Source organism: Ovis aries, chromosome 1, assembly GCF_016772045.2.
Source record: "Ovis aries strain OAR_USU_Benz2616 breed Rambouillet chromosome 1, ARS-UI_Ramb_v3.0, whole genome shotgun sequence".
NCBI classification, from domain to species: domain Eukaryota; kingdom Metazoa; phylum Chordata; class Mammalia; order Artiodactyla; family Bovidae; genus Ovis; species Ovis aries.
This window is the reverse complement of record NC_056054.1, coordinates 245,352,829-245,424,917: the sequence shown is the minus strand read 5'-3', so window position 1 is coordinate 245,424,917 and position 72,089 is coordinate 245,352,829. Positions and strand designations below refer to the sequence as shown.

Here is a 72,089-nt window from a genome sequence, read left to right as displayed (position 1 = left end):
AGTGAAGAGGAGCTAAAAGCCTCTTGATGAAAGTGAAAGAGGAGAGCGAAAAGTTGGCTTAAAACTCAACATTCAGAAAACGAAGATCATGGCATCTGGTCCCATCACTTCATGGCAAATAGATGTGGAAATAGTGGAAACAGTGTCAGATTTATTTTTGGGGGCTCCAAAATCACTGCAGATGGTGACTGTAGCCATGAAATTAAAAGATGCTTACTCCTTGGAAGAAAGGTTATGACCAACCTAGATAGTATATTCAAAAGCAGAGACATTACTTTGCCAACTAAGGTCCATCTAGTCAAGGCTATGGTTTTTCCCATGATCATGTATGGATGTGAGAGTTGGACTGTGAAGAAGGCTGAGTGCCGAAGAATTGATGCTTTTGAACTGTGGTGTTGGAGAAGACTCTTGAGAGTCCCTTGGACTGCAAGGAGATCCAACCAGTCCATTCTGAAGGAGATCAGCCCTGGGATTTCTTTTGGAAGGAATGATGCTGAAGCTGAAGCTCCAGTACTTCGGCCACCTCATGTGAAGAGTTGACTCATTGGAAAAGACTCTGATGCTGGGAGGGGTTGGGGGCAGGAGGAGAAGGGAACAACCGAGGATGAGATTGCTGGATGGCATCACGGGCTCGATGGACATGACTCTGAGTGAACTCAGGGAGATGGTGATGGACAGGGAGGCCTGGCGTGCTGCGATTCATGGGGTCGCAAAGAGTCGGACACGACTGAGCGACTGCACTGAACTGAACTAAACTGAATTAATATAGAACCTTGTAATAATGACCTCCTTTATTTTTGCCTTTGTTACTCTGTATTGTGAAATGAGATTGCTTGCATTTAAAGTCTAGTTGGTTTTGTGTAATTAAAGCAGTTATTTCTTTTTTTTAGTGTATTAATTTGAGACTGGGCACACTAGTCAAATTCATAGAAATGCATAAAAAATTACTTAGTTCCTCCAAAACAGACTCTGTATTTTCCAAATTTACTGCCCTTCTCACAAAATCAAATGGTTCTCACCATTCACTGAGAGCTACCTGGACACAGCAATCTTGGTCCAGTCTATTACAGCAAGGGTTTACAGCTGGAGATTTTGGCCCAGAGCTCTTTATTTGAAATTGAATATTGTGTAGTCCTCTAGGCAATGAAGTTTGTCTTCTTAAAGAAAAGAAAATGATTTCATTATTCTAATAATACTATTGTTTCTTACTTGATGACTTCTTTGTGCCAAATTTCTTTAATGTTCACCTTTGTATTTTTCCATATCTACTGGGTCTTTTAATCTGGAGCTCCAGTTGAGTGGTTGTTCGGGGTGTTGGCAAGAGTTATAAAGAATCTATATTTCATTCTTGACTGGATTCTGGTTGAAAATTGAATGGCACAAATGTTGAAAGACTAGCTTGCTGTAGACATAATGAAGCAAGCAAAATGAAATCTCCCAAGGATAAAAGTGTAATGTCCTTTGCTTTTTATCTTTTAGGTACAGGCTTGTGCCACATCTGACTTTCTTGCTGTGGGCAAAAAAGCAGCCAGGGTGAAGAGATGAGTTTTTATGAAGAAAGACCAAGAAGAAAACAAAGTGAGAGTGTAGTGGAGAGGGAACAGAAGTGCACCTCAAGCACAGACCGCTGTCACAGAAGTTTTCTTTTTTGAGAATTATATTGAATTTAAACATTTTCCAATGTTCATGAGCATTGGGAGGTGTGTTTATTTTTATATATAAGAGAGTGGTCGCTCATAGTTTATAGTACAGTTTGTAAGAAAGAGCTCTTAAACTTGGTTTTAACAGTAAGACTTATGGGAGCATTAACATCAAATTGAAGAAGGATGATTCAGATAATCCAGGAGATTCAACACTGTATATGAATCTTTCTAGACTTAAAAAAAGTCATAGAAATTCTTATTTTTATTTTATTCCCATGGCAACACACTAAAAGAGTCTAGCCAAGGTCTTTGAAACTGGAAAGTAAACTTTTCTTATCTGCCTCAAAGAATTTAGCTCTTTCTATAGTAACCTCAAAAACAGAAATCTTACTCATTACCAAAATGTTTATTGCATAACTTTTTGATAATTAGAACATATAATGGAGAGTTTACCTGTTCCATATAAACATGGAAAATAACTCAAAATCCTAATTCATAATTTCTACCTCTAAGAAATCAACATTCATTTTCTTGGTTTTTTTTTTTTTTAGTCTTTTCTCTTTCTTTGTACATGAATATATTTGAAATATTTGGGACAACCTTAAAGGCTTAACTTTATTTTTGTTCCTTTAGTATCATATAATGTTTATTTTTATATGAGAACTAATATTTGTCTATAAAAAATATATGGAACCAAGTCTGGGTCATTAATATGCAATACAAAACCACAGAACCTGGGAAAAGAACCATAACCAAGAAATCCTTTGTGGTATTTGAGTTTGGTTACTCTATGGATCATTGCTTAGTTGCTCAAAAATGTTTGTTGAGTGAATGTTGAATTCCAATTAAAAAACAACAAACTAGGCTAAAGGAATAAGAAACATTATTTTTATCTCCTTTCCTCTATTATTTTGGATTTTCTGAGAAGCAGATGTCAAGATGGGACTAGATCGAAAGAAATTTATTGGAGAAAACACTTGTGTTTTAGTTACTATAATAGAGTGCCATAGCTAGATAGCATATAAACAATAGAAATTTACTTCTCACGGTTATGAAGTCTGAGAATTTCAGGATCTGAGTGCCAATAGATTTAGTGCCCGATGAGGGTCGACTTCCTACCACATAGATTACTTACTTCTCATTATCCTCACGTGGCAGGAGCAAAGAAAACTCTCTGAGTTCTTTTCTATAAGGACACCAATCTCATTCACTGGAGCTTTGCCCTTATGACTTAACTGCCTTTCAAAGGCTGCCTCATTTCTAATGTCATAATATGGAGGTTAATACTTCAGCATATGAATTTTGGGGTACACAAACATTTAATCTACAACAGTTCATTCACTGCTTGCTCCCTCAAGTCTTAACTTAGTCTGGCATCAACTTAAGTATAAAGTTCAAAGTCTTTCCTGAATATCATCTAAATCAGATATGGATGAGACTCACGGTACAATCGTTTTGAGGCCAGTTCCTCTCCAGCTGTGAATCTGTGAAACCAAACAAGTTATGTGCTTCTAAAATATAAAGGTAGGACAGGCATAGGATAGACATTCCTTTCCAAGAGGGAGAAATAAGAAAAAACAGGGGCAACTGATTCCAAGTAAGTCCAAACTCCACGAGATCTTAAGGTTTGTGAATAGTTCTCTTTGGCTCAGTGCTGTGCCTTCCAGGGTCACTGTGATGGCAGGGTTACCCATGGGCACAGTGGACCAGCACTGGAGCAGCTTTCTGCTTGGATCCTGGGGCTCTGCCAGGTTGGGGTCCTGTGCCAGAGACTCTGCTGGACAGTCTCATCCTTTGAAACCCAGGTGGAGGCAGTCCATTCAGCCCACATGAAAGTGAAAGTGTTAGTCCCTCAGTTGTTTCCGACTCTTTGAGACCCCATGGACTGTAGCCCACCAGGCTCCTTTGTCTGTGGAATTCTCCAGTCAAAAATACTGGAATGGATTGCCATTCCCTTCTCCAGGGGACCTTCCCGACCCAGGGATCGAACCCAGGTCTCCCACATTGCAAGCAGATTCTTCATCATCTGAGGTCCACAGGGAGACTGCTAAAATTTGCTCTTATACCCACTGGAGGGGCAGCCAGAGCAGCCTGTGCTGCAACGGGGCCCACAGGCACCAGTCTTTTGACTTTGGAATCATCCGATCCCTCCTGCACTCTGACCCTTCTCTGTTGTTCTGGAATTGTTGTGGACTGGCAGCTCTGATGCTTTCTGAATTGCCTTTGGGGTCATTCTCCCACTTGCTTGGAGAATAGTGCCCGACTTCTGTTGAGATAGCTGACTAGGTCCATGGTTCATACTCAGACTAAAATCTTTATCAAATGGTCACTTGACCACACTCTAGTGTTCCCTTCCTAATGCGTTCTCATCCTTTGTAATATCCACAGGCTGAGAGTTTTCCAAATCTTAAAACTAGAACTTAGTTTCTTTTTGCCTAACAATTTTTTTCAAAAGTCTCTGCCTAAATAACACTCTGCTTAGAAATCACTTCAGCTAACTATCCGATGTCATCACTCACAAATTCTGCCTTTCACAGCGGAGCCAAGTTCTTTGCCACTTTGTTTAACAAGGACTGCCTTTCATCCATTGTTCAATAACATGTTCCTCCTTTCTGTCTGAGACCTCATTAGGATAGCCTTGACTGTCCGCCTCTGCCAGCACTGTTTGTGGCTAGTTAGGTCATCTCGCAGAAGACTGAAGCTTTCCCTGGAGATCTCCTCTCCTTTGTGAGCTCTCAGCACCACTGGCTTAATAGTCCGCTTGTGGCAATAGAGGCTTTTTCTAGCATGTACCTCCACGCTCTTCCAGATTCCACCTGTTACCCGGTTCCAAAGCTCCTTTCCCACGTTCAGGTATTCCTTGCAGCAGCACACCCTCACCTCTGAGTGCAAATTTCTGACCTCGTCAGTGTGAGCTGCTGTATCAAAACACCAAAGCCTGAGTGGCCTATGAGCAGCAGAGGCTAATTGCAGTTCCAGAAGCCGGAAGTGTGAGGAGATCAGGTTGCCCACCGGGTTGGGTTCTGGTAAGAAATATCTTCAGGGTTGCAGATGGCTGTCTTTTCACCATATTATCACATGGAGAAAGGAGGTGAAGGAGGCTGCTGAGAGTTTTTGTTTTGTAAGGACAAAACACTGAGTCCATTCATAAAGGCTTCCCTCTCATTTTGTTGAGAGTCGGAGATATTAAATAATATTCTCTGAACTGAGAAGGAACTTTGAGACTGAAAAACTAAGTGTACAACTCCAAGAAGTACAATTATGAAGTTTGTTGTGGGTAGGTTACTTACAGGCAGGAAAGATTGGGCAGGAAGACTGAAGATCCAGAAGCACTGGCAGCTGCACTGTGTACCACCGAAATGGGTATTGGAAGATTTAAAAGGAACAAAACTGAAAGTAGTATTTGACTATAAAGTAAGAAACACGTCTGTACCGACTGGAACTGAATTTTTTTCCTTCCCCCACAGGTGTCTCATGACCATTAACATCTGTATCAGAAAAAGGCACTCTTCCAGTTTTCATATCAGACAAAGGCAAGGGTGAAAATAGATGGGGAACTTATCAGGCTTGGGCTCATTCCTTGTGAATAGGCTAAAGTTCAGTTACATAGAGAAGTGAGTGGTAGGATTGTGGGTCTACGATGGAGCTGACAAACTAGAGTCATTATGGTTCAGACACACATACCCTTAAATGTCTTTTTTTTTTAAAAAAATGAAGGTATAGTTGCTTTACAATGTAGTGTTAATTTTTGCCATAGAGCAAAGTGATCCAGTTATAATTATACAATCTTTTCCATTATGGTTTACATAGGATATTGAATATAGCTCCCTGGGTTATATAGAAGGACCTTGTTGTTTATCCATCCTATGTATACTAGCTTGCATCTACTAATCCTAAACTCCCAATCCATCCCTCCCACCACCCCTCCTCCTTGGCAACCACAAATCTGTTCTCTATGTCTGTGAGTCTGTTTCTGTTTTGTAGATAAGTTCATTTGTGCCAAATGTTATTTTATTTATTTTTTAAGGAATGCTTTCTTTTTAAAAAATAGTTTTATTTATTTAATTTTGACTGTGCAGGCTTTTCTGTAGTTGTGGCAAACAGGAGTTACTCTCTAGGTGCGGTGCACGGGCTTCTCATTGTGGTGGCTGCTCTTGTGCAGCCCAGGCTCTAAGGCACGCAGGGTTCAGTAGTTGTGGTGCGAGGGTTCAAGAGCTGCAGTTCCCAGGCTCTAAAGCATGGGCTCAGTAGTTGCGGTGCATAGGCCTAGTTGCTCTGCAGCATGTGAGATCTTCCTGGACCAGGGATTGAACTCATGTCTCCTGCATTGGCAAACAGATTCTTTACCACTAAGCCACTAGGGAAGCCCCTGTGTCATATTTTAGATTCCACCTATAAATGATTTTGTCTTTCTCTTTCTGACTTACTGATAATCTCTAGTTCCATCCATGTTGCTCCAAATGGCATTATTTCATTCTTTTTATATCTAAGGAGGAGTCTGGTGGGCTGCAGTCCATGGAGTTGCTGAGGGTCAGACACGGCTGAGTGACTTCCCTTTCACTTTTCACTTTCATGCATTGGAGAAGGAAATGGCAACCCACTCCAGTGTTCTTGCCTGGAGAATCCCAGGGATTGGGGAGCCATTGGTGGGCTGCCATCTATGGGGTCATACAGAGTCGGACACGACTGAAGTGACGCAGCAGCAGCAGCAGCAGCAGCAGCAGCAGCAGCAGCAGCTTTCCATATATATGTACAAATTTATATACATATACCCAGTATTTTCTTTATCCATTCATTTGTCGATGGACATTTAGGTTGCTTCTATCATGGCATCCCATCCAGTCTCATCACCTCAAGGCAAATAGATGGGAAAAAGTGGAAACAGTGACAGATTTTATTCTCCTGGGCTCCAAAATCACGGCGGATGTTGACTGCAGCCATGACATTAAAAGACACTTCCTCCTTGGAAGAAGAGCTATGACAAACCTAGATGGCATATTAAAAAGCAGAGACATCACTTTGCCAACAAATGTCTATATAGTCAAACTATGGTTTTTCCAGTAGTCATGTAGGTATGTGAGAGTTCTACCATAAAGAAGGCTGAGTGCTGAAAAACTGATGCTTTTGAACTGTGGTGCTGTGAAGACTCTTGAGACTACCTTGGACAGCAAGGAGATAAAACCAGTCAGTCCTAAAGGAAATTGACCCTGAATTTTCAGGAATGATGCTGAAGCTGAAGGTCTAGTACTTTCGCCACCTAATGTGAAGAGCTGAATCATTGGAAAAGACCATGATGCTAGAAAAGATTGAGGGCGAGAGGAGGGCTATAGATGGTGATAGAAGATGAGATGATTGGATAGTGTCACTGACCGAATGGACCTAAGTTTGAGTGAACCCCAGGAGATAGTGAAGGACTGGGAAGCCCAGTGTGCTGCGGTTCATGGGGTTGCAAAGCTTCAGACACAACTGAGTGACTGAACAGCAATGAACAGCAGCATGTCTTGGCTGTTGTCAACAGCGTTGCTGTGAACATAGGGTTGCAACACATACCCCCAAAGGTCCTGACTCCTAAGACCATCATATTGGGGGTTAAGATTTCAACATATGAATTTTAGGGAGACATAAGAATTCAGTCTAGAGACACTTGTAAGGGGAAAATGGGAATAAGCTGAAAGAGACTGAGAGAGTTGTCAGACCCCTGGAGGTCAGACCTTAGTGAAGGAGAGAGGGAAGGAAGAAGGTTGGGATAAATGGAGCCTCACACTGCAGTGCAGTTCTAAGAAAGCTTCAGTAAGAAGTCCTTGAGTCAAATTTGCCTCTGAGACGAGGGCTATGTTTTGTAGAAAGGGACCCGCTCTAGTGCTCCAACCACTTCAGTCATTGGCAGAGAGCCCTTGGAGGCAGCACAGCCTTGGTGGTAGCACATCGGTGGATTCAGGGCATCTGAGCCTTCAGTCCTGATGCCCCTGCAGCAGAAGATCCCACCAGTGCATTTTCTTGGGCACTGCCTCCTGAATTTTCTGGCTCTTACTCTAAGAGTTAAAGCTGATATCAGCAAGAATTTATTTCCCCAACCTAACAATCTTACTGTGGCAAGTGACTTTTTCAGTCTTTTTGATTTTTCATAACTCAACTTTCAAATATCCCCTCTTTTCACTACTATCACATGTGCCAGGTCCTTGACCGACCTCTGGAAGATGATCATCGTCACCAGCCAACTGGTCTGTCTTGACTCCAGTCGCTACCTCAACAATCCACCCCACACTGCCAGACAAATATTCCTAAAACAGGACTCACTCTCTTGCTTAAAAGCATTTCATGTTTCTCAGCTACCTTCAGGGCAAATTCAGACTTCAACGCAAATGCCAATAATGCAAACCCCTTTCCAGCCTCAGCTCTCACCACTCCACACTCTACACTTTATATACTCTTTTAGGACCATATTGGATTTGCCACTAATCTCTCAATACAACATGGTCTTTGATACCTCCATGGACTTTCCTCTCTCCTGGAGTTCCCTTGCCTTGCTGTCCTCTGATAAACTTAAACCTACTTCCCCAGCCCCACAAGGATTAAGAAACATTAGCATTTTGTCATATTTCCTTTAGAACTTTTATAGCTCTGTTGAGATATAACTCACATTTCATAAAATCTACCTATTGAAAGAGTTTAATTTAACAGCCTTTAAGATGTTCATGATCAATTTTAGAATATTTTCATCACTCCAAAGAGAAACCTCGTATCCACTAGCAGTTATTCTCCATTTTTCCTCTCCCCAGCTCTTGGCAACCGCTAATCTACTTCCTGTCTCTATGGATTTGCCTGTTATGCACATTTTAGATAAAGGGAAATAGTCACTATGTGGCATCTTGTGACTTGTCTCTTCTACTTTGTGTAATGTTTTTAAGGTTCATCCGTGTTGCAGTATGTATCAGTACTTTATTACCAAGTAATATTTCATTGTATGGACATACCACATTTATTTATCTGTTATCAGCTGGAGGCTTATTTCTCTTTGGGGCTATTATTAACATTTGTATACAGGTTTTTGTGTGACCATATGCTTTAATTTTCTTTGCTATATACCTACAAGTGAAATTGCTGTGTCATACGATAACTCTACTTTTAATTTTTTGAGGAACTACCAAACTGTTTATAAAGCATCCACACAATTTAAAATTCCTGCCAGCAGTGTACAAGGATTCAGATTTCTCAACATTCTTGCCAAAACTTGTTATTACTTGTCTTTTTTTATTAGCCATCCTAGTATTCGTGAACTTATATCCTCAAGGTTTTAAGTTGCATTTCCCTGATAATATGATTGTTGTGGTTGATTTTAATATTAATATTAATTAATTTATTTACTTTTGGCTTCACTGGTCTTCCTTTGTTGTGGTACACAGGCTTAATTGCTCTGAGGCATGGGATCTTAGTTCCCCAACCAGGCAATGAACCCATGACTCCTGTATTGGAATGTGGATTCTTAATCACTGGATCACCAGGGAAGTCCCTGAAAATGACTGTTAAAAATAAAACCCAGCTATCATTTCTTCTCTTAGGCTTCTTTGATTCCCTGGATCAGCCCCCTGCCTTGCATTCCCATAGCTTTCTATATGTTACTCTTACTCTATCTATTATTAATATATTGGACAGTCACCATTTGTTGGCGAGTAATTCCTTCCTAAACTTTGAGCTTCTTGAGGGCAGAGATTAGTCATTTATTCATTCTTCACTTCTACCTAGATCTCATTGCTCCAATGTGATTGAGAGTGGACTGACCTCAAGCCATATGCAGCAACATCCTTTATTTTATCCATTATCTGCATGGCATAGGCCTGCTCTTTTCATTTCTGCCAGGAAGCTTCCTGGTCACAGTGTTTGAGGAGATATGTATCAGAAAGGAATACAGCACAAAATTAAGATATATGTGTTTCTATCCACATCTTCTCAAAGCTAATATCTTCATACAGTTCCATTTGCTCTAGGGATACTGGGACATTCTACAGTTGAGATGTACTATAGTTTGTTATCCATTCATTGCTTGCAGGGTATTTGAGTTTTTTGGCAATTATGAATTGTCATGAATAAGTTTTTGTGTGAACATAATTTTTAGGAGTTTATCTTTTTAAAAAAATTGAAATATAGTTGATTTACAACATTAAATTAAATTAGTTTCAGGTGTACTGTAGAGTGATTCAGTATTTTTATGGATTATATTCCATTAAAAATGATCACTTTTAATGGACTCTGGGTGCAGCAGACCTGGGTATGGCAAAAGCCCTCTTGGAGGAGGTTGCCATTAACCCCACCATAGAGCTGCCAGAACTCACACAGGACTGGGGAAGCAGACTCTGGGAGGGCACAGACAAAACCTTTTGCACACCAGGACCCAGGAGAAAGGAGCAGGGGCTCCACAAGAGACTGACCCAGACTTGCCCGTGAGTGTCCAGGAGTCTGCAGTAGAGGCGTGGGTCAGTACTGGCCTACTGCAGGGTCAGGAACACTGACTGCAGCAGTGCACGGAGGAGGTCGCCATTGTCTTCATTACCTCCACCATAGTTTGGCCTCAGGTCCAACAACAGGGAGGGAACACAGCCCCACTCATCAACAGAAAATTGGATTGAAGATTTACTGAGCATAACCCCGCGCATCAGAACAAGACCCAGCTATGAGTCAGTCTCTCCCAACAGGAGGCTTCCATTAGCCTCTTATCCTTCTCCATCAGAGGGCAGACAGAATGAAAACCACAATCACAGAAAACTAACCAAACTGATCACATGGACCACAGCCTTGTCTAAGTCAATGAAACTATGAGCCATGGTGTGTAGGGCCGCCAAAGATGGACGGGTCATGGTGGAGACTTCTGACAAAACGTGGTCCACTGAAGAAGTGAATGGCAAACCACTTCAGTATTCTTGCTTGAGAACTCCATGAACAGTATGATAAAGCAAAAAGATAGGACACTGAAAAATGAACTCCCCAGGTCAATAGGTGCCCAATATGCTACTGGAGATGGCTGGAGAAATAACTCCAGAAAGAATGAAGAGACGGAGCCAAAGCAAAAACAACACCAGACCATTTATGTATGACTTAACAAATCCCTTATGATTATACAGTGGAAGTGACAAATAGAGTCAAGGGATTAGATCTGATAGAGTGCCAGAAGAACTATGGACAGAAGTTTATGACATTGTACAGGAGGCAGGGATCAAGACCATCCCCAAGAAAAAGAAATGCAAAAAGGCAAAATGGTTGTCTGAGGAGGACTTAAAAATAGCTGAGAAAAGAAGAGAAGCTAAAGGCAAAGGAGAAAAGGAAAGATATACCCATCTGAATGCAGAGTTCCAAAGAATAGCAAGGAGAGATAAGAAAGCCTTCCTCAGTGATCAATGCAAAGTAATAGAGGAAAACAATAGAATGGGAAAGACCAGAGATCTCTTCAAGAAAATTAGAGATATCAAGGGAACATTTCATGCAAAGATGGCATAATTAAGGGCAGAAATGGTATGGACCTAACAGAAGCAGAAGATACTAAGAAGAAATAGCAAGAATACAGAGAAGAATTATACAAAATGGATGTTCATGACCCAGATAATCATGATGGTGTGATCACTCACCTAGAGCCAGACATCCTGGAATGTGAAGTCAAGTGGGCTTTAGAAAGCATTACTACGAACAAAGCTAGTAGAGGTGATGGAATTCCAGTTATTTCAAATCCTAAAGATGATGCTGTGAAAGTGCTGCACTCAATATGCCAGCAAATTTGGACAACTCAGCAGTGGCCACAGGACTGGAAAAGGTCAGTTTTCATTCCAATCCCAAAAAAGGCAATGGCAAAGCATGTTCAAATTACCACACAATTGCACTCATCTCACATGCTAGCAAAGTAATGCTCAAAATTCTCCAAACCAGGCTTCAACAGTACATGAACTGTGAACTTCCAGATGTTCAAGCTGGAAAAAGCAGAGGAACCAGAGATCAAGTTGCCAACATCCGTTGGATCATGGAAAAAGCAAGAGAGTTCCAGAAAAACATCTTCTGCTTTATTGACTATGCTAAAGCCTTTAACTGTATGGATCACAACAAACTGTGGAAAATTCTTCAAGAGATGGGAATACTGGACCACCTTACATGCACTGGAGAAGTCTGTATACAAGTCAAGGAGCAACAGTTAGAACTGGGCATGGAACAACAGACTGGTTTCAAATCAGGAAAGGAGTATGTCAAGGCTGCATATTGTCACTCGGCTTATTTAACTTATATGCAGAGTACATCTTGTGAAATGCTGGGCTGGATAAGGCACAAGCTGGAATCAAGATTTCTGGGAGAAATATCAGTAACCTCAGATATGCAGGTGACACCACCCTTATTGCAGAAAGCTAAGAAGAACTAAAGAGCCTCTTGTGAAAGTGAAAGTGAAGTTGCTCAGTCATGTCTGACTCTTTGCGACCCCATGGACTGTAGCCTATCAGGCTTCTCCGTCCATGGGATTTTCCAAGCAGGAGTGCTGGAGTAGATTGTCATTTCCTTCTCCAGGGGATCTTCCCCACCCAGGTATCGAATCTGGGTCTCCCATATTGCAGGTGGACGCTTTACCGTCTGAGCCACCAGGGAAGGAAATTGAAAGAGGAGAGTGAAAAAGTTGGCTTAAAACTCAACATTCAGAAAACTAAGATCAGGGCATCTGGTCCCATCACTTCATGGCAAATAGTTGGGGAAACAATGGAAACAGTGAGAGACTTTATAATTTTGGGCTCCAAAATTACTGCAGATGGTGACTGCAGCCATGAAATTAAGACACTTGCTCCTTGGAAGAAAAGCTATGACCAACCTAGATAGCATATTAGAAAACAGAGACATTACTTTGCCAACAAAGGTTCATCTAGGCAAAGCTATGGTTTTTCCAGTAGTGGATGTGAGAGGTGGACTATAAAGAAAGCTGAGTGCTGAAGAATTGATGCTTTTGAACTATGGTGTGGGAGAAGTCTCTTGAGAGTCCCTTAGACTGCAAGGAAATCCAACCAGCCTCTCCTAAAGGAAATCCGTCCTGAGTATTCATTGGAAGGACTGATGCTGAAGCTGAAACTCCAATACTTTGGCCACCTGATGCAAGGAATTGACTCATCTGAAAAGACCCCGAGGTTAGGAAAAATTGAAGGCAGGAGGAATAGGGGACAACAGAGGATGAGACAGTTGGATGTCATCACTGCCTCGATGGACATGAATTTGAATAGGCTCCGGCAGTTGGTGATGGACAGGGAAGCCTATTGTGCTGCAGTCCATGGGGTCACAAAGAGTTGCACAGGACTGAGCGACTGAACTGAACTGGAAAGTTATCACATGATAGTGTTATAATTCCCTGTGCCATCTGTGTACATAGCTTATATAAACAGCACAGGAAATGATAGCCATTTTCTTGTTGCTTATCTGTTTAACACAGAGTAATTTGTATCTCTTAATCCCATATCCTAACTTTCCTCTTCCACTATCCTTTCCACTCTGGTAACCATAGTTTACTTTGTATATCTATGAGCCTGTTTCAGTTTTACCACATATATTTGCTGTTTATTTTTTAGATTCCACATATAAGTGATACCATACAGTTTTGTCTTAGTGACTAAGCATATTATTCTTTAAGTCTATCCATGTTGTTTCAAATGATATAATCTAATTATTGTTATGGCTGAAGAATATTCTATTATGTATGTATCTATACTAATATATCACATATTTTTTATTCATTGTCTGGGATGGACCCTTGGGCTTACTTCCATAATCTTGGCTATTGTAACTAGTGCTACTGTGAACCTCATGGTGCACCAGTCTTTTCAAATTAGTGCTTTCATTTTTTTTCCAGATAAATACCTAGAAGGAGAATTGCTGGGTCATATGGAAATTCTGTATTTCCACAGTACATGCATCATGAGATCCAATTTTTCCACATCCTTGTCAACACTTGTTATTTTCTTTTTTTTCTTTTTGATAGTAGTTATCTTAATGGATGTGAAGTGGCATTTTATTATGGTTTTAATGTACATTTCCCTTATAACTAGCAATGTTAATCATCTTGTCACATGCTTTTTGGCCATTTGATTATGTTCTTTGGGGAAATGTCAAGTCTTTTGCCCATTTTTAAAATCGGTTTGATTTTTTTAAATATTGTTGAATGAGAATCATTTTCCGTGGTTCTTGGAAGCAGAAATTCTCAACTTTTTTGACAAGGGTGAAGGTCACTTCTGATAAAGAACAAAATTCTTGCACATTTATACTTCGACACTTACCGCAAGGTGGCTTGAACTATGGCTAATTATCTTCGCTTGAACAAACTGAGAGCAAGAAAAGGTCATGTTATTGATTCTTACTTGATAAATCTCAAGTTCCTAGGAAGGTAGGTAGTACAATAGAGTTCAAGGGAGGAAGTTAAGGGTGCGTGGGCTTTTCAGAAAAGCTCTCATGTGTTTCAGATATTTATTCTTGTTGCAAATCATTCCCAAACTGAGTGGTTTTAAACAACAACCATTTAATTTCTCATGATCGTGTGGTTTGGCAGAATGTGTCTTCTGTTAGTGTTCCCTGGACTCACTCAGGTTGCTGCACTCAGCTGCGCATTCAGCCGGCAGCTGGGAGGTGGGAAGGTCCAACATGACTTCAGTCAAACCATCCTATCTGGGGCCTTGTTAAAGATGCCTAGGGGGCTGGGAGCATTCTCTGTCCACATGGTACCTCATTATTCCACCTCAGCTTTTTTCCATGGTATCTGGCTTCCAAGAAGGTAATAACAGATGTTGTACGTTCTCTTAGGATGCAGGTCTAAAACTCAGAAAGCGCCAAAGTCAAAATAAGTCACAGGGACAGCCCAGCTTTAAGTGGGGTGGAAATAGACACACCTCTTGATAAGCATGCATTTGTGCTAAGTCACTCTGGTTGTGTCTGTCTCTTTTTGACCCTGTGGAATGTAGCCTGCCAGGCTCCTCTGTCCATGGAATTCTTCAGACAAATACTGAAGTGAATTGCTATGCCATTCTCCAGGGGATCTTCCCAACGCAGGGACTGAACATGCGTCTCTTCTATCTCCTGTATTGTAGGTGGATGCTTTACCATTAGTACCACCTGGGAAGCCCACCTCTTGATAAGAAAAATTACATTAGTGAAAAACTACATTAGTGAAAGAGCACGAGGATGTGAGGGATCACTGTCATCCTCCTAGAACATAATATATAGTGGCAGGTGATTGTGAGGTCTCCCTAGGGACAGGCCGACTCTGGTTTGAGAATCACTAGTATGTAAGCTCAACTACTCCAATAACTGTTTTGTTGTATTTCTCTCTCCTCCATGACTGTTCAATTCTGTGTCTATTTCTTATAGTTAGTAGCAACAAGACCCATACATGTAGGAACCTGTTGTTCAAGTTTATGAAACTATAGCAACAGGTTTGTAAACATGGCATCAAGGCTATGGAAACAGAAATGGTTCCAAAGGACAAAGTATTTTTATTCTTGTTTGTATTTTCAGTGGGCTGTCTATAATATAATTTACAAGTACATTTTTCGTGTAAGATGATAGGGTAGAAGATTCATTTTGAGTTGTTATTGATTCACTCACAACCTTTCACTGATTGGCCTTGTGGCCCACAAAACACGTTTATGAGATACCTGCCTGGTTCAGGTGCAGATGGGCTGAGAAACTTTACAAAGTAATGTTATCCATGCAAGGTTTGCAGTCCTTGCTGCTGTTGTTCAGTCGCTCAGTCATGTCCGACTCTTTGCAACCCTGTAGAAGTAGCACACCAGCCTGCCCTGTCCTTTACCAGCCCCCAAAGTTTGCTCAAACTTATGTTCATTCAGTCTATGATGCCATCCAACCATCTCATCCTCTGTCACCCCCTTCTCCTTCTCCCCCAATCTTTCCCATCATCAGGTTCTTTTCCAAAGAGTCAGCTCTTTGCATCAGGTGGCCAAAGTATTGGAGCTTCAGCTTCAACATCAGTCCTTCCAATGATATTCAGGGTTGATTTCCTTTAGGTTGACTGGTTTGATCTCCTTGTCGTCCAAAGGACTCTTAAGAGTCTTCTCCAGCACCACAGTTCAAACGCATCAGCTCTTCAGTGTTCAGCCTTCTTTATGGACTGACTCTCACATGCATACATGACTACTAGAAAAACCATAGCTTTGACTATATGGACCTTTGTCAGCAAACTGATGTCTCTTTTTACTATTAGGGTGGTGTCATCTGCATCTCTGATGTTACTGATATTTTTCTTGGCAATCTTGATTCTAGCTTGTGCTACATCCCGCCTAGCATTTCTCATGATAATGTTATAGAGCCTTGACATATTCCTTTCTCAATTTTGAACCAGTTCATTCATTGTTCCATGTCCGATTCAAACTGTTGCTTTTTGTCTTGCATGCAGGTTTCCAGGGAGACAAGTAAAGTGGTCTGGTATTCCCATCTCTTTATGAATTTTCTACAGTTGCAGTCCTTACCGCTTTATGAGAAGCAGGGCAGTGGGCAGAAGCAGAAAGAACCCAAAATCTTGACCTGTTTTCAGTGCCAAGTTGTGGTAAAACCTTGACCATGTCAACTAAAGGTTCCTGAGCGTCATCATCAACATTTGTAAATTTATAATACACGTTTTGGTGTTGGAAAACCAAATAAAATAACCTGTATAAAAGCTGGCAGCTGTATCACTTACTAGCACAAGTGTAGAAACGAGCATTCAGAGCAGGTAAACAAGACATAAAGATTCTGTTGATATATTATTGTATGTTGATCTCTGATTGGCCTATTAGACTTAAAGGCAATTTCCAGGTGGTTTTTCCATTTGTACTTGGTGTCTAATCATTCTGATTAAGTCATGGCTGTGATGGCTGCTGCTCAAACATGTCCTTTGGTTGTACTGATAAATGTATAATTAAAATAAAAAGGAAATGAAAGTATCATTCAGTTTATAAAATTCTATCTTACTCTTCATCACAAGTACATTGTATTGTTATTTATTTTGTGTGTGTATCCAGTTTCTCAATTAAATTGGTTAGTGTTTGAGGGCAGAATTTGGGATCTTATGCTATGTGGACCTCCTCTATCTGTACCTGGAGAAGGGAATGGCAGCCCACTCCAGTATTCTTGCCTGGAGAATTCCATGAACACAGGAGACTGACGGGCTACAGTCCATGGGGTCCCAGAGTTGGACACAACTTAGCGACTGAACAACAATCTGTACCAGATTCTTATTAAAATTTGGTGATGGTCAAAATCAATAACTTGGTGCATAAGACATGGCACAGTTCACCTAAACTGTGCCTGATATTTAGCTAGCAGTGTCTCATTTTGGGCTAAGCTGTGTCCACTCTAAATTCATATGTTGAAATCCCAACTCCTTGTCATTTCAGAATGTGACTGTATGTGGAGATAGAATCTTTATGGAGATGATCAAGTTGAAATGAGGTCATTAGAGTGGGCCCTAATGCAACATGACTGATGTCCTCTTAAGAAGGGGAAATTTGGACATGGAAGTGCACAGAAAGGTAAGAAAATAGGAAGAGATGTAGGGAGAATGCTGCTGCTAAGGCGCTTCAGTCACTTCCGACTCTGTGCGACCCCATAGACGGCAGCCCACCAGGCTCCCCCGTCCCTGGGATTCTCCAGGCAAGAACGCTGGAGTGGGTTGCCGTTTCCTTCTCCAATGCATGAAAGTGAAAAGGGAAAGTGAAGTCGCTCAGTCGACCCCATGGACTGCAACCTACCAGTCTCCTCCATCCATGGGATTTTCCAGGCAAGAGTACTGGAGTGGGGTGCCATTCCCTTCTCCGAGAATACAGCCATCTAAAACCAAGGAAGGAGGCCTGGGACATATTCTCCCTTGGAGCCCTCAGATGGAATCAACCCTGGTGACATCTTAAGTTTGGATTTCTAGCCTCCGTAACTGTGAGCCAACACATTTCTGCTGTTTAAGTCACCCAGTCTGTAATGCTTTGTTATGGCAGCTCTAGCAAACTAATACATGTCTTAGGATGACAGAGTGTTGCTCAGCACCGCTTGTTACATGCAGAGAGGAATTGTGTATCACCTGAGAACTCACTGGTGATAATCACAATGTTCAATACAAATTAAAGAAATTGTCCATGTGAGGCCTCTATGCATCTTCTCCCTGATGCCCTATTTGATAGGTATCTGGAAGAAAATAAAGCTATTTCTCAATTCATATCTTTCTCATCTGAGAAAAAGAAGAGATTGGAGACTCAGTGATAGTTCTCATTTTCAATGTGGATTGTGTTCCTTTTTCTAAGAATCCTTTTTAATCACAGGGACAGCTTTTTGGCAAAGGGGTGGAATATGTGTTTCATAGTAAGAGCAAACATTGCTTGATGAGTTGGTACCAGTGTGGGTAATTTGCATCAGTGTGATCTTCTGCATGACAATAAGGTTAAATAATGAGTGGTGAAAATCTATTTTTTACTCATCCTCTGTACAAAAGTGAAAGCTTTCAGATAGTTAAAGGGGACATTTGGACACCATAATAAGACCTCTTATTCCAGGTTAAGTCTGATCCACAACAGGGGGCCACAATTGTGCATTTTGGATAAGTTTTAGTGTCCTTTTACTTTTGAGATTCTGAAGATACCTCTTTCCATTGCTTTCCCTTGCTGCAGTGAATAGCTAGCAAATGCCATGAAAATTAATGCCGGCACTGGTTAAAGACATGTTGAATGAGATGAGTACCTGTGAAACCGCCTGAGGCTAATTTCATTATCAAACTCGGAGTCTAATTACTGGCCTAGTTATGTTTAAAGGTATGGTAGCAGTATTTCTTTCTGTATAATTGCAAGTGTTGCTTTGCTTACTAATTTTTGGGGGGATTTTTAATATTTTTTTGGCTGCACTGTGCAGCTTGTGGGATCTTAGTTCCCCAACCAGGGATCAAACCTGGGCTCTCACTTGTGAAAGTGCAAAGTCCTAGCCACTGGACTGCTAAGGAAGTCCCTACTCACTAGTTTTTAAGAAAGGAAAATTGTGAGAAATTAAAATCTTGTGGAATCCCAGTGAAAATGACACAAATTCTTTTTGCCGGGGCTTGCAGAATCACCAGATGTTAATAAAGAAGACATAATATTGCAATTCAGGAGATGCAGGTTCCATCACTGGGTTGGGAAGATCCCCTGGAGGAGGAAATGGCAACCCATTCCAGTATTCTTGCCTGAAAAATCCCAAGGACAGAGGAACCTGGTGATCTATAGTCCATAGGATCACAAGGAGTTGGACACGACTGAACAACTGAGCACCTGAGCACAATATTGTAATTATGACATAATATTGTAGTTTTTCTAATAAATAAATAGGCACATGTGCACGTGTATATGCATTGCATGCTTAAACATTATGGAGAAATTCACTTGATCATGATTCTAGAATCTACCCAAGTTTTCTTTAAGGAAAATGAGGGAGAGGAGAGAGCAGGCAGTAGTGTCAGAATGGAAAGAAGCACTCCTTTGTAAAAAGCCACTGGGCTGTAAGTGTGGGTTAGAATTATATTCAACTAGAATGTATACTCTTCACCCTTCAGTTGTTGTTATTTGGGGAAAAAAAATGTGCTAAATCTAAGATGATGAAATAAATCTTTCTCTCCTCCTGCAGGTTCTTTGGATGAGCTAGTTTAGAAATAGCAGTCTTTGGAAACTATGACTAATCATGAAATGTAGTAATTAAGTTTTATAGAAAGATGTTGTAAGGAATGAGATGATAGATATGAAAACACCATAAATTCTTAAGGAGAAAGTTATTACTAGAGTGGGTTTCTTTATACATCTGGGTAGCTTACTTCCTGGTTTCAACATTTTGTGGATGCGGGATTCATTAAGGAAGCATGGCTTTGCTTGATTTGTTTTTAGAGGAAAAAGAGTTGTGTTTAATTTAAAATATTAAAAAAATGCTCACGATGTAAAGTCAAATCAGGATGAATCTTGGGACCTCCCTGGAGGTCCAGTGGTTGAGAATACACCTTCCAACGTAGGAGATGCAGGCTTGATCTCTGGTCAAGGAACTAAGATCCCACATACTGCGGGACAACCAATCCCGTGTGCCACAACTAGAGAGCCTGCATGCCACAGCTGCTGAACCTGAATGCTATGGTGCCTTTGCACCACAACACGAGACGGCCACGTGCTGCAACTAGAGAAAACCTGTGGGCTGCAATGAAGACCCAGCGCAGCCAAAATAAAAAAACAAAACAACAACAATAAAGTATTTGTCTTGCATGAGATAAGAGGAGTGTCTCGAGAAATTATAGTTTATTCTGTCACTGTTGAGGTGAAAACAAGGCTGGAAACCCAGATCAGCAGGTTGTCCACATACTATTATGACATAGTGAGCTTTGGGGTAAACAGACAGTGGTCACTTGCTGGCTGTCTGCATTTGGGCAAGTTATTTAACTTTTTTGAGCTTCGGTGTACTCAGCTATACAAAGGAGATGTTATGGTGGTGGTTTAGTCACCAAATCATGTCCGACTGTTTGCCACCCATGAATTATAGCCTGCCCAGCTCCTCTGCCATTTCCTTCTCTAGAGGATCTTCCCAACCCAGGGTTCAAACCTTGATTTCCTGCTTTGCAGGCAGATGCTTCACTGACTGAGCTACTAGGGAACATATAAAGACAGGATAATTTTGTCTTATCCATGCTCAAATGATGTCCTGAGAGCCCGTGGCTATTAGTAGAGGTTCAAAAGCTGGCTTTGGAAATTTCTTGCTCTAGGTTTTACATCCTTGGTGGGAAACATTATAGAATGGGAAGAAAAGTCATAGAACCGCTCCTGTGAAGGCTGCAACATTTAAACCAGGAAAACCTTCCCCAATCCACTTTATTTGCCAGGAGACTGTCAAAGAGCAGCCTTTTTTAGAGAGAACATTTGACTGTGGAGTTTCCTTATGCAAACCATTGCATGGAGGAGAAAAAAATGAGGATTTTAAAAATGTACACTCTTTTACTTCATCTATACTCCATATGTGACTTTGCTTTCTGTCAAAGTAATAAATATTGGGAAGTCAGAAGATTGCTTCATTAAACTCAAGAGTATTTAAACTTTCTCTTTTGTTTTGGGACTGCTTTAGTCTCTGATAAGAATGCTAATTTCTAGGAAGGCAACTAGATCTAATTTAGGAGATAAAGGGCAGCTCTCTGACAGAAAATTGCCATCTGATGGTAGAATTTTCCATTCATTCAGTAGAACTTATTTCATCCTTTCACATTAGTGTAGTCTTTGGAACATCAGAGTCTGACAAAATGCCAAGAGACAATTTTTAGATACAGTGTATGTTTGGCAGAAGGAATTACACGATATATTTAATTATATAAATAAAATGCTATTTCTTTGAATATGGAAATTTTCAACTATTTGAAGAAAAAGTCTCTCTCCCAACCCCCACCCTTCTGTCTTCTTATAATAGCATTTTGTAATTTAATCAACTTGTATCCATTCCTTGAACAGAAACAGATCAGCACAAAGAAATTTATGACTTGTTTCTTATTGCATCACTCATTAGCCTTAATTTGATTGTCTTTGTCTTTCCTTAGAGATTCTACCAAAAAGGTAAGCCTCGTAGGGAAACAAAGTTTCCTATACACATTGTGTTTACAAGGGTGTTGCTGAAGGATGGTATCTCTTACAACACATATTTTACAACAGGTATGTTTGGACCTAGCCACATCCTTTCTCATCTCTGGGCTTTATCTGCTTTTTTACTTAGGAATAGAAAGAAGAAAGAACAACTTTTCTCAGTATTAGACTGGTTCAATTAACTATTTATTTTTGTAAGTATTTACATAAATCTTTGAAAAACGCTATATAACTTCTCTTCAAGAAAATAATTACAAGCAGCCTCTTACTTAGTTGGGTGTAGCTGGAGTGCTATTCATAATTATATATTCCAAGCTCCTCTAATAGTTGATACAAAAGGGATTCAAAAGGATGGAGACACCTGTGTAAAGGCATGAATTAAGCCAGTAAAAAGGCTGAAATTAAATGTCAAAGTCTCAGGTCGGTACCCCTTCCTAGAAACCATTTTATCTTAGAGTGGAGATTTGAGTGTTATTGTGTCAAGACAGATTCATTTCATGAGAAAATTCATATTTGGGGAAAGAATGTAAGGTCTCATATGTCCTTGACAACAGATATTTTTCTGGAGCTTGAGAAGTGTAACAAAGGCTTGGCTCTGATCTTTTCCTAAAAAATCAGCTCTCTCATCCATTGTTAACCTTACGAGCTTCAATTCCATGCCTAGCATGGTCCAGGTCTGTGCTCAGTCTAACAGTTCAGTTCAGTTCAGTCGCTCAGTCGTGTCTGACTCTTCGTGACCCCATGGACTGCAGCATGCCAGAGTCCCAGAGTCTACTCAACTCATCTCCATTGAGTCGGTGATGCCATCCAACCGTCTCATCCTCTGTGGTCCGCTTCTCCTCCCACCTTCAGTCTTTCCCAGCATCAGAGTATTTTTAAATGAGTCAGCTTTTTGCATCAGGTGGCCAGAGTGCTGGAGTTTCAGCTTCAACATCAGTCCTTCCAATGAACACTTGGAACTGATCTCTTTTAAGATGGACTGGTTTGATCTCCTTGCAGTCCAACGGACTTTCACCAGTCTTCTCCAACACCACAGTTCAAAAGCATCAGTTCTTTGGAGCTCAGATTTCTTTAGAGTCCAACTCTCACATCCATACATGACTACTGGAAAAACCATAGCCCTGACAAGATGGACCTTTGTTGGCAAAGTATTGCCTCTGCCTTTTAATATGCTGACTAGGTTGGTCATAACTTTTCTTCTAAGGAGTAAGCATCTTTTAATTTTATGGCTGTAGTCATCATCTGCATTGATTTTGGAGCCCCCCAAAATAAAGTCAGCCACTGTTTCCACTGTTTTCCCATCTATTTGCCATGAAGTGATGGGATCAGATGCCATGATCTTCGTTTTCTGAATGTTGAGCTTTAAGCCATCTTTTTCACTCTCCTCTTTCACTTTCATCAAGAGGCTCTTTAGTTCTTCACTTTCTGCCATAAGGGTGGTGTCATCTGCATATCTGAGGTTATTGATATTCTCTCAGAAATCTTGATTTCAGCTTGTGTTTCATCCAGCCCAGCATTCTCATGATATACTCTGCATATAAGTTAAATAAGCAGAGTGACAGTATACAGCCTAATGTAATCTTTTTCCTATTTGGAACCAGCCTGTTGTTCCATGTCCAGTTCCTACTGTTGCTTTCTGACCAGCATACAGATTTCTCAAGAGGCAGGTCAGGTGGTCTGGTATTCCCGTCTCTTGAAGAATTTTCCACAGTTTATTGTGATCCACACAGTCAAAGTCTTTGGCATAGTCAATAAAGCAGAAAATAGATGTTTTTCTGGAACTCTCTTGCTTTTTTGATGATCCAGCAGATGTTGGCAATTTGATCTCTAGTTCCTCTGCTTTTCCTAAAACCAGCTTGAACATCTGGAAATTCACAGTTCACATATTGCTGAAGTCTGGCTTGGAGAATTTTGAGCATTACTTTCCTAGTGTGTGAGATGAGTGCAGTTGTCCTTTGGCATTGCCTTTCTTTGGGATTGGAATGAAAACTGACCTTTTCCAGTCCTGTGGCCACTGCTGAGTTTTCCAGATTTGCTGGAATATTGAGTGCAGCACTTTCACAGCATCATCTTTCAGGATTTGAAATAGCTCCACTGGAATTCCATCACCTCCACTAGCTTTGTTGATAGTGATGCTTCCTAAAGCCCACTTGACTTCATATTCCAGGATATCTGGCTGCAGGTGAATGATCACACCATCGTGATTATCTGGGTCATGAAGATCTTTTTTGTACACATCTTCTGTGTATTCTTGCCATCTCTTCTTAATATCTTCTGCTTCTGTTAGGTCCCTACCATTTCTGTCCTTTATTGAGCCCATCTTTGCATGAAATGTTCCCTTGGTGTCTCTGATATTTTGAAGAGATCCCTCGTCTTTCCCATTCTAATCTTTTCCTCTATTTCTTTGCATTGATCGCTGAAGAAGGCTTTCTAATCTCTCCTTGCTGTTCTTTGGAACTCTGTATTAAGATGGGTATATCTTTCGTTTTCTCCTTTGCTTTTCGCTTCTCTTCTTTTCACAGCTATTTGTAAGGCCTCCTCAGACAGCCATTTTGCTTTTTTTGCATTTCATTTTCTTGGGGATGGTCTTGATCCCTGTCTCCTGTACAATGTCATAAACTTTCATCCATAGTTCATCAGGCATTCTGTCTACCAGATCTAGTCTTAAATCTATTTCTCACTTCCACTGTATAATCATAAGGGATTTGATTTAGGTCATACCTGAATGGTCTAGTGGTTTTCCCTACTTTCTTCAATTTAACCTGAATTTGGCAATAAGGAGTTCATGATCTGAGCCACAGTCAGCTGCTGGTCTTGTTTTTGCTGATTGTATAGAGCTTCTCCATCTTTGGCTGCAAAGAATATAATCAATCTGATTTTGGTGTTGACCATCTGGTGATGTCCATGTGTAGAGTCTTCTCTTGTGTTGTTGAAAGAGGGTGTTTGCAACGCCCAGTGCATACTCTTCGCAAAATTCTGTTAGCCTTTGTCCTGCTTCATTCTGTATTCCAAGGCCAAATTTGCCTGTTACTCCAGGTGTTTCTTGACTTCCTACTTTTGCATTCCAGTCCCCTATAATGGAAAGGACATCTTTTTGGGTGTTAGTTCTGAAAAGTGTTGTAGGTCTTCATAGAACCATTCAACTTCAGCTTCTTCAGCATTACTGGTCAGGGCATAGACTTGAATTACCATGATATCGAACGGTTTGCCTTGGAAGCAAACAGAGATCATTCTGTCGTTTTTGATGCTGCAGCCAAGTACTGCATTTCAGTCTCTTTTGTTGACTATGATGGCTACTCCATATCTAGTAAAGGATTCTTGCCCACAATAGTAAATATAATGGTCATCTGAGTTAAATTCACCCATTCCAGTCCATTTAAGTTCACTGATTCCTAAAATGTCAATGTTCAACTATTGTCATCTCCTGTTTCACCACTTCCAATTGGCTTTGATTCATGGACCTGACATTTCAGATTCCTATGCAATACTGCTCTTTACAGCATCGGACCTTGCTTCTATCACCAGTCCCACCCACAACCGGGTGTTGTTTTTGGTTTGGCTCCATCCCTTCATTCTTTCTTGCGTTATTTCTCCACTCTTCTCCAGTAGTATATTGGGAACCTACCAACTTGGGGAGTTCCTCTTTCAGTGTCCTATATTTTTGCCTTTTCATACTGTTCATGGGGTTCTTGAGGCAAGAATACTGAAGTGGTTTGCCATTGTCTTCTCCAGTGGACCACCATTTGTCAGAACTCTCCACCAAGACCCGTCCATCTTGGGTGGCCCTACACAGCATGGCTTAGTTTCATTGAGTTAAAAAACACAATCTGGAATCAAGATTGCCAGGAGAAATATCAATAACCTCAGATATGCAGATGACACCACCCTTATGGCAGAAAGTGAAGAGGAGCTAAAAAGCCTCTTGATGAAAGTGAAAGAGGAGAGTGAAAAAGTTGGCTTAAAGCTCAACATTCAGAAAATGAAGATCATGGCATCTGGTCCCATCACTTCATGGCAGATAGATGGGGAAACAGTGGAAATAGTGGCAGACTTTATATTTTGGGGCTCCAAAATCACTGCAGATGGTGACTGCAGCCATGAAATTAAAAGACGCTTACTCCTTGGAAGAAAAGTTATGACCAACCTAGATAGTATATTCAAAAGCAGAGACATTACTTTGCTGACTAAGGTCCGTCTAGTCAAGGCTATGGTTTTTCCAGTGGTCATGTATGGATATGAGAGTTGGACTATGAAGAAGGCTGGGCGCCAAAGAATTGATGCTTTTGAACTGTGGTGTTGGAGAAGACTCTTGAGAGTCCCTTGGACTGCAAGGAGATCCAACCAGTCCATTCTGAAGGAGATCAGCCCTGGGATGTCTTTGGAGGGAATGATGCTAAAGCTGAAACTCCAGTACTTTGGCCACCTCATGTGAAGAGTTGACTCATTGGAAAAGACTCTGATGCTGGGAGGGATTGGGGGCAAGAGGAGAATGGGATGACAGAGGATGAGATGGCTGGATGGCATCATGGACTCGATGGACATGAGTCTGATTGAACTCTGGGAGCTGGTGATGGACAGGGAGGCCTGGTGTGCTGCGATTCATGGGGTCGCAAAGAGTCGGACACAACTGAGCGACTGAACTGAACTGAGACAAGGTTGTATCCATGTGATTAGATTGGTTAGTTTTTTGTGATTGTGGTTTTAGTCTGTCTGCCCTCTGATGCCCTCTCTCAGCACCTACCGTCTTACTGAGGTTTCTCTTACCTTGAACGTGGGGTATATCCTCAAGGTTGCAGCTACTGACCTTGGACATAGGGTATCTCCTCTGGGCCGCACAGTCTCGCAGAGTCAGAGGCAAATAAGACTCTATTGAAGACCTCAAGAAGGTTACAATTTACCACTGGTCTCTAACTATCCTTCCTCTCACTTAATGGTGCAGGAAAAGATACTAAAACTTTTAGTTATATGTGTTTTCTAAAAATAAGAAAAACATTGGCTTTGTGAAACATATAACCCATGGATCAAAGTAGTCCAGGTAAATGATGTGTAAATCAACAAACTTGCTTTGAAGATAGATATGCAAAAATTTTTACTAATAAGAATGTATGAAAAAAAAACAGAATGTATGACCAAAAATGTCTGGAGATAGTACACAGTGAGAACAACAAATAGCCTAGTGAATTTGGAGGTTGCTATCAAGGTGATAGTTTTTTGGAACTGATTTTAATATTATAAATGATTGATTTTCAAATTGAGAGGGGAAGTCTCCCATAGTAGATCATCATATATATATATATATATATATATATATATATATATAGATAGATAGATAGATAGATAGATAGATATATGATGATATATATATATATCCCCTGGAGAAGGGATAAGAATACTCCAGTATTCTGGCCTGGAGAATTCCATGGAGTGTACAGTCCATGGGGTCGCAAAGAGTCAGATAGGACTGAGCGACTTTCACTTTCACAGATATATATATGTGCGTGCATGCTTAGACACTCAGTTATGCCCAACTCCTTGTGACCCTTTGGACTGTAGCCCTCCAGGCTCCTCTGTCTCTGGATTCTTCAGGCAAGAATACTGGAATGGGTTGCCATTTTCCTCCCCCAGGGGATCTTCCCAACCCAGGGATCAACCCCACATCTTCTGTGTCTCCTGCATTGCAGGCAGATTCTTTACCCAATGAGCCATCAGGGAAGCCATATATATGTGTGTGTGTGTGTGTACATATATATTGTATATATATATACACATATATATGCATATATTCTTTTTAATGGGAAGAGTATAGTCTGAAACAGTCCATGGGGTCGCAAAGAGTCAGACATGACTGAGTGACTTCACTGACTTCATTGATAGTTTGAAACAACTTATGTTCTGTCTTCTTGCTTGAATTCATTCTTGAAATTTAATACCCAATATATCTGTGGGATGGTGAGAATTTTTATCACTAAAAGTCATAGATGAACAAATGAGAAAGAGTTATTAAGTGCATTAAGTGAGGTTTGGAGGAAAAATGGACTTCAGAATCCATCACTGGGAGTTTCACATCTTTGCTGACCACTCTGATCAAGTCCTTGTAGTTAACTCAATTCTTTTATCTGTAAACAAGATATAGCAGTAAGGTTGTGGTGAGAATTAAAATAAAATGGAGTGCCTGAGCACATCTATACATCCTGATAGATTCAGTGTGCCTGCTTGTTGCTTAGTCATGTCCAGCTCTTTGCAATTCCATGGACTATAACTCACTAGGCTCTTCTCTCCATGGAAGAACACTGAAATGGGTGGGTTGCCTCACTCTCCTGCGGGGGATCGTCCCAGCCCAGGAATAGAACCTGTGTCTCCTGCAGGCAGATTCTTTACCACTGAGCCACCTGGGAAGCCCTGAGAGGTCCTAGAAGAGGCAACAAATATAATGTTCTTTAAAAGAACATATCTTAAGGGTTAAATACCCATCTTCACGTTAAACACTGGTTTCTAAAGATTAAAATTCCACCTGAAACTTTCAGTTCCTTATGAGTGATTTTCATGTTGCTTTAAGTTATTCACTGTGACTGCTGACATCTTGATAAGATCTTCATATTTGTTCCAGAAAGAAGCACACAAAGAAACTGGCAGCATTGTGGTGAGATGTGAAATTCTATTATGGATTTAAAAATGAGCTGAGAGATTAGTAAAACAAGGAAGAGAAAAAGGCAGGTCACAGCTTGCAACAAAATTAGTTGTACAACATCCATGCCTTCTACACTGGGACTTGAAATGTTCATATTTTCAAAGAAGTTCCTGACAAGCTGGGCAGAATGGCCAGACTGTTGACATGCCAGATGATAAATTATTTAGTCAGGGCAAAGATGAGAACAGAGCTTTAAAGACTCCCCCCCCCCCAAAAAAAAGACTCCCAGAACATATTAAAAAGATTAGATAATTGTGGAACAAACATAGTTAATTGAGCAAAATAACAGCAGGTGAAATTTGAAACAGGCAAGTACAAAGTAGGGCGCATTGAAGAATAGGATGTAAACCACTTATACACATGCTACATTCCTAATTGACTGTAAAATCTCTCAGGGCCATGAACTAACAGATACTGTGGGTCAGTTAAGAAAGTATCTTGGCTGGTACATGGAACTTTCCATAGAGTGAATGAGCATTTTCTTATTAATAGAATTATCTTCATTATTTAAAATATTATATTTGTATTTAGTATGGAACATTGCAAAGAGGAATGAGAAAATTCTTGGAAAACAACAAGTGGAACTGGGACGGAGGAAATGGGAAAGATATACAAATAAAATTTACTGGATATCTAACATGTGCCTGGCACTGGGTTACCATAGTAAATTGTATCATTTGCCCACAATTTTTGCTATTCTCTGCATTCAAGCCCTTTGTTCTGTGACTTTGCAGTTTCTCCTACCAGAGGTGGGTATATTTCCAAGCTCTTATGAATGCTCGGCTTGCCATATGGCTTGCTTGAACTACTCAGATATTAGCAGATGTGATGTGAATGGATGCTTATATGACTTGTACATGACATGGGCACGTTCTTATGCATGTCTCCCACTGCTGTCAGATCATGCTTGTGGTAGCCATTGTCTAAGAAGAATGAATGCTCCTTGTGAACCACTAAGATCTTGTAGTGATGGTTAACTTTATGTGTTGACTTGACTGGCCCATGAGTGCCCAGATATTTGGTCAAACATTGTTCTGAGTGTGTGAGAGAAGGTATTTCTGAATGAGATTGACATGTGAATCTTTGGACTGAGTGAAGGAGATTGTCCTTCCAGTGTGGGTGGGCCTCATCCAATCAGCTGAAGACCTGGATCAACCAAAAGGGCTAACACCCTGACAATTAAGATAGATCTCTTCCTACCTGACTTCTTGAGCTGGAACATCAGTCTTTTCCTGCCTGAAACATTGGCTCTTCCTGAGTCTGAAGTCTGTTGGCTTTTTGACTGGAACTATATCATCAGCTCTTCTGAGTCTCCATAATCTTCATACTCTCTCTCCATGAATATATCTGTTAATTATATGCTTATCTATCTATGTATTTATCTGTCTATGTATTGATATCCATGTATTTATCCTTATATCTATGTATCTAACTATGTATGCAGGTATGTATGTAAGAATCTATCAATCATCTGTCTCATGTTGGTTCTGCTTCTTTAGAGAACCTAAATACAAGACTTCTTTGTATACTAGCACTGAGTTGATACAGTTATAATATTTGTATCAATATGTAGTTATCTCAGTTAATTCTCATGATTATCTCCTGTGGTAAAATTTTCTCCCCTTATTAAAAAAAAAAATATATATATATGTTTAATTTTTGCCTGTGCTGCGTCGTTGCTGCTGCTCGGGCGTTTCTCTGGTTGTGGAGAGCGGGGACTGCTCTCTAGCTGAGGTGTGCAGGCTTCTCATTGCAGCGGCTTCCCTTCTCTTATGGTTCTAGGGGGCTCAGGTTTCAGTAGTTGCCACTCCTGACCTTAGAGTACGTGCTCAGTAGCTGTGGTGCATGGGCTTAGTTGCTCTGTGGCCCGTGGGATCTTCCAGGATCAGGCATTGAACCTGTGTCTCCTACTTTGGCAGGCAGATCCTTTAACACTGAGCAACCAGGGAATTCCCTCTCCATATTTCCACAGATGCCAAAATTCAGTTTCAAGTGGTTAAATGACTTGTCCAAGGTCATATAAAAAGTGTCACATGGTGGCATTGGAATTTAAATCCAAGCCTTTGTAGTTTCAAAGCCTGTGATCCTTTACATAGGCTATGTTGTTTCCCAGAACCCCGGAGAGATCACAAGCAGAGGATATTAGAAAGTCAATTATGGTGCAACTATAGTTCTTTTTGGAGGCCTGTTCTAGGCTAGGTTCAGTACTCAGCTGGACATTACTCTCTAGTGCCTCTGATGTGGGATCAGCAGTCTAGGCTGACCCAGGGGTCACTCTGTAAGAAATTACAGATGAGCACCTGGTACCTGAGTTAATTCCTGCCTAAATGAGACATAAGGAATGACCTCTCCTTTGCTTCTGTCACTGTCTGGTCTCTTTAGTCATGACATCACATGGATAAATTATGTTTTTATTTATATCCAAGTGGCCCTGGGAGAGTTTTCATTAGGAGAAATGAATGTCTCAGGCCACTTGGTATAAAACAGCTCCCTTCAAGATAGTTGAGAAGGAAAAATACTAACCAATTTCAGAGGAATCCTGGAAACTTGTACCTTGTTGATTATCTACTATATACTGCTCCAAGCTAACTGTAGTTAGTAAAGTAAGTAAATGTCACTCAGTCGTGTCCGACTCTCTGCGACCCCATGGACTGTAGCCTACCAGGTTCCTCCATCCATGGGATTTTCCAGGCAAGAATACTGGAATGCATTGCCATTTCCTTCTCCAGGAGATCTTCCCAACCCAGGGATAGAACCCAGGTCTCCCGCATTGTAGGCAGGCACTTTACCGTCTGAGCCACCAGGGAAGTCATGTTAATGTTAGTTAATGTTAGTACAAATGTGAGTTTCTGAGTAGACAAAGCCAATACACTTACTTTGTTTTTTATACTTTTGTTACATCTGATCCAACAAATTAGGTTACTTAATTCTAGATTTAATAAAAATTTCTTTTTTTTTTTCAGTTTAAGACTCCTCCTATGTTTGATATAATTTTTCTCCAGAGAATAAGATGCTGCCAACATTTATTAAACTGTAAAATTAAAATTTAAATCTTGGTTTTAATACTTGGTGATGGAGTGATTTTAATAGGGGCAGTCCTGTATTGAAGCTCAGATTTTCTTTTCTTTCTTTTTGTTTTGGTGTGTCTTTTCTTATATTACTTTATTTTTTTTTCTTCACTTTTTTTTTTCTTTTACCTTATTTTACTTTACAATACTGTATTGGTTTTGCTATCTTGACACTTAGAGTTACGTTTTCTCCCTCAAAGATTTTCTCCATGCCCAGATATATCTCTGTTTCTCTTTTAAGAATACAGAAGCCTGTTATAGAAGAAGACAGAGAGAATGTGCCCAATTCTACTAGGAATGTGAGAATAAATAGCTTATTGTTTATAACTGGAACCATGTAGCCTTGAGAAAATTGATTCTTGCATTGTGTCCATTGGACTTTTGTGAAGTGTGATTTTTAGTCAGTAGAAGGATTTTTGAAACAGACCTCTTTTTTAGAGACATTTATGTTAAAAATCTTATCAAGATTTAACAGAAAATTTGATTATCACTTATATTTTTGCATTTTCTTTTTTACTGTTTTTCTTTTCTGTTTATAAGAATAACATATGTTCATTATAGAACACTGGAAGAAAAATGGATAAAATTCATTCATATATTCATAATGTTGACGGAATGATAATGTATTGATCATTTTGTTTTTACCTTTTGTCTAGGAACATATATTTAAATACATTGCAACCGAAATATATATATTACTTTTTTTCCACTTGAGAATAGTTTCCTGGGCATTTTCCTATGTCTTCATGAACTCTTTGAAAACATTTACTTATAATTCTCATCTTGAATTTTCCTTTTTGGGGGCATGACTCTCAAATCTATCATTTCAATGTCAAGTTAACAACTTCTTAGTAATTTTCTTTTAATAAAATTTCCCTGGTTTAATTATTTTTCTTTTTTAATTTATTTGACCAGGTATTAACTGTGGTAGACAGGATCTAGTTTCCCAACAAAGGATTGAACCTGGGCCACGTGCATTGGAAGCACAGCATCTTAACCACTGGATCACCAGGGAAGTCCTTTTACTGGACATCTTGACCTGGACAATCTCCTACATATTTAACCTCAAAAGGCTGTGAAGTGTCCTCACCTCCTTCTCCTAAAATACTTTCCTTTTAAAATGCAAATTTCTCTGTTAATGGTCCTGAAATTCTCTTGAAATGCTGGGCTGGAAGAAGCACAAGCTGGAATCAAGATTGCCAGGAGAAATATCAATAACCTCAGATATGCAGATGACACCACCCTTATGGCAAAAAGTGAAGAGGAGCTAAAGAGCCTCTTGATGAAAGTGAAAGAGGAGAGTGAAAAACTTGGCTTAAAACTCAACATTCAGAAAATGAAGATCATGGCATCTGGTCCCATCACTTCATGGGAAATAGATGGAGAAACAGTGGAAACAGTGTCAGACTTTATTTTGGGGGGCTCCAAAATCACTGCAGATGGTGACTGCAGCTATGAAATTAAAAGACGCTTACTCCTTGGAAGAAAAGTTATGACCAACCTAGATAGCATATTCAAAAGCAGAGACATTACTTTGCCAACAAAGTTCTGTCTAGTCAAGGCTATGGTTTTTCCAGTGCTCATGTATGGATGTGAGAGTTGGACTATGAAGAAAGCTGAGCGCTGAAGAATTGATGCTTTTAAACTGTGGTGTTGGAGAAGACTCTTGAGAGTCCCTTGGACTGCAAGGAGATCCAACCAGTCCATTCTGAAGGAGATCAGCCCTGGGATTTCTTTTGGAAGGAATGATGCTAAAGCTGAAACTCCAGTACTTTGGCCACCTCATGTGAAGAGTTGACTCTTTGAAAAAGACTCTGATGCTGGGAGGGATTGGGGGCAGGAGGAGAAGGACGACAGAGGATGAGATGGCTGGATGGCATCACCGACTAGATGGATATGAGTTTAAGTGAACTCCAAGAGTTGGTGATGGACAGGGAGGCCTGGTGTGCTGCGATTCATGGGGTCGCAAAGAGTCGGAAACGACTGAGTGACTGAACTGAACTGAACTGAACTGAGTGTAGGCTAACAAGTTTTGAATCCTCTTGCATTTCTCTCTCCTATCCACTTGTTTCCAATTACTCATTATGCCCTAGGGTATGATCTTGGCAATGACATTCATATTCTTTCTTCCTTCCCAGTGTCATTTGGAAAATTTCTGAAGTAAAGCCCAGAGCAGGGTGATGATTGTTCCAGTGTTGTGGACATCATGGCCTTCTTCCATTGCCACCTCCTAGTGTAGGCCACCATTACTCTCCTCTGGATTATTATGATATATTTTTAACCTTTTCATACTGTTCATGGGGTTTTCGAAAGGAGACGAAAGAAGGGGACAAAAGAAGGGATCGACAGAGGATGCAATGGTTGGATGGCATCACCGACTCAATGTATATGAGTTTGAGAAAACTCTGGGAGTTGGTGATGGACAATGAGGCCTGGCATGCTGCAGTCCATGGGGTCACAAAGAGTTGGACATGAGTGAGGGACTGAATTGAACTTGTAACCAGATTCTAGATCACAGCAAAGCAAGCTCATAAGTCCTTGAGGAATCATAAAATATTAGAGATGAAAGAAGCTTTCATCTAGGAAAGAAAATAAGGTTTAGAATGATTAATTTTCTTGATCTCAAATAACTGTAAGTAGAGTTAGAACTGGGCTTCCTTACTCTCGTTTTAGAATTCTTTAAATTCTGTCACATCTTCTCCAGAGCTTTTTAATGAGTGTTAAGTAAACACCAGCATCCTTAGCCAGCAATTCAAGGTCCTACACAATATGACTCCCAGTTCACACTTCCAGCTCAGTCACAGCCTACCATGTCCTGCCCAAACTCACCTCCATTTGTTGACAAGCTCCTTGTTATTCAAAGATAAGGTGTAACGTAGCCTCTCCAGTCATGTCTTTCTTGAAGATTCCTGTTGAATTACCTTTTAATTTGCCCTCTACACATCATTTGAGTGTATGGTAGTTGTCAGTTCCTGGAAATGTAGATTTTACATAAAACCATAGATTGCAACATCTCTTCTGAGTTCCATGCTCCTTAAGGACAAAAATAATGAGTTCTTAATCATTGCTTCATTCAAAACACATAGAATACAGCCTTCTGTGTAGTTCAGAATCATGAAATCTTTTTTTTTATGAATTAAAAAATTTTTTGGTCACTATGTGCTGCATCATGACAAACAAAGCTAGTGGAGGTGATGGAATTCCAGTTGAGCTATTTCAAATCTTAAAAGATGATGCTGTGAAAGTGCCGCACTCAATATGCCAGCAAATATGGACAACTCAGCAGTGGCCACAGGACTGGAAAAAGTCAGTTTTCATTCCAATCCCCAAAAAAGGCAATGCCAAAGAGTGCTCAAATTACTGCACAATTGCACTCATCTCACATGCTAGTAAAGTAATGCTCAAAATTCTCCAAGCCAGGCCTCAACAATACATGAACCATGAACTTTCAGACGTTCAAGCTGGATTTAGAAAAGGCAGAGGAGCCAGAGATCAAATTGCCAACATCCATTGGATCATTGAAAAAGCAGGAGAGTTCCAGAAAAACATCTATTTCTGCTTTATTGACTATGCCAAAGCCTTTGACTGTGTGGATCACAATAAACTGTGGAAAATTCTGAGAGAGATGGGAATATCAGACCACCTGACCTGTCTCTTGAGAAACCTAAATTCAGGGCAGGAAGCAACAGTTAGAACTGGACATGGAACAACAGACTGGTCCCAAATAGGAAAAGGAGTGCGTCAAGGCTGTATATTGTCACTCTGCTTATTTACCTTCTATGCAGAGTACATCATGAGAAACGCTGGGCTGGAAGAAGCACAAGCTGGAATCAAGATTTCTGGGAGAAATACCAATAACCTGAGATATGCAGATGAAACCACCTTTATGGCAGAATGTGAAGAGGAACTAAAAGCCTCTTGATGAAAGTGAAAGAGGAGAGTGAAAAAGTTGGCTTAAAGGTGAACATTCAGAAAACTAAGATCGTGGCATCTGGTCCCATCACTTCATGGCAAATAGATGGGGTACAGATATTGATTATATTCACTTGCAAAAATTCGTATAGTATGAAAATTATGAGAAAATTACTGAGCTTTAATATTTTTATATTCTGTGTTAGATTGTGTGCACCACAAGGAATACGTGATCCTGGAGTGTAGGAAGGAAATATTAAAACTTTTATAGGTGTTTATCTTTTGGTTTTTAAAAGGTTCTGCTATTTCTTTCAGAAGATTTTATACATAGTTTATTACTAAAGAAGTCAATGTGTATAGTTTAGAAGTGAACTTATGGTAAATAGGATATGATGGATGTATAGGAAGCTATGAAGTCAAAAAATTATTTCCCTGGGATGCAATCAGAAATGTACAAGGAGGAGTTTCATTTCTTGCAGTGGCTGACTATTCTGGACAGTCTTCCTGCTACCATAGTTTCCTCAAATAGTTTGCTGTAGCTAAAATCATGGAAGTTTCTTATTGCCCAGTGTTCAAAATAGATATATGCACCTGCTTAAATTGTGGTCCTGATTGTCATCTTTAAAGAAAGTCCAGTCTCCATAATGATACAGGTGAAGCTGAGGGCTGATCTTCATCACAGGTCTAGTCATATTTTGTCGGTTTGTAACAGATGAATCAGGAAATAAGGAAATGTATTGGCTCATCTCCTGCCCTGAAGTGGCTCCTTGTGAGTGAACTACATGATTGCCACAGCAGCTGATTGCAGGATACCAAAGCTTGGATTTCTGTACACAATCAGTTTCCAGATGCTCACAGATATAAACCCTCAACTGCCCCAGAAGCAAAATTTTTAGGAACAGGCAATAATAATCATTGAGCAAATACTTTTAAAAAATCTACTTATATATTCTTTAGGTTGTTGCCTTTATTTATTTATTTGGCCAGGTCTTAGTTGCAGCATGTAGGATCTAGTTCCCTGACCCAGGGATTGAACCTGAGTTGCCTGCCTTGGGAACATGAAGCCTTAACTGCTGCACTGCCAAGGAAGTTCATATATATAAATTAAAAAGTCTACTTTTCCATGAACAGAAATTTATATTGTAGGTTTTTTCAACTTATGATGATTATTGTTATATTTTGTGAGACAGATGTTGAAGCAAACTTAGTTTTATGAGGCCTCTATCAAAATAATTTAAAAACATTTTATTTAACTTTGAATGGGCAATGTATCTATATAGTTAAATATTCAAAAATATAAAATAACTTACAGTGAAAAAAGATTTCTCTCAGCTCTGTATGTCAGCTGTCGTTTTCCTTCACACTGGGAATCAACATGATTCATTTTTAAACTATTTGTGAGCAAAAATAATAAATAAAAATTAAAATAAATATGAGCAAAAATCTTATATATCATTCTACTTTTCTTGAGCAAATATTATCATACTATGTGCATTTTTTTGGACTGTACATCTTTAAAGATATTTTCACTATATATATATATATACACACACACACACACACACACACACATTATTATATTAGCACCTCAGTCTTCCTTTTTTTGCTTTTCCTCAGACATATCATTTCTCTGTATGTATGCAGTATATTAGGTAGTCCCTGGGGCACCCCACTCCAGTACTCTTGCCTGACAAATCCTATGGACGGAGGAGCCTGGTAGGCTGCAGTCCATGGGGTCGCGAAGAGTCGGACACGACTGAGCGACTTCACTTTCCCTTTTCACTTTCATGCATTGGAGAAGGAAATGGCAACCCACTCCAGTGTTCTTGCCTGGAGAATCCCAGGGACGGGGGAGCCTGGTGGGCTGCTGTCTTTGGGGTCACACAGAGTCAGACATGACTGAAGTGACTTAGCAGCAGCAGCAGGGAGCTCAGTTGGTAAAGAATCTGCCTGCAGTGCAAGAGACCTGGGTTCAATCCCTGGGTCAGAATGATCCCTTGAAGAAGGAAATGTCAACCCACTCCAATAAACTTGCCTGGCAAATCCCATGAACAGAGGAGCGTGGCAGGCTACAGCCCATGGGATCACAAGAGTCAGACATGACTTAGGGACTAAACCACCCATGCAGTATATTTAATTCTTTAAATCAGTCCTCTACTGACAGATATTTAGATGTTTCTAGTATTTTTTTCACAGTACATGTATGCTTGTTTGTTTATTTGGTATCACTTTTCAAAGATGGGAAGGTACATTGGGATAGAAGTAAGACTCAGTGGAAGTTTCTGAACATTGCTGATACCACAAGAACAGAGACATTTGACTGTGGCGATATTAAGCTTTTCTAACAATATTTTAACATCACCAGGGGTAGGGGCTTTACATTCATTTTTAAACCAAATCTCTATAAGTCAATGTTTTTCTTGAATTTCACAATCCATGTTGATGTGATGTGTGAATTAGAGCAGGGTCCAATAGTCTATTTATGACTTGGGGTTAGTAATTTTTATTAGTTTGAGAAAAGTATTTTTTATTCTAGAGTGGATATTTCTAATGTTACCGGTAAGATAAAAGTCTACCAATTTCTAAAGAGCATCTTAGTTTGGAAATTTTTTATATTTCCTTGCTGTCTACAGTAAGTTTTTAAATCTTATAAGTTGTAGTTGTATATCTGTTTTTGCTAAAGCATTTTATTTTGTTGATCTTTTATTAATTTTTATTGGAGTATGGTTACTTTTCAGTCAAGTATTTTGTTTTAAAAATAACTTTGCTGTGAATCATCTTGTTACCAGAGATATAATGTGGGACAATATTTTAAAACTACTTTGTTGGCTCAGCTGTTGTTCAGTCAGTCAGTTGTGTGTCTGACTGTTTGCAACCCGATGGACTGCAGCACACCAGACTTCCCTGTCCTATACTATTTCCTGGAGTTTGCTCAAACCCATGTCCAATGAGTTGATGATGCCATACAACCATTCCTTTCTGTTGCTCCCTTCTCCTGCCCTCAATCTTTCCCAGCCACAGGGTCTTTTCCAATGCATTGGCTCTTAGCATCGGGTGGCTCTTCACTGGCTTAGAGGGCATGTGTATTTGTCTTGTGGAGTACTGTTAGTTCCCTACCCTCCAGAGAGGTCTCTCCATCTCCAGTTCTATAGGAATCACATGCAGCTCCTGCTTTCTTGAAGTTTTGCCCATAGAAGACATTACCAAGTTTTTGGCTCTTGCCCAGTCCAACAGGTAAAAAATTGTGTTGCAGTGCAGTTTTAATGTGAATTGCTTTCACTATAACTAAACTGTGTCATTTTCATATGCTTCAGAATCATTTGTATTTCTTCTTTCAGGATCTGTGTCTCTATGAACGTTACCCAGTTTTTAATTTGACTTTTTCCTTTCCAATTTGAAGGGATTTTCTTTCATATATATACACATATACATATATATGAGCTTCCCAGGTGACTCAGTGGTAAAGCATCCACCTGCCAGTGTAGTAGATGCAGGAGACCCGGGTTCGATCCCTGAGTTGGGGCGATCTGCTGGAGAAGGAAATGATAACCCATGCCAGTAATCTAGCCTGGGAAATCCCATGGACAGAGGAGCCTGGTGGGTCTACAGTTTATGGGGTTGCAAAGAGTTGGATACAACTTAGTGACTAAACAACAACATATATAACTATATATATAAATATAACATATTTATATTCATCTATATATATATAAAGTGAAAGTGTCAGTTATGTATATGTGCATATATATAATATATTTAAAATTAGCCATTTTTCTGTATAAATGGCAGATGTTTTTTACCTCTTTGTTTTCTGTTCATCTTCATGTTATCTGAAATGCCTTTGCAGCGTTAAACCACCAACTTCCTAAATTTCAACAAAAAGCAAGTAATACAAATAAAGAGAAGAAAATTTGGAAGAGGAAGATAACATTTCATGCAAGATAATTAACAGGAAGTTGAAAAGTAACATAGGAAACTAATAAAATTCCTTATTTTACAGATGAGGATGTCAAGTTAAACATTATATATACATAGTAATCCAGGATGGAGTGGTAGACTATACGACATGCGTAGTTGGTTGCCAGCCCGAGGCCATTCACTCTTCCTTGGTGGCTGATTCTGATTTTTTAGGTTTTCACCTCTGATTCATTAACCCAGAGCTAATCCTGATTGGTCTCAGCCTTAAGAAGAGGCACTGAATTCTTCCTGGCAATTAGCCAGTAAAATGAGAGAGAAAGTCTGTTGAGAGGGTTTGTGTAAGGTTTTTCTGGCTCATGAAAGCAGCCACACAGGACTGATGCCCTCCTTTTTTCCAGGTGGGTTTTGCTGATTGAGATTTGCTGCCTAGAACTGAGGCAGCCACCTTGTCACCATGAAGGGCATTAACCCTAAAGGCCAGTGGCATGCTGAGGATACAGAGTAGAAAGGGAAATCACTGGGGGTTTGGATGATGCTGTTGAGTTGCGGAATTAACCAGTTTTGGAAACTGTCTGCTTTGGATTTCTAGTTATATGATGCATTCATTTTTATATGTCTGTTTATTTTTGCAAGTGATTCTTTTATTCTGTTTCCACTCTTTACTTGATGCCCCACAATGGAAGAAGTGAGGACAGCTCAGCTGCTGCAGGGGGCTTAAGACTGTCAGTGTCTTCTCCTGTGCCCTCTGCTTTTCTCTCCTACCCCTCCTCCCAGCTCATGACTTCAGTTATCTTCTCAAGTGTGGGAAAACTCAACATGCAAATATATACCTGTGTCACTTACCAATGGCTTTTTCGCTTAAGAGTTGGTTATTTTCTTCATTTGTTTCTAGTTTTTCAGTATGTGCCCAACTCATCTTTAAAATTTTAATTAAATCTTTTTATTGAAATACATTTGATTTATAATATTATATTAGTTTCAGGTGTACAGTGCCATGATTCAGATTATATATATATACATATATGTATGTATATATATATATATATCTCATTTTCCCTTATAGGTTATTACAAAATACTGAATATAGTTCCCTGTGTTATACAATAGCTCCTTGTTGGTCTTATTTATTTACTTTATTAAACTGCTTTATTGACTTCACAATATATAATGAAGATCTCTCCATGCAATAGGAAAAGCTCTCCTGCTGGCAGAAATTTACAGGTTGGGTCAACAACACAACAGTCAATTAGAAGTTGATAATAGGAGACCTGCAAGAAACAAGTAACTCCAAAATCTTACAACAAAAGCACATCACAGATATGTATATTTAGGAAGCAGGTATGTCTCCCTATTAACTTCAGGGAAAACATCAGGATTTAAGGCATGTGGGAAAACTCATTAAGATGATCATGGTGAGGTGGGGGTGGGGTGGGGTTTGGGGGGTGTGGTGTGGTGGGATCGGTGCTAACTGCCCACCAACTATGACTCACCTGCTTTTCCTTCAGCCATCTCACCTTCTCCCCATCATTTCCAAATTCTTTCTCATTCTTGCCTGTGGCTCTCCAAGGCTCTGAGTCAAGCACCATCTGTACTATAGGATGCGCTGCCTAACAGGGAACCGCCTATGATTTCCTCCAGGTATGCAATAGTCACCAGCTTACAAAGGGAGGGATAAGGGCTCTTTCTTAGCATCTTGCTCTTTTTCACCCTTTATTTCATTCTCCTGGTTGGCATTTCCCACAGACAGTTTTTTTTTTTTTTTTTTTACTGCTTGTTTGTTTTTGGACGCCATTGCTCCTGGGTTTATCCTTGCTGTTTCCTGCACCTCCTAAACCCACAGACCTGCAGAGGGTCGGGGTGGAGGCATTTGGCCCCTTTCTGGCCCTTATTTACTTTTTTATGCTAGTTTTATTTAAGTTTTCTATCACTTGCAACTGAAAGCTTTTCAGTATTAATATAGCCCAGTACTTAAATCTTCCCACTCCAAGTTAAGTGCAGTTTTGAATACATTGTGTTCTTTACAGATAGACATCAAGTATGAAAATCTTATCATTTTCATGGAGAAAGATACTGGAAAACGTTTTCACCCTGGATTAAGAGTGTAAAAATATGTGTTTAAGAAATTTAACAAACTAAATTAAAAGTTGAAATGCAAAATTCTTTACCCTGATCACTTTTCAAGCAGGCAAAGTCACCTGTCCTTTGTTGTAATGATTTTTCAAAATGCGTGGAAAAGTTTTACTTCTTTGTGACATTGAAATCAAAGATGATTCTGATATTTGCATTTAGTGCTGACACAGTAAAAGAACACACCTGTCCATTTTCGCTTTGCATTATCCTCTTTCTGTCAGTTGTGTGTGTGATATAAAATAAGACCCTTCTATGTAGCACTGGACAACCTCCAAATCCATCCTCAGTTTACCTCTCTGACCCCATTTCTGACAGATTCTCTTGATTTATCCTCTGTGCCAGCAAGCCTGAATCAATATCCTTCTTACACATGACCTCTCCATGTCCCTGATGCTCTGTTCACCTCCCAGTGTTACTTCCTTCTTTTTGCAGGTCATGGCTTACCCTGTGTTTGAAGTCCAAATTCTGCCTCTCCTGTCTCCAATTCCATCTTCCTGGTGACATTTTCCATGATACCTCCTTTCTCTGCTCTCAACCCTGCTGGAAGTAATACTCCTTATTCTGAACTCCTGGAACGTTTTATCTTTGCCCCTTTAACAAATTGATGCCTTTTATTTATCCCTACCTTTTAAAATGCATTTTTCTTCCAGTTGCTTTCTCCTGCTTTTTAAATATTTCTAAATTTGTAAGTATGCCTTTAAAAATGGCAATACCTAAATTGTCTTCAATCTCCTATTATCTAAAGTTTTTTAAGGAAATATTCATATTTGCCTCATTGTTATAGCTGTCCAGTAGTGCTAGCACTGACACTGAGCCTTGCCCATAGTATTTGTAGAATAAATACATTGGATATTTTGTCATATTTTTCCTAAACACTTTTACAGCTTGTTTGTTTGTACTTGTGTCAACTGAACTAGCCACTAATAAATCTACAGAATGATCTTTCAGAGTTGAAAAGCAGTCAGTCACATTCCATAATTCTTTAAAAAAGAAAGGGTTTCATTGATGTCAGGTAATGTTGGTCGGAGTAACAAGCTATTCTTGCTAGCCATGTTGAAATTCAATAATTAAAAGTTGGACCTTTTCTCCTGAATCACTTTCCACCTCTGTACCATTTGCTCCTAGGGCATCATAGCAGAACAATAAGACTCTAAGAAATTTATCTATTAAATCAATTATCTTTGTGGGAGGGGTAAGCTATAATTACTCGCCTTACAGTAGACTAATAATACTGTACTTTTAGAATTTACATATTTCTTGTGGAACCTGAAACAAAATGATACAAATGAGTTTATTTAAAAACAGAAATAGACTCAGAGACATAGAAAACAAAGTTACAGTTACCAAAAAGGGAAAGTGGGGAGGGTAAATTAGGAACTTGAAAACAGATACCCACACTGCTATGTATAAAATAAATAAACAATAAAGACCTACTGTATAGCACAGGGAACTATATTTAATATCTTGTAATAACCTATAATGGAAAAGAATCTGAAAAAGAATATATATTATGTATACACGAAAGTGAAATTCACTCAGTCATGTCTGACTCTTTGTGACCTCCATTGACTAAGCAATCCGTGGAATTCTCCAGGCCAGAATACTGGAGTAGGGAGCATTTCCCTTTTCCAGGGGATCTTCCCAACCCAGGGATTGAACCCAGGTCTCCCACATTGCAGGCAGATTCTTTACCAGCTGAGTCACAAGTATAGCTGAATCACTTTGCTGTATATCTGAAACATTGTAAATCAATTATACTTCAATTAAAAAATAAAAATAAAATGTACATATTTCTATAAAATATAATTGTTGCTGTGTGTGCTTAGTAGTGTCCGACTCTTGCAAACCCATAGACTGTCAGTTGTATAGACTGCCTGCCAGGCTCCTCTGTCTATGGGATTCTCCAGGCAAGAATACTGGAGTGGGTTGCCATTTCCTTCTTTAGGGGATCTTCCTGACCCAGGAATCGAACCTGGGTCTCCTGCATTGCAGGCAGACTCTTTACTGACTGAGCTATGAGGGAAGCCCATAAAATATAATTAATGTATATTATATTCTAGATTAAAAATCCAACTTTCTGGTATGTGTTGTATGACTATTTACATTTTACACATGAGTGTATGCATTGATCCTTCACTTTATAAGGTAGATATTGTTATCTTAATTTAATAAACAAGGAAGCTGAAACTCAGTACAGAGAAGCTTCTCAAGTTAGGTCAAACATTTAGAGAGTGGCAGGGCTTGGAATGAAATCCAAGCCTTACTCACTCCTCAGTCTGGGGTTTTTCCACTGGCTAAGATGCCTTCTTTGATAGTTTTCATATAACTTAGTACATACACAGGTTAAAACTTAAGGTCCACACAAGAAATGAAGAGGCGAGGAGATAAATTTTATTGAGGCTTCTTTACTATATCACTGTCTTATCTCAAATATTATAAAGTTGAAAGTAGCAATTTCTGTAGAATTTAACTAGAGTTACAGAGATACTCCTCATATCCTCAGTTTTACTTTCTGTGGTTCCAGTTAATCCTTGTCAATCACAGTTTGAAAATACTAAATGACAAATTCCCAAAGTAAACAATTTGTAAGTTTTAAATGGTACCCATTTTTTTTCTAGAGTGATGAAATCTTGCGCCATCCCACTCCATCCCACCTGATTCCATCCCTTTGTTCAGTGTTCCCATCAGTTAGTCACTTAGAGGCTGTCTGGGTTATCAGGTCAGCTGTTGCAGTTTCTCAGTGCTGGTGTTCAAATAACCCTTCCTTATCGATAATAATGGCCCCAAAGCACAAGAGTAGTGATGCTGGTATCAGATATGCCAAAGGGGAGCTGTAAAATGATTTCTCGAAGTGAAAAGGCAAAAGTTTCTGACTTAATAAGGAAAGAAAAAAAAATCGTATGCTGAGATTGCTGAAATCTATGGTAAGAGCAATTCTCCATGAAATTGTGGAAAGGAGGAAAAAGAAATTGGTACTAGTTTTGCTGTTGTGCTTTAAACTGCAGAAGTTATGGCACAGGCATCTGTGATAAGTGCTTAGTGGAGATAGAAAAGACATTAAATTGGGACAAGGTAATTGGAAGGACAAGTGGGATTCACATAACTTTTTGGCTTCCAAGTGGCTCAGTGGTAAAGTACCTGCCTGCCAATGCAAGAGACGCAGGAGACACAGGCTGGATCCCTATGTTGGGAAGATCCCCTGGAGAAGGGATGGCTACCCATTGCATTATTCTTGCCTGGAGAATTCCATGGACAGAGAGCCTGGTGGGCTACAGTCCATGGGGTTGCAAAGAGTCAGACCTGACTGAGTGACTGAGCACATTCACATAACTTTATCACAGTATATAATTATTTTGTTTTATTATTAGTATTGTTAGTTTCTTTCTGTGCCTAAACAGTAAACATTATCAAAGGGATGTATATATAGAAAAAGCAGTGTTTTTACAGTTTGGTACTATCTGTGGTTTCAGGCATCCACTGGTGTTTTTGGAACACATCCCCTGTGAATAATACTATATTAGCAAACTTTTATTACATACACATGCCAGTTAGAGCAGTTAATGTGTACACAATTGAAATGATTACATTTTGGTAAACTTTTGTTAAAAGAACTAACCATATTTTTTTTCTTCCAGTTGTCTGAACAATTTGGGTAAGTATTTATCTCTTCCTTTAATAATTTACTATATTACAATCGACTAACAAGTCTTTAAATTCGTATCAACAGAAGTATCCAAGAATTTGCAAGTATGTGGAGTTAAACAGAATTACTACATAATGAAATTTAAGGATAGTCTTCGGAGTTTGTTAAAAGGAAGCTGTTTCATAAGTCAGAAAACCTCTTTACATGTATAATACTCTATCCAAAAAATTATGTTTTTGAAACAAATATTGCCCTTTTTGTGAGAGAGACAGCTTTAAGATTACAAGTTACTAGTAAATTCTGCTGTAGTAAATTGTTAATATTTATAATTCTGACATATTTAAATGATAGCAGATAAGTACAGTAGCAAAAAAGACCCCTGGGTACCCATTAATATAGTTGAAGTACTTATTGAAACACTCCCAGATCCCATTTCCCTTCTTCATTTTTAAGAAGTGACTTCCATCGTGAATCTTGTATTTATCATTCTCAAGTACATTTTCACACTTTATTCCATTTATATACATGTCCATATACTCTTCCCCCACTCCCCAATAGACTCCTAGGTAATCCTTAAAGTATTACATTTTGAAAGCTTGTGTAGATAGTACTAGATTTTACATTACATTTTTAAGATGCATCTGTTTTGATACATATTGCCTTATACATGATCTAGAGATCATTCATTTTAGCATTATGTAATATGGTATTGAATGAATATTAAATATACCTCGTGTAAAGAATCCATTCTCCTTGACATGTATGAGGTTGTTTCTAATTTTCACACTGACAAATAATGCTACTGTGGTACTTCCTTATGTTTCTTGCTCATAAGTAGGGGAGTTTCTCTAGTTCCAAGAATGGGACTGATGGTTTGAAATGCATCTTCAACTTTCCCTAAACAACAGCAGGTTTTTGCAGATGCATCCTGCTTCTTCCCCCTGTGTGTGTGCTGTGTGTGTATATTGTGTGTGCTGCCTGCATAGCGACATTTCTTCGGGTTCCTATTTGTGCATGTGGGGTTCCAATTGGGCAGATGAGGAGGCCATTGCTTGTGCATCTGCCTCCGTGTCTGAGTGGGAGGGGTGGGTATTAAGGAGCAGTATGTGGAGAAGGCTGGATGTGGCTACAGGAGTGAAGAGCTAGAAGGCTGAAGGACCCTCTGGTCACTGTAGTGTCCTCCGTCTTCCTCCTCATTCCATGTTCCCCTCTTAGGTCTTTTCCAGGTGGCAGTACCCAATGGAGCCTCCACTGTTATCTCTGAGGCCCTGGATCTAAGGGATAGGGACAAACTGCAAAACAATGGTGTTCTGAAGGCAATGGACCACATCAGCATTGCCACCGTCTGCACCCTCATCAGCTTGTGTCCCTCTGGGATGGGACTTGAAAAGCTGGAAACCTGATGTTGAACTTGGATGAGACTGAGGACAAGTCCAAGTTTGTGGGAAAAGCCATCTTGGATGTGTCCTTGGCCATGTGCAAAGCAGGGGCAGCTGAACAGGAATTGCCCCTTCACCACCACATTGCTCAGCTGGTCAAGAACTCCAATCTCATCCTGCCTGTGCCTTCAACATGATCAGTGGTGGCTCTCATGCTGGGAACAAGCTGACCACACAGGAGTTTAGATCCTCACCATGGGTTTTCATTCCAATCCCAAAGAAAGGCAATGCCAAAGAGTGCTCAAACTACCGCACAATTGCACTCATCTCACACACTAGGAAAGTAATGTTCAAAATTCTCCAAGCCAGCCTTCAGCAATATGTGAACCGTGAACTTCCAGATGTTCAAGCTGGTTTTAGAAAAGGCAGAGCAACCAGAGATCAAATTGTCAACATCTGCTGGATCATGGAAAAAGCAAGAGAGTTCCAGAAAAACATCTATTTCTGCTTTATTGACTATGCCAAAGCCTTTGACTGTGTGGATCACAATAAACTGTGGAAAATTCTGAAAGAGATGGGAATACCAGACCACCTGACCTGCCTCTTGAGAAACCTATATACAGGTCAGGAAGCAACAGTAGGAACTGGACATGGAACAACAGGCTGGTTCCAAATAAGAAAAGGAGTACGTCAAGGCTGTATATTGTCACCCTGCTTATTTAACTTCTATGCAGAGTATATCATGAGAAACGCTGGGCTGGAGGAAGCAGAAGCTGGAATCAAGACTGACGGGAGAAATATCAATAACCTCAGATATGCAGATGACACCAGCTGTATGGCAGAAAGTGAAGAGGAGCTAAAAAGCCTCTTGATGAAAGTGAAAGTGGAGAGTGAAAAAGTTGGCTTAAAGCTAAACATTCAGAAAACGAAGATCATGGCATCTGGTCCCATCAGTTCATGGGAAATAGATGGGGAAACAGTGGAAATAGTGTCAGACTTTATTTTGAGGGGCTCCAAAATCACTGCAGATGGTGATTGCAGCCATGAAATTAAAAGACGCTTACTCCTTGGAAGGAAAGTTATGACCAACCTAGAGAGCATATTCAAAAGCAGAGACATTACTCTGTCAAGAAAGGTCCAGACGTCTAGTTAAGGCTATGGTTTTTCCTGTGGTCATGTATGGATGTGAGAGTTGGACTGTGAAGAAAGCTGAGCACCGATGAATTGATGCTTTTGAACTGTGGTGTTGGAGAAGACTCTTGAGAGTCCCTTGGACTGCAAGAAGATCCAACCAGTCCATTCTGAAGGAGATCAGCCCTGGGATTTCTTTGGAGGGAATGATGATGAAGCTGAAGCTCCAGTACTTTGGCCACCTCATATGAAGAGTTGACTCATTGGAAAAGACTCTGATGCTGGGAGGGATTGGGGGCAGGAGGAGAAGGGGACAACAGGATGAGATGGCTGGATGGCATCACCGACTTGATGGACGTGAGTTTGATTGAACTCTGGGAGTTGGTAATGGACAGGGAGGCCTGGCATGCTGCAATTCATGGGTCTCAAAGAGTCAGACATGACTGAGTGACTGAACTGAACTGAACTGATGGGTGCTGAGAGCTTTCAGGATGTCATGCGACTCAAAGTGGAGGTCTGTCACACACTCATCTAGGAATAGCACGGCAAAGATGCCACAAATGTGCGAGATAAGCATGGCTTTGCCCCCTGAATTCTAGAGATCAGAAGCTTCCAATCAAAGCCTTGGAGCTGGTAAATGCAGCCATTGACAAGGCTGGCTACACAGAAAAGATTGTTATCAGCATGAATGTTGCCACCTCAGAGTTTTATCATGGTAGCAGATATCACTTTAAGACTTTAAGTCTTACTGATACATCACTGGGGACCAGGACTTTGTTAGGGCCTATCTTGTTGTCTCCCTTGAGGCTGAAGTTTAGGCAGATCAGTTTGATCACCAAAGCCATCCAAGTGTGCAAACCCAGGAGAATGGCTGAGGGTCATGATGAGTCACCATTTGGAAGAGATTGAAGACAGGTTCATTGCCAACATGGTGGGGGAACTATTCACAGGCCAGATCAATACTGGCACCTGGTGCACCTGGCTAAGTACAATCTGTTCATGAATGAGAATCACAGAAGAGCTGGGGCATGAAGCTCGATTTCCAGGACATAATGTCTTCAGTCCCAGCATACTGTGATCCTTCTACCTGACCAGAGACTTGGAACCCCTGGCTCATCCTCCTGGAACTTCCTCCTTTCAATCCTGCTTGCAATTTCATTCCAGACACCCAGGCTGCCCTGCTGCACTGCTCATTGGCTGCTTCAGCCCCTACTGCCTCCCCTCTCCGCTCTCTGGGCTCAGGTTGCATGGAATGCAGGACCTGCGCAGTGCTGAATGAAGGCAGGTCCTGTCTGTGTGCACCGGCCTGGCCTAAGATTACGTATGTGTTTGGTGGTGGTAGTTTAGTTGCTAAGTTGTGTCCAACTCTTGCAACCCTGTGGACTGCCAGGCTACCTTTGTCCATGGGATTCTCCAGGCAAGAATATGGGATTGGGTTGCCATTTCTTTTTCCAAATAAATGTATGTTTTTATTTATTTTTTATTCATCCCGTTAGTTAATAAATCACTTCCCCATAACTCCAGGGGACAGTGTGTCTGTGTTTCTTGGGACTATAGATTACTAGATGGCTTGACGTGGGGATCTTGCTGAAATGGGAACAGTAACAGAAAGGGGCCTCGATGATGGTTCCTGTGTGTGTTGAAAGCCTTCACTGCAACCTAGGTCAGTCCAGAGGTGGAGATATGTGCCTGGGGGCTCTACCCTTGTCCCACTTTTCCCGATCCTAGCTTTCCTGTTCTTCCTCTCCATCTATCTATCTATCATCTATATTAGGAGGGAAGTCCTGGTGGTGTACGGTAAAGAATCTGCCTGTAATTTAGGAAACACAGGTTTGATCCCTAGGTTGAGAAAATCCCCTGGAGGAGGACATGACAACCCTCTCCAGTATTCTTGTCTGGAAAATCCCATGCACAGAGGAGGCTGGTGGGTTACAGTCCATTGGGGTCACAAAGAATTGGACACAACGGAGTGACTCAAAAACAGAACTATTTTAGGAGGAGATCTCCTCCCTTAAGTGGGAACGGGGTTGCCTGGAACAAAGGCCACATTTCCCTGCTGCATTTGCTGCTGAGGGTGGACATTTCATTAAACTCCAGCAAAATATATGTAAATGAATGTGTTCTGTGAGACTTTGAGGAGTGTCTTTCAATAAGGAGGTCGTGCCCCACTTCCCCTTTTTCTCCTTCCTGTTGGCTGCGATAAGATCATGGTGATCGAAGCATTAGGCAATACTTTAAAATCCTATTTAAATGCACTATAAGCATTCTTTGAGTCTTGATATTATGAAATGGAGTTTGGGGCCAGTTTGGCAAAATCAAACAAACACCGTTAAGTTCTCCTCTGATTTCTCTTTTAAATTATAGCTGCTTTCTTTCGAGAAAAACCTGAAACCTTAACATTAAGATAACCCTTCTCATTCATTTTTAAACAGAAGCTACTGAATTTGATGTACTATTATTTACTTCATATTTTTGAATCTGTGCTCACGAGAGAAACAGATATCAATTTTCTTTTGTTGTACTCTTACTATCCAGTTGTGCCCACTAGGTTATACTGGCATTCCAAAATGAGTCAGGTAGCTCCCTCACTTTTTCTCATCACTGAGGCAATTTCTGTAAGATTTATACTATTAGTTACTTGAAGTTTTAGTAAGACTGCCGAGGTAATTTCCTATAATTGTCTAAGCCTGTCTTTAGGTGGGGGAAACTTTTGCTTTCTAATTTGATTTCTTTAGTGGTTATTATTTCATCTCAGCTTTCCTACTTTCTACCCTCTTCACCTGTCATGTTAGTGTTTCTCTGACTCATTGAGTCTGTCCTGACTTTCCTGATGTTCCTGGCCTCATTAGCCATACAATTGATCTCTATGTGGAATTTCAAAATGCATTTCGCTTGATTTTTTTGTTGCTGCCTCTCAGCTTGGGAGGAAATAGGACAAAACAGGACACTTTCCTTCCCCTTCCCATCTGGTCTCTTTTGTTGTTGTTCACTCGCTAAGTTGTGTCTGACTCTTTGTGACCCCGGCGACTGTAGCACACCAGGCCTCCCAGTCCCTCACCATCTCCTGGAGTTCATCCAAGTTCATGTCCATTGAACTGGTGATGCCATCCAACCATCTCATCCTTTGCTGCCCTCTTCTCCTTTTGCCTTCAATCTTTCCTAGCATCAGGGTCTTTTCCAATGAGTTGGCTGTTCGAATCAGGTGGCCAAAGTATTGGAGCTTCAGCTTCAGCATCAGTCATTCCAGTGAGTATTCAGGGTTGATTTCCCTTAGAATTGACTGGTTTGATCTCCTTATTGGTATCTTTAGTCTCTCCAAAATTGGTGTTCCACAGTTGGCAGATACAGGTAGTTTTTTTGCTGCAGACTAGACCAGTTATTTTGGACTTTGCTCTGGGTCCTAGATACTTTAAAACATGTGTGTGGGTGTGTGAGTGTGTGTGTGTGAGGGGGTGTCCTGGTGGCATTTCCTTTTTCTTCTAACCTGACCTTCCTTCCCTCAGGGTCTCCACTTCTATGCCGCAAACATCCCTGTCCTTTTCCACTTATCTAAAAATACCCCTTATCAAAGGAAAATATCTGGCAATTTGGAGCATCTCTCTCTTATTTTCCTTTATTTAGTGAATCTTGTTGTATTGAGTATGGGAAAGGAGAATTTTCAGTTCAACGGATAGGGGATATTGTTTCTCCAATTTAACTTTTCCTTTCGATGGTCCCTCATCAGGAGTCATGAATCAAGGGCTCTTTTTTTTTTTTTTTTTTGGTCTTTATAGTAGAATTTTACTGAGGGAGGCAGAAGGATAATGTGGAAAGAATTATAACCTTGGTTTTATCCTTTCCTGTTTTTCTTCCTTAAAAAAATTTTTTTTTGAGTATAGTTGATTTACAATGCTGTGTTAATTTCTGCTGTACAGCAAAGTGAATCAGTTATATGCAAATATATATACATATATGTGTGTGTGTGTGTGTGTGTGTGTACACACACACACACACTTTTTAAGATTCTTTTCCCATATAGGTCATTACAGACTGTACAGGAGAGTTCTATGTGCTATATGGTAGGTCCTTACCGTGTGTCTGTGCTTAGTCTCTTAGTCATTTCCGACTCTTTGCGTCCCATTGGACTGTAACCTGCTAGGTTCCTCTGTCCATGGAATTTTTCAGGCAGGAATACTGGAGTGGGTTGCCATTTCCTTTACCGGGGGATCATTGCAAACCAGGGATCAAACTCATGTCTCTTTCATCTTCTGTATTCGTAGGTGGATTCTTTACCACTGTACCACCTGGAAAGTCCAGGTCCTTATTAGTTATATATTTTCTATATAGTAGGTGTAAAGTACCTAGGACCCAATGGAAAGTCCAAAATAACTGGTCTAGCCTGCAGTAAATAAAACTACCCCAATTTCCCTATTTATTCCTCCCCCATTCCCTCCCTGGTAATCATGTCTGTTTGTTATATCTGTGATTCTGTTTCTGTTCTGTAAGTTCATTTGTACTATTTTTTTTTTTAGATTCCACATATAAGTAATATCATATGATATTTGTCTTTCTCTGTCTGACTTATTTACTCAGTGTAATAATCCCTGGGTTTATCCATGTTGTTGCAAATGAGATTATTTGGTTCTTTTTAATGACTGCATAATATTCTATTGTGTCTATATACCACATCTTTTTTTTAATCTATTCCTCTGCCAATGGATTTAGGTTGCTTCTATGACCTGGCTGTTGTAAATTGTGCTTCAGTGAACATTGGGATGCATGCATCCTTCTGAATTATGGTTTTCTCTGGATATATGTCCAAGAGTGGGATTGCTGGATCATGTGGCAGCTCTATTTTTAGTTTTTTAAAGGAATCTCCTTGCTGTTCTCCATAATGGTTGTGAATTGTGGATTCTCAAACTGTATGCTTAATACAGGAAGCTTGTCCTGCAAAATTAAACTGTAATGATGGTGAAGCCGATATCTGGTTCTCATTTTTTAAAATGATTTAATCAATATTAAGACCTTAATCTTGCATCAGAAAACATGAGGGGCATTTGGTTTTTATGATGCAGCTGAGGAACATTTGTTGCCTCAGTTGTTGAGGAGTCAACTTGCTTCACGAAAGAGCTTTATGAACTTCCAATGACTATTCCTCCCATCTTGGAAAGTGTTACCTTATTAAATTATTTGGAGTCAGCAGTCCACGTATGATGGGGAGACTGAAATAGGAGAGAGAGATGAAGGAATTAACAATTTCTTCCACCCTAAAGTTTTGAGTATCACCTCTGTTCTCCAAATTTCCAGGAAGAATAAGGAGTAATGATAATAATAATTGTTCTTCCAGGCCTTGTGCCAAGAATTTTACGAGCATTACTTTATTTAATCCTTACAACAACCTTTAAATTACAATTATTATCTCCATTTTATAGATGAGAAAAGTAGTTTCAGTAATTAAGCAAGACCACACAGCTGTAAGTGGTGGGACCAAATTTACTGCTTGCCTGCATGCTCAGTCGCTACAGTTGTAGCCGGCCAGGCTTCTCTGTCCAGGCGAGAATACTGGAGTGAGTTGCCTTGCCCTTCTCTAGGGGATATTCCTGACCCAGGGATCAAACCTGTGTCTTCTGCATTTCCTGCATTGCAGGCAAATTCTTTACCACTGAGCCACTGGGGAAGCCCACCAAATTGAGTCCTAGGTCTAATTCCAGGAACCACATTCTTGGCCCCTAAGGGAGCTTCCTCCCTATACAGGGAATAGCATGCCATTCTTTGTGGGAGGGACATTCCTCCGTTAACGTGAAAATCTACCAGTTTTCTGATGGGGAAAACCACCTGAACCAAGCAGCTCCAAGTCTACCACCTCTGAGACACTGTCTCCTGGCGTGACCATGCCAGCTCGTATGGCTCTGGGTTGGGGGAGCTCTGGCTTCTCTGGAAAGTTCCACCACTGAGATAGGCTGATACGAAAAGACTCAGTTACTGTAGTGAGTACTGAGGGAGAACGTGAGAAAAGCAAACCAAGAAAACACTCAGGGCATAGATACCGTCCAGCTGGCAGCTTTGTGATCCTGAAGCTCATTTTCTCTCTGGGCTTGTTGGTCTGGCCACGTTCCACATGCTGCAAGGTGTTCCCAAAGGACCGGGGCATATTTGGCCCGCGTTATCAGGGAAACAGTTTGGGGCTTCAGCTGGCAGCAAGATGGGAGCTGGGGCCCTGATTCCCCCACTAGCCCGAGGCTAGTCCTTCCTTACTTGTTTTCACTGCTTGGTATAAGACAGTTTGCTGCCTACCAGGTGCCTCCCACCAAGTTGATTTTCCAGTCTTAGTAGCCTCCTCTTTGGCCAAGAGTTGGCAAGTCTCTGGTGATCAGCACGACAATGTGCTGTCCCTGCATGTCCAGGCATTTGCCCTGAGCCTGAAGGCAGTGGAAAAACAACATCTCCCAAACTCAATAGCACAAGCGGAAATGGCAGGGATGGGTTGCTCCACCACCCTGCTTTGCTATTCATCATGCAGGGTGAGGAGGTTGTAGGAGGAAGCTCATGGCAGCTCCTTTGTTTGACAAGTGAAATCGATCTGTAGAAGGCTGAAGGCAACACTCAGCCACTTGCCATGACCCAGGCAGACCCCAGTGCCCCCAGTACCCCTGAATGGGCCCTGCTGGCTCACACCTCCTGACCCCCTATGCCACTCATTTGCACGGGGCCCACACTTGCCAAGTGTGGAGAAGAAATGGAGCTAGAGAGAAAGGAAGTAATGGGACTGAAGTTTCTAGCAGTCTGGGTGCCATTCCAAGAAAAAAATCTGCCTCCTCTAAGTCATCACTGACCTTCCTCATTCCTGTTGCTGATATCTCTCCCTACCCTGAACCTACCCTTAGAGAGAAAAAATTCACCTGCAAAGTGAAACCTGTTTCTCAGGGCGATTGTTCCAATAAATATCTACTAACATATTTATTTTTGGTTCAGACTTGGCCTTTAGAAACTCTCATAGTGGTGATTTTTATTTAAGGAGAGGATGTTGCTAAATTTGTTTAATGCTAGCATTTCTCTCAGGAAGGCACTCAAGACTTTGGAATTACATTCCCTTCCATCCAGTTTCTTTACAGCTTTTAGGCTGCCAACATTGTCTATGATCAAAAGTCCCATTTTGTAGAGACTGAGGCTCAGAAATAATAAAGTGATTTACACAGTGGTGTCTGCTGCTTATTATCAAATGTGGCCTTTTATCTTTGCTTCTTTCTTCAATATCCTTTTTTTTTTGACTTATGAGTTCAGACATGTATTAGTAGATTTGAAGAAGTAGAGACAGTTCAGAAATTCATCAGAAAATATACTTAGGAGGTAGGAGCAAGGGTGTGAGATCAGGAAGGTTGTTTGGAGAGAATCATATTTCCCAGATCATGACTGGTAGTTTTTTCTTTTTCTGACATCTCAAGAGAGTCTTAAGTAGTTCCAGGTTTTTCTCACATTTGATTTTTGGTTATGATAGTGACCCAGGTGGCTGAGTATCAGAAAGAACTTGTTTCAGTCACTTGTCCATACTTGTTGAAGGAAGATGAAAGATGGCTAGAGTGGGTTTGGTCCCAGCATGCATTCTAGAACCAACCCACAGCCTGGAGCAGTCATGTCTACAAAGCGAAAGACCTGTGTATAAAGAAGCAATGCTGGTGTTTCAGTCCTCTGATTTTTGACTCTAGTCCTCTTGCCTGGAAAATCCCATGGACAGAGGAGCCGGGTAGGCTGCAGTCCATGGGTTTGCTAGGAGTCGGCCATGACTGAGCGGCTTCCCTTTCACTTTCCACTTTCATGCATTGGAGAAGGAAATGGCAACCCACTCCAGTGTTCTTGCCTGGAGAATCCCAGGGACAGAGGAGCCTGGTAGGCTGCCATCTATGGGGTCGCACGGAGTCAGACACAACTGACATGACTTAGCAGCAGCAGTTATTATGCTGCCTCATTACAACAGTAGCTGACAAATCCGTTTTCTCTCCCCCTCCCACTTTCTCTTGTGAAACAATGTAATTCCTCCACCTCTAGCTCTGCCTTCATTCCTCTGGCTCACTTGGGATACCTTAAAGTGTCTAATATCTCCTTTTCTCTTTAGGACCCTTGTCTTGAAGCTGGGAAACAACACAAGGTCTTTTAGGATGTAAAATTTTATAAACTTGAGGACATAGGAAACTGAATGTTGTCTGTGTAATGTCAGTTGTCAAGCTATAAAGCTAAAATGTTTGCCCTGCACTCTCAGAATCATTCCTTCCACTACTGTTTCATGTTCTTTGGAAAATCAGAAAAAATCACTGGTACTTCTCAAAACAATGATATAATTAATAGGCAGATTACCGAGGTGTTTGATGTAATGCTGCCTTTATTCCCCTCCAGAGGGCTAAACACTCCAGACATGGCAAGATAATTTAACCACATCTTGCTGAAAAGAATCTTAGATATATACCTATTTTTGTCTTTGAGTAGTTATTGAAATCTGTATGTGACATTATAGTTTTCACTTTAGAGTTTCTCTACCAGTAAGGATGTAAAGTATGTGTCAGTGGTCATCTGGCCTAGTTCATACGTCACTACTAGAAAGCTGAGCACAGAAGAATCGATGCGTTTGAGCTGTGGTGTTGGAGAAGTCTCTTGAGAGTCCCTTGGACTGCAAGGAGATCCAACCAGTCCATCCTAAAGGAGATCAGTCCTGGGTGTTCATTGGAGGGACTGATGTTGAAGCTGAAACTACAATACTTTGGCCACCTGATTCGAAGAGCTGACTCATTGGAAAAGACACTGATGCTGGGAAAGATTGAGGGCAGGAGGAGAAGGGGATGACAGAGGATGAGATGGTTGGATGGCATCACTGACACAATGGACATGGGTTTGGGTGGACTCTGTGAGTTGGTGATGGACAGGGAGGCCTGGCATGCTGCAATTCATGGGGTCACAAAGAGTTGGACATGACTGAGCAACTGAACTGAACCGAACTGATGGATTACCTACATGGTCTAGAAACATTGCAGTGGAAAAACATAGCAATTTGAATAATTTTCATGATACATTTGGCCACAAAATTATAAGAAGCCATTCTATTGCAAGTAGTTTTTTTTTTTCAAACAATTTTGTAAAGATTTTTTTATGTGGGCCATTTTTTAAAAAGTGTTTATTGACTTTGTTACAATATTGCTTCTGTTTATGCTCTGGTTTTTTGGTTGCAAGTCATGTGGGACTTGGGATCTACCCTGACCAGGGATTGAACTCATGCCTCCTGCATTGGAAGGTAAAGTCTGAACCACTGGACTGCCAGGGAAATCCCTCCAAGTAAGTCCTTGCTTAACTATATAAGATTATTAAGAGAGCAAACCATGAAAAAAGTAGAGTCTAAACATGGCATTACTGAGGACTTCCCTGATGATCTAGTGGGTAAGACCCCATGTTCTCAAGGCAGGGGACCCAGGTTTGAGAGCTAGAGCCCTCATGCATTCAATTAAGAGTTGACCTGCTGCAAGTAAGAAACCTACTTGGTGCAAAAAAGATCCCATCAGCTGTAGCTAAGACCCATAGCAGCCAAAATAAAGAAATAAAATAAATATTAGAAAATATCATTACTCCCTGTGAAAGTGAAAGTGAAGTCACTCAGTCGTGTCCGACTCTTTGCAGCTCCACAGATGGTAGCCAACCAGGCTCCTCCGTCCATGGGATTTTCCATGCAAGAATACTGGAGTGGGTTGCCATTTACTCCCTGTGGACCCCACCAATTCAGAAGTGATGCTTTCATCTGCTCTGTATTCCCTTTGCTATGAACATTTCATGCTCTTCTTTCAGTTCACATTTCACTAGTTCTTCATTGTCTATGCTCAGTCCTACAACTTCTCATCCTGTCTCACTTTTTTTTTTTCTTAAAACATGAAGGTCCTGCACCCTTGGATGCAGTATACTTATTCCAGGGTGCTCTTGGTTTTATCTACACACACACACACACACACACACACACATATATATATATTCTCAGTCAATAGAGATTAAAAGTATAGTCACAATCGTACACTTCCTTGACACACACACACACACACACACACACACACACACACACAGAAGCATGTAAAAAAGGATGCTTGCAGGCTGTCACATGCCACTACAGAGTTTGTGTATAGTAACTGTACCTGGCCGTAGATCCTCAAGTCCAAAATGAGAATCACTTGTCAATACCACACTCTCTCACAATTGTGTTAGTGGAGTTCTCTTAATTATGTTATATCTGTAGGGCTTGTCTCCTTGATGGTGCAAGCTCTTTGAGGGAAATATCCATGAAAAAGACATTTTCACAGCTACCAGAATTATGCACATGATAATAGAAGCAAAATAAGCATGTCTTGATCTGTTTACTTTCCCCCAGCCCCCACTCTCCACCTGCCCCACCATTCTATTCAGGCTCCAACTCCTGCATCTCCTTCATGAAACTTGTTTTGAGGGGAGTTGGGAAGACCCACACTATCCTTTTTCTCCAAAGAGTACTGAGTAAGATTCTTTTTTTGAATCATCAAAAGAATGTCATCAATTCATACAAGTCGAGTGTGTGTGTGCATGCATGCTTAGTTTTAGGATATAAAAGTTCAGAAAAACAAGGTTATGAATCATTTACCTTTATTGAAATTCCAACACTGCCACTGCCTCAGTGCCATCACAAACAATAGTAATGATCTGGATGAACAGATGGTACAGAAGTTCTGGCGCCACAGAATGGTTTCTGCCACTCACGCGGAGGGAGGCAGATGAGCCCAGAGGATGAGCCTGTGTGCTCAGGAGGTGGCCAGGCTGGGTTCACATCCCCACTCTCCTACTGCTTCCTTTGCAAACTTGTGAGATCTTGACTTAGGGTTACAGGGCCTCCTGGTGCTCCATCTCCTCACTGAGTAACAACTGTACCTTCTGCCAGAGTTGTCCTGAACGTGAAGTGGGTTCACATACCTAAGCAGCAACAGCAGTGTCTGCACAGTGTGAACACTCCCTTCAGTCTTATTTTGTGCCTTGTCCCTTCTCTGAGCTTCAGCTTTCAGAAGACAGTACCTGTAAGATTCAAAAAGATCAGATGATGTAAACATGGGAAAGTGCTTGTCATGTGTAAAGATCTATACAAATACAACGCTTTGTGTCTTTAAAACAATTATTTATTTATTAGACATTTTTGGCTGTACTGGGTCTTTGTTGCTGCGTGGTCATTGTGCATAGGCTTCTCATTGCGGTGGGTTCTCTTGTTGCAGAGCACAGACTCTAGGGTGCTCACGCTTCAGTAGTTTGTGGCTCCTGGACTTTAAGAGCACAGGCTCAGTAGTTATGGTGCACAGGCCCAGCTGCTTCAAGACATGTGGGATCTCATCTTCCCAGACCAGGGATCGAACCCGTGTACCCTGCACTGGCAGGCAGATTCTTCACCACTGAACCACCAGGGAAACCTAGCATAGTGTCTTTTAAAGGGCCACTTTGAAACTTTCTGTGCTGCTTCTTGGAAACCTCTCCCCAGATGTTGATTTCCTTGCTTGTGTGATTTGACAGCAATAATGTTGGTTATTACTTTGGATATATTTACTGTTAGGAAGTAAGATATGTCAGGCCAGACCTTTGAAGATTCATTTAGGAAACAGGGTGGAGCATGAGGGAAAGAAAGAGAGTGAGGTTGTCAGATGTGTTGGGGAGAAATTGAAATGTTTGAGGAGCACATCAGGGATGTGATCAGCGGCACAGCTCACAGGAATGCTCCTTTCATAGCAAAGCTGTGAAAACTGATATTCTTGTTTCCTAACAGACAAGGCACAGGTATTATAGGTACTTCTGCATCCTGGACAGAATCCCATGGCTGCTTTCATAACATCTCGTGCCCTTGACTTCACTCCACGCTGCCGCATGAGGTGTGTCAGATTCCACCGAGAGCACCCCACGATAAGCAGATCACTGTTGTCTCATTTCACAGAGGCTTGGTCTAGTTCTGCTGTTTGAACTCTAATTCAATGACCTGATTCATGTCCATATGTAGACAACCTTACTGCGTCTGTGTCATTTGGAATCACTTAAGGCGGGGCACAAGGATTACTTACGGTGATGAATTACTTGCACATCAATTCACTGCCTGTCTTTAAAACAGGTTGGACAAACTCTGGTACCTGAATGAAGAAGGTGAAGTTTAAGGATGAAAGTCTCAGAGTGCCTGACTCCTCACTTCTGCAACTCTGTAGGTTCAATTACTTCCTATTCTTAATCCCCACCCCTTACCCCTACACCCACCCACAATAGGTTCAGTCCTAGGGCCCTATTAGCTCTCTCCTCCTTCCCCCCTTCCTTATTTTCACAAAATTTTTGATAGCCAACTCTATGTAAGATAGCTGAGATTCACCAGTCCCCATTCTCATGGAGCTTATTCCCAGTTTTTAGGATAAAACCAGAGGATAGGAAGGAGGGATTTCATTATTTTCTAAAAATATTTGTTTATTTATTTTTGGTTGCCTAAGCAAGAGTCCCTTAGAAGAAATGGAGTAGCCATCATGGTCAACAAAAGAGTCCAAAATACAGTACTTGGATGCAATCTCAAAAATGACAGAATGATCTCTGTTTCCAAGGAAAACCATTCAATATCACAGTAGTCCAAGTCTATGCCCCAACCAGCAACGCTGAAGAAGCTGAAGTTGAACAGTTCTATGAAGACCTACAAGACCTTTTAGAACTAACACCCCAAAAAGGTGTCCTTTTCATTATAGGGGACTGGAATGCAAACATAGGAAGTCAAGAAACACCTGGGGTAACAGGCAAATTTGGCCTTGGAATACAGAATGAAGCAGGGAAAAGGCTAATAGAGTTTTGCCAAGAGAACACACTGATCATAGCAGACACCCTTTTCCAACTACACAAGAGAAGACTCTACACGTGGACATCACCAGATGGTCAACACCAAAATAAGATTGACTATATTCTTTGCAGTCAAAGATGGAGAAGCTCTATACAGTCAGCAAAAATAAGACCAAGAGCTGACTGTGGCTTAGATCATGAACTCCTTATTGACAAATTCAGACTTAAATTGAAGAAAGTAGGGAAAACCACTAGACCATTCAGGTATGACTTAAATCAAATCCCTTATGACTATACAGTGGAAGTGAAAAATAGATTTAAGGGACTAGACCTGATAGATAAAGTGCCTGATGAACTATTGATGGAGGTTTGTGACACTGTACGGGAGGCAGGGATCAAGACCATCCCCATGGAAAAGAAATACAAAAAAGCAAAATGGCTATCTGGGGAGGCCTTACAAATAGCTGTGAAAAGGAGAGAAGATAAAAGCAAAGGAGAAAAGGAAAGATAAAACATCTGAATGCAGAGTTCCAAAGAATAACAAAGAGAGAAATGAAAACCTTCCTCAGTGATCAATGCAAAGAAATAGAGGAAAAGAACAGAATGGGAAAGACTAGAGATCTCTTCAAGAAAATTAGAGGTACCAAGGGAACATTTCATGCAAAGATGGGCTCGATAAAGGACAGAAATGGTATGGACCTAACAGAAGCAGAAGATATTAAGAAGAGGTGGCAAGAATACACAGAAGAACTGTACAAAAAAGATCTTCACGACTCAGATAATCACGATGGTGTGATCACTCCCCTAGAGCCAGACATCCTGGAATGTGAAGTCAAGTGGGCCTTAGAAAGCATCACTACGAACAAAGCTAGTAGAGGTGATGGAATTCCAGTAGAGCTATTTCAAATTCTAAAAGATGATGCCGTGAAAGTGTTGCACTCACTCTGCCAGCAAATTTGGAAAACTCAGCAGTGGCCACAGGACTGGAAAAGGTCAGTTTTCATTCCAATTCCAAAGAAAGGCAATGCCAAAGAATGCTCAAACTACCGCACAATTGCACTCATCTCACATGCTAGTAAAGTAATGCTCAAAATTCTCCAAGCCAGGCTTCAGCAATATGTGAACCGTGACCTTCCAGATATTCAAGCTGGTTTTAGAAAAGGCAGAGGAACCAGAGATCAGATTGCCAACATCCGTTGGATCATGGAAAAAGCAAGAGAGTTCCAAAAAACCATCTATTTCTGCTTTACTGACTATGCCAAAGCCTTTGACTGTGTGGATCACAATAAATTGTGGAGTATTCTGAAAGAGATGGGAATACAGACCACCTGACCTGCCTCTTGAGAAACCTATATGCAGGTCAGGAAGCCACAGTTAGAAATGGACATGGAACAACAGACGGTTCCAAATAGGAAAAGGAGTATGTCAAGGCTGTATATTGTCACCCTGCTTATTTAACTTCTATGCAGAGTACAACATAAGAAATGCTGGGCTGGAGGAAGCAGAAGCTGGAATCAAGACTGCCGGGAGAAATATCAATAACCTCAGATATGCAGATGACACCACCCTTATGGCAGAAAGTGAAGAGGAACTAAAAAGCCTCTTGATGAAAGTGAAAGAGGAGAGTGACAAAGATGGCTTAAAGCTCAACATTCAGAAAACGAAGATCATGGCATCTGGTCCCATCACTTCATGGCAAATAGATGGAGAAACAGTGGAAACAGTGTTAGACTTTATTTTTCTGGGCTCCAAAATCACTGCAGATGGTAATTGCAGCCATGAAATTAAAAGATGCTTACTCCTTGGAAGGAAAGTTATGACCAACCTAGATAGCATATTCAAAAGCAGAGACATTACTTTTCCAACAAATGTCCATCTTGTCAAGGCTATGGTTTTTCCTGTGGTCATGTATGGATGTGAGAGTTGGACTGTGAAGAAAGCTGAGCTCCGAAGAATTGATGCTTTTGAACTATGGTGCTAAAGACTCCTGAGAATCCCTTGGACTGCAAGGAGATGCAACCAGTCCATCCTAAAGGAGATCAGACCTGGGCGTTCTTTGAAGGACTGATGCTAAAGCTGAAGCTCCAATACTTTGGCCACCTCATACAAAGAGTTGACTCATTGGAAAAGACCCTGATGCTGGGAGGGATTGGGGGCAGGAGGAGAAGGGGACGACAGAGAGTGAGATGGCTGGATGGCATCACTGAGTCGATGGACATGAGTTTGGGTGAACTCTGAGAGTTGGTGATGGACAGGGAGGCCTAGCGTGCTGCAATTCATGGGGTCGCAAAGAGCTGGACACGAGTGAGTGACTGAACTGAACTGAAGGTCTTAATTGTGGCACATGGGCTCAGTAGTTGCACCGCACAGGCTTTGTTCTTCCAAAGCAGGTGAGATCTTAGTTCCTAGACCAGGGATCAAACCAGCGTCCCCTGAATTAGCAGGCACATTCTTAACCACTGGAATACTAGGAAAGCCCGGTTTCATAATTTTTATTAAAATATTTTTTGAAAGCATAGTTTCTTTAGAGTAATTCATGCTTATTTTGGACAGAATGTTTGTGCTCTCACAAGATCCAAATGTTGAAGCCCTAACACCCAATAAGATGGCATTTGGAGATGGGGCCTTTGATAAATAATTAAGATTAGATAAGTTTTAAGAGTAGGGCTTTAAGATGGGGTCAGTGTCCTTATAAGAAAAAACACTAGAGAGCTTGTTTGCTGTCTCCCCTCTCACGTGCACAGAGATGTCATATGAGCATACAGAGACTGGTGCCTGCCTATAAACCAAGAGAAGAGGCTGTGGAGTCATATTTACCCTGCAGTACCCTGATCTGGACACCCTAGCCTCCATGAGAGGCATGTCTGTCCTTTCAGCCACCAGCTCTATGGCATTTTGTCATGGCAGTGGGTGCTTACTATAAAATATTCAGTAAATAAGGAAGTATAAAGCAGAGGCCCTGAACTGGAGGGTCTTCAGGCAATGTCAGGCCTGCAGATATAATTGTTTGGCTCATTGGTGTTTTTTTAAAACCAGTTTTACTGAGATATAGTTCATATACCATATAATTCACCAATTTATGATACACAATTTAGTGACTTTTTTAGTATATTCACACAGTCATGCATCCATCACCACTATCAATTTTAGAACATGTCCATTACTTCAGGGAGAAGCATGTACCCCCTATCCTCCCAACCTCTGACAGCCACTAATCTGTTTTCAATCTCTATTAATTTGTCCATTCTGGACATTTTGTTTAAGTGGGAACAAACAATGTGTGGTCTTTTGAGAGTGACTTCTTTCACTTAGCACATTTTCAAATTTCTCTCTACTGTAGGATATATCAGTACCTCATGCATTTTCATTGCCAAACTATATTCCATTGTATAGATATAATACAGTTTAGCTTTTCATTCATCAGCTGATGGACATCTGGGAGTTTCTACTTTTGTGAATATTGTGTACAAGTTTCTGTGTGAATGTTTTGTCTTGGGTATGTACCTAGGAGTGGAATTGTTGAATCATGTGGTAATTCTATGTCAAAGCATTTCAGAAACTGCCAGATTGTTTCTAAAGTACTGTTTTCTATTTCCACCAGAAGTGTATGAAGGCTGCAATTTTTTTCACATCCTCACCAACTCTCGTTATCTGACTTTTTGATTCTAGACATCCTAGTGGATGTGAAGTGGTATCTTCTTATGGTTTCAAATTTGCTTTTCCCTGATGGTAAATGGTATCTTTTTTCAAGTGTTCATGACTATTTGCATTTCTTCTCTGAGGAGATGTCTATTTAGATCATTTACCCATTTTTAATTGGATGTTTTTTCACTTTGGATATGACAAAATCTCACAACCGGATGTGAGAGTTGGACCATAAAGAAAGCTGAGAGCCGAAGAATTGATGCTTTTGAACTGTGGTGTTGGAGAAGATACTTGAGAGTCCCTTGGACTGCAAGGAGATCCAGCCAGTCCATCCTAAAGGAGATCAGTCCTGAGTATCACTGACTCGATGGATATGAGTTTGAGCAAGCTTCGGGAGTTGATGAAGGACAGGGAAGCCTGGCGTGCTGCAGTCCATGGGGCCTCAAAGAGTTGGACATGTCTGAAGCGACTGAACTGAACTTTGTCATTTTAGTATTTTTGTTTAAATGAGCTATTACTTAAAGATAAGAAGAGTTTACATATATACTTGAATCTTGATGTTCCTGATAAAAACCTCCAGATCTGTTTCTTCTGGGTTCTAATTAAGTATTTGGGCATGCAGACTATTCTTTTTTTTTTCCCTTCTTTTTATTTTGTATTGAGATATAGCTGATTAAAAATGTGATAGTTTCAGCAAAGGGACTCAGTCATACATACACATGTATCCATCCATCCCAATCTCCTCACCCATCCAGGCTGGGGCAGACTACTCTTAATTATGAAAATTTGAAGCAATGTATATGCATTAATTTTAGGGAAACCTATGTGCATTGAGGTAACCTGAGTACATTACATCAATATTCACAACTTTAAAATCAGGCACATATCTGACAAAGAAATGCTCTTGCAAACTTTGTTGCTTCTTTAGGAAAATACTACATTAGTTTGATTCAATTGGTTTTATTGCCTACCTAGTCCTGTAGGTATTTTTTATTTCAACCTCTGATGCCCCATCTGCCGGATACAACTGCTGCTCATATTTTGGTGCCTATTCTTCCTAATTATATTTATGCGTATTGAGGCTAGAACATTTACTGCTTCCAAAATAGCCTTCACTTTGAGCAGGTTGATCTAGTGGGGTAGACAGTGTTTTGGGTAGATATGTTGGTGGGAGAAAACAGTAATAGGATGGTTTCAGTTCAGCTCCATTCAGTCACTCAGTCATGTTCGACTCTTTGCTACCCCATGGACTGCAGCACGCCAGGCTTCCCTGTCCATCATCAACTCCTGGAGCTTGCTCAAACTCATGTCCATTGAGCTGGTGATGCCATCCAACCATCTCATCCTGTCATCCCCTTTTCTTCCCACCTTCAATCTTTCCCAGCATCAAGGTCTTTTCTAATGAGCCAGTTCTTTGCATCAGGTGGCCAAAGTATTGGAGTTTCAGCTTCAGCATCAGTCCTTCCGAATGAATATTCAAATGGGTTGGTTTAGTGGCTCTGAAAAGGAAAAGGAAAGACTCTGGGCTCAGTGAGATGGAGAATTTGAGACTGAGAAGAGACCATAATTGCTGGCATAGTGAACTAACAAATATTTTCAGTTTCTAGAGCTACATGAGAGTAAGCATGGGGAACATCATGAAGAAAGTCTTGGATGTGGGAAGATAAACATGTGAGGATAGGCCCAGGTAGTAAAGAGCTGATGAGGTAGATTCATGGGATGTTGGGATTAGGAGGGCCACAAGCATGGGAGAGAAGGTTCCTTGTCAAAGACTGCCTATACATTTAGGGATGGCAAATGATGCCTGACATTTATTTTCTTTTTCTTTTTAAATAGTTTTTACGTTTATTTATTGTTGGAGTATGGTTGCTTTACAATGTGTTAGTTTCTGCTGTGCAGTGAAGTGAATCAGCTATACATATACATATATTCCTTCATTTTTGGATTTCTTTCCCATGTAGGTCACCACGGAGAACTGAGTAGGGTTTCCTGTGCTATACAGCAGGTTCTCATTACTTATCTATTTTATGCCTATTAGTATATCTGTTTGCAAGGCAGAAATAGAGACACAGATACAGAGAGCAAACATATGGACACTTAGGAGGGAAAAGGCAGATGGAATGAATTGAGAGATCAGAATTGATGGATATTTGTTTTCAAATTGCTCTGAAATGACCCTCCATTGTTCACATGTCTTCAGTTAAAATGTAGTGCTCAAAACAGTCTTTTTTCAGCGGTGAAAGAGGGAATAAAGAAGGACAGTCCATGCTGGTGGTCAAGTGGTGGAGGAAGAGTCCAGAGAGATGCTGAGGTGAGAGCTGTGAACAGCTGAGCAGGAAATTGAAACGAGGTGACAGGCAACCACTAAGAGAATATTAGCCCTCTCCTTTAGAAATATGTCCCTCTCTACTCCTAAGAAGTTGAAAATGATTAGGGCTAGAGTTGTTAATTTTGAGTGTTTAAAGGAAAAGGCTATTCTTTTCGTTGCAATGGTGAATGGAATTGTTTCCTTAATTTCTTTTTCTACTTTCTCATTATTCGTGTATAGGAATGCAAGGGATTTCTGTGTGTTGATTTTATATCCTGCAACTTTACTATATTCATTGATTAGCTCTAGTAATTTTCTGGTGGAGTCTTTAGGGTTTTCCATGTAGAGGATCATGTCATCTGCAAACAGTGAGAGTTTTACTTCTTCTTTTCCAATTTGGATTCCTTTTATTTCTTTTTCTGCTCTGATTGCTGTGGCCAAAACTTCCAGAACTATGTTGAATAGTAGCGGTGAAAGTGGACACCCTTGTCTTGTTCCTGACTTTAGGGGAAATGCTTTCAATTTTTCACCATTGAGGATAATGTTTGCTGTGGGTTTGTCATAGATAGCTTTTATTATGTTGAGATATGTTCCTTCTATTCCTGCTTTCTGGAGAGTTTTTATCATAAATGGATGTTGAATTTTGTCAAAGGCCTTCTCTGCATCTATTGAGATAATCATATGGTTTTTATTTTTCAATTTGTTAATGTGGTGAATTACATTGATTGATTTGCGGATATTGAAGAATCCTTGCATCCCTGGGATAAAGCCCACTTGGTCATGGTGTATGATCTTTTTAATGTGTTGTTGGATTCTGATTGCTAGAATTTTGTTGAGGATTTTTGCATCTATGTTCATCAGAGATATTGGCCTGTAGTTTTCTTTTTTTTGTGACATCTTTGTCAGGTTTTGGTATTAGGGTGATGGTGGCCTCATAGAATGAGTTTGGAAGTTTACCTTCCTCTGCAATTTTCTGGAAGAGTTTGAGTAGGATAGGTGTTAGCTCTTCTCGAAATTTTTGGTAGAATTCAGCTGTGAAGCCATCTGGACCTGGGCTTTTGTTTGCTGGAAGATTTCTGATTACAGTATCAATTTCCGTGCTTGTGATGGGTCTGTTAAGATTTTCTATTTCTTCCTGGTTCAGTTTTGGAAAATTGTACTTTTCTAAGAATTTGTCCATTTCTTCCACGTTGTCCATTTTATTGGCATACAACTGCTGATAGTAGTCTCTTATGATCCTTTGTATTTCTGTGTTGTCTGTTGTGATCTCTCCATTTTCAATTTTATTGATTTGATTTTTCTCTCTTTGCTTCTTGATGAGTCTGGCTAATGGTTTGTCAATTTTATTTATCCTTTCAAAGAACCAGCTTTTGGCTTTGTTGATTTTTGCTATGGTCTCTTTTGTTTCTTTTGCATTTATTTCTGCCCTAATTTTTAAGATTTCTTTCCTTCTACTAACTCTGGGGTTCTCCAACTCTTCCTTTTCTAGTTGCTTTAGTTGTAGAGTTAGGTTATTTATTTGACTTTTTTCTTGTTTCTTGAGGTATGCCTGTATTGCTATGAACTTTCCTCTTAGCACTGCTTTTATAGTGTCCCACAGGTTTTGGGTTGTTGTGTTTTCATTTTCATTAGTTTCTATGCATATTTTGATTTCTTTTTTGATTTCTTCTGTGATTTGTTGGTTATTCAGAAGTGTGTTGTTCAACCTCCATATGTTGGAATTTTTAATAGTTTTTCTCCTGTAATTGAGATCTAATCTTAATGCATTATGGTCAGAAAAGATGCTTGGAATGATTTCGATTTTTTTGAATTTATCAAGTTTAGATTTATGGCCCAGGATGTGATCTATCCTGGAGAAGGTTCCATGAGCACTTGAAAAAAAGGTGAAATTCGTTGTTTTGGGGTGAAATGTCCTATAGATATCAATTAGGTCTAACTGATCTAATGTATCATTTAAAGTTTGCGTTTCTTTGTTAATTTTCTGTTTAGTTGATCTGTCCCTAGGTGTGAGTGGGGTATTAAATATCTACCTAAAGAAACTAAAGACCTATATATAGAAAACTATAAAACACTGATGAAAGAAATCAAAGAGGACACTAATAGATGGAGAAATATACCATGTTCATGGATTGGAAGAATCAATATAGTGAAAATGAGTATACTACCCAAAGCAATTTACAAATTCAATGCAATCCCTATCAAGCTACCAGCCACATTTTTCACAGAACTAGAACAAATAATTTCAAGATTTGTATGGAAATACAAAAAACCTCGAATAGCCAAAGCAATCTTGAGAAAGAAGAATGGAACTGGAGGAATCAACTTGCCTGACTTCAGGCTCTACTACAAAGCCACAGTCATCAAGACAGTATGGTACTGGCACAAAGACAGACATATAGATCAATGGAACAAAATAGAAAGCCCAGAGATAAATCCACACACATATGGACACCTTATCTTTGACAAAGGAGGCAAGAATATACAATGGAGTAAAGACAATCTCTTTAACAAGTGGTGCTGGGAAAACTGGTCAACCACTTGTAAAAGAATGAAACTAGATCACTTTCTAACACTGCACACAAAAATAAACTCAAAATGGATTAAAGATCTAAATGTAAGATCAGAAACTATAAAACTCCTAGAGGAGAACATAGGCAAAACACTCTCAGACATAAATCACAGCAGGATCCTCTAAGATCCACCTCCCAGAATGCTGGAAATAAAAGCAAAAATAAACAAATGGGATCTAATTAAAATTAAAAGCTTCTGCACAACAAAGGAAAATATAAGCAAGGTGAAAAGACAGCCTTCTGAATGGGAGAAAATAATAGCAAATGAAGCAACTGACAAACAACTAATCTCAAAAATATACAAGCAACTTCTGCAGCTCAACTCCAGAAAAATAAACGACCCAATCAAAAAATGGGCCAAAGAACTAAATAGACATTTCTCCAAAGAAGACATACGGATGGCTAACAAACACATGAAAAGATGCTCAACATCACTCATTATTAGAGAAATGCAAATCAAAACCACAATGAGGTACCACTTCACACCAGTCAGAATGGCTGCGATCCAAAAATCTGCAAGCAATAAATGCTGGAGAGGGTGTGGAGAAAAGGGAACCCTCCTACACTGTTGGTGGGAATGCAAACTAGTACAGCCACTATGGAGAACAGTGTGGAGATTCCTTAAAAATTGCAAATAGAACTACCTTATGACCCAGCAATCCCACTTCTGGGCATACACACCGAGGAAACCAGAATTGAAAGAGACACATGTACCCCAATGTTCATCGCAGCACTGTTTATAATAGCCAGGACATGGAAACAACCTAGATGTCCATCAGCAGATGAATGGATAAGCAAGCTGTGGTACATATACACAATGGAGTATTACTCAGCCGTTAAAAAGAATTCATTTGAATCAGTTCTGATGAGATGGATGAAACTGGAGCCGATTATACAGAGTGAAGTAAGCCAGAAAGAAAAACACCAATACAGTATACTAACACATATATATGGAATTTAGGAAGATGGCAATGACGACCCTGTATGCAAGACAGGGAAAGAGACACAGATGTGTATAACGGACTTTTGGACTCAGAGGGAGAGGGAGAGGGTGGGATGATTTGGGAGAATGACATTCTAACATGTATACTATCATGTGAATTGAATCGCCAGTCTATGTCTGACGCAGGATGCAGCATGCTTGGGGCTGGTGCATGGGGATGACCCAGAAAGATGTTATGGGGAGGGAGGTGGGAGGGGGGTTCATGTTTGGGAATGCATGTAAGAATTAAAGATTAAAAAAAAAAAAAAAAGGAAAAGGCTAAACACTTGAGGACTTGAGAAACTTAAATGAAATTGGACTATTCATACTATTTTGAAACTTAAAAAAAATAACAATTATTCCTTTTTGTGTGCTAAGTCGCTTCTGAAATGCCGGGCTGAATGAACCACAAGCTGGAATCAAGATTTCCAGGAGAAATAGCAACAACCTCAGATACGCAGATGACTCCACCCTTATGGCAGAAAGCAAAGAGGAACTAAAGAGCCTCTTGATTAAGGTGAAAGAGGAGAATGAAAAGCTGGCTTAAAACTCAACATTCAGAAAACTAATGTCATGGCATTTGGTCCCATCCCTTCATGGCAAATATATGAGGAAATAGTGACAATTTTTTCGGGCTCCAAAATCACTGTGGAAGTAACTGCAGCCATGAAATTAAAAGATGCTTGCTTCTTGGAAGAAAAGCTGTGACAAACCTAGACCATGTCTTAAAAAGCAGAGACATCATTTTGCTGACAAAGGTCCATATAGTCGAAGCTATGATTTTTCCAGTAGTTATGTATGGATATGAGAGTTGGGTCATAAAGAAACTTGAGTGCTGAAGAACTGATGCTTTTGAACTGTGGTGTTGGAGAAGACTCTTGAGAGTCCCTTGGACTTCAAGGAGATCAAACCAGTCAATTCTAAAGGAAACCAATCCTGAATATTCATTGAAAGGACTGATGCTGAAGCTGAAGCTCGAATACTTTGGACACCTGATGAGAAGAACTGACTCATTAGAAAAGACCTTGATGCTGGGAAAGATTGAAGGCAGGAGGAGAAGGGGACGACAAAGGATGCAATGGTTGGATGGCATCATTGATTTGACAGACATGAGTTTGAGCAAGCTCCAGGAGATGGTGAAGGACAAGGAAACCTGGCATGGTACAGTGCATGGGGGTTCAAAGAGTTGGACCTGACTGAGCAACCGAATGATGAAGGAAGTCACTTCAGATGTGTTTGGCTCTATGTTATTATGGATCATAGCCCTCCAGGCTCCTCTGTCCATAGAATTCTCCAGGCAAGAATACTGGAGTGGGTTGCCTGCCTTCCTTCAGGGGATCTTCCCATCCTAGGGATCAAACCGGCATCTCATGTTTCCTGTATTGACAGGCATGTTCTTCACCACTAGCATCACCTGGGAAGCATTCTTTTCTATATTCAATGAATATTTATTGAACATCTACTGAATGCCACACTTTTTTTCAGCCACTATGGATAGAGCAATTAACAATTGAGTAAACAAATTGCTTGCTTTTTTGGATTTGCACTCAGAATATATAGGTAAGCCACATCTTTTAAATATAACTGACCCTTGAACAATGCAGGGGTTAGGGCTCTGAGCCTCCGCACAGTCAAAAATTTGAGTATAACTAATGGTTAGTCCTCCACATGTGTGTAAGGTTCTACATCTGTGGAGTGTGTAGAATTATCATATTTACTATTGAAAACACTCATGTATAAATGCACCCACATAGTTCAAATCTGTGTTATTTAAAGGTCAACTCTGAGTCAATTTGTTACCATTTAAAAAAACTTTTTAGATTCTGCATATAAGTGATATCGCTTGATATAAAAAAGAGAAATGGACTCACAGATTTACAGAACATACTTACACTTACCAAGGGAAGAAGGTAGGGGAAAGGGGTAGATTGCGAGTCTGGGATTGACATGTACACATTACCACATTTAAAATGGATAACCAATGAAGACCTACAGTATAGCACAGGGAACGCTGCTCAATATTCTGTAGTGCTTTAAGTGGGAAAAGTATTTGAAAAAGAACAGATACACACATATGTATGACTGAATCACTTTGCTGTACAACCCAAACTAACAACATTGTTAATCAATTTCTTCCAATATAAGATATAAATAAATAAATAGCAAACTCTAGTTGGGAACTATTTCATTGTATGGTTGCATGACAATTTATTTAATCAGTCACCCACTGATGGACAGTGAAGTACCCTCTCCACCCTCCTGCAGTGTTTTTGCTATTAAAAAGAATGAATAGATGGAGAGAGATGAAGGAAGGTCTGGGAATTTGAGTCTCACCACTTGTGTTTCCCTTCTGAATGTACCTGTGCCCTGATCTCTGTCTTGTTGGGCATGCTGGGCTTCTGTTTTGCTGCTACATCTGGGTTTCTCTTTAACTCTGGGATCCATCGCTGAACTGCATGCAGGGGTAGAACTCTGATTCCTATTTGACCTTCCCTGGAAGCAACTCCTCAACCTCCAGGCACTTTGCCTCGTTGGTGTGATTCAGAAGATCTATTTGACGTTCTGCTTCCTGACGTATTGGGACTCTCTTCCTCTGCTTGTAGCTTAACCGAAAAGTCTGACACTGTACATTGGGTTTGTGATCTCACATTG

The 72,089-nt window shown here is 40.3% G+C and overlaps 1 pseudogene; it reads left to right on the top strand.

Annotated features, from left to right (window-relative positions):
- The first annotated feature begins 17,113 nt into the window (after nucleotides 1-17,113).
- On the top strand, nucleotides 17,114-49,527 carry LOC101105302 (gamma-enolase-like; annotated as a pseudogene).
- The last annotated feature ends 22,562 nt before the right edge of the window (nucleotides 49,528-72,089 follow it).